Here is a 72,089-nt window from a genome sequence, read left to right as displayed (position 1 = left end):
TCTTCTTCTTTCTTTCTTTCTTTCTTCATTGATGGAGCTACTCCAGGATTTGGTTTCTTGAACTGTATAGCTTGCGATAACTACAATGACACTGAAGAAGCAAGGGATATCATTTGCTTTCCCTCATTGCCGACCTTGCACGATGTGGCAACTCCCTCGAGGCCCTCCGCCCTTCTCCTCCATGTGCAAGCTTTCCCTCATTCCCAACCACAACACCTTCCCTTGCTCCCTCAACTTTGCACTGGAAAACAGACCCATCAACGGGCTTTTGTCTTTTCTTTTGAATCGGATCTCTTTGTTTCGTCAACACTAGTTGATATGTACTCTAAGTGTGGCCATTTGGAAAATGCTCAAAAATTGTTCGACAAAATTCCCCAATGGAATGTAGTGTCTTGGACTTCAATTATTGTCGGGTATGTCTAAAATAGTTGCACTGCTGAGGGCATTTGCTTGTTTAAGGAGTTGTTAGTTGAGGAGAGTGAGAATGTGGGGTGTGTTCAGGAGGAGGAGGATGGTTTTGTGGATCCGATAATTGTAGGTTCAGTGCTTTCAGCTTGTTCTCGGGTGCGCCAGAAGAGAACTACTGAAGGCGTTCATGGTTTTGTGATTAAGAGGGGGTTCAACGGGTGTTTGGGGGTTGGGGACACATTGATGGATGCTTATGCAAAGTGTCACTACAAGAAAAATACTGTGTACCATCGAATTTACGGTCGTACGTTAGTAGCACTATTACCAGTAGATTTATCGGTGGAATTTAAAATGAATTCGTCGTGTTAGTAAGTTAGCGTCGGATTTATTTTTTTGACGGAAAATCCACGTGCAATATTTGGAGGGAGAAAAGAAAAAAATTGGCATGATCATTATCGTCGGATTTACCATTCAGGTATATCTGACGGTGACCTTGATTAGTAAAACTCCCTCCCGTCTCCGACCGCCGCTCCGTCCACCAGTGCTACTTCGTCCACCAGTGCCACCGCATTCTTCTTCTTCTTCGTTTTCTTCACCGTTCGGCTCCACCAGAACACCATCAAACCACCACCTAGCCTCTCCGCACCACTCTTCTTCGCAAACCAGAACCTCTGTCACCGTCTGAACCACCATCCATGAGCTGCTTCTTGCCCTAGTCGCAAAGCTCAGCCCCTACCTCCAATGCTCTGACCAACCACTACACCTCCATTCCCATTCTCTATTTTTTCCCTCCTGTTTCTACATTTCAGGTTATTCATTAAATTCCTTTTCAATTCTGTTCTACTTAGTATTAGCTTTAGGTTGATTTTAGTTTATTAGCTTGAATTGTTTGATTTTAGTGAATTTAGATGGTTAAGATATGTTAGAATAAGTTACTAGGTTCTGAGACTGCTGAAAATGTTTGAGTTCCCTTTGTTGTTGATGGATATGTTGTTGAAACTATTTAGTCAAATGATTAATTATGTTTGTTCATTGCGTTAAGGATGGTTTTGCTACAAAAAATTGTTGCTGAAATGTTTAATTATGTTTGATTGTTGCTTGTTTGGAAAGGCCTTAACTTGATAAATTTCACTTTTTGAATTTAATTTTCTAATTAGGATTTGTTGTAGTTGTTGAAGTTGTAATATGTTGTCTCTGTTCTTGTGTTCACGACCTTTAGATTTGAATGGTTATAGTTGATCTGTTGTTAATTTTCACTTTATTCTGATTTTTTGTTGTTGATGTGATGAGTTTTATTGCTAATTATTTGATTTGAACTTAACAATTAAGTAGTATTCTCTTTATTAATATGATTATTGATGTTGAATTTTATTGGTATTTTCTTTGTAGACATGACGACAGGTAGATGTGTCGACGATCAGCCTCATGGTCATGGTTGTAGTCGTGTCATATGCGATAGGTATAGTGGACCAGATGTTCATCATGGTCCCTAACCCAAACTACGTGCCTCCCACCACCTCGACGACGCCATCTCCATCCACTTAGGACTCTACTACCTCGGCCACGCCTCCTCCAGTGATAGACACTGTGGTGCCGGAATCATTGCATGGATCCCAGCCAGGTGATGCCCCTCCAGCCCCTCCCATCGCACATATAACCATTTGGCCTAACGGAACCTCGACGTGAGTACTATTTTAACTCTTTTAGATGTAAACCATTTTAGTTAGTGAGCTTATTTTGGTTAACTCAATGTTCTAGTTTTAGTAGATTTAGTTTATTAAGATAGGTTTGATTTAGGTTGGTTTGGGTTTGTTAATATAGGTTTGATAAGAACTGGTTCAATTGTGGCTGTGAATGAAGATTAAATGTGTGAATTGTTGGTTTCATAAATGTGAAATTGAAATATGATGAATTAATTCCTAAAATATGATGAATTAATTCTTGAAAAATTGTTGGTTTCATGAATGTTGAAGAAAGATTGGTGGACTGTTGTGATTGGTAGAATCCTTGAAGGGTGGTTAAATCCGAGTTTTAGGGGAGTTCTGTCGAAATTTCTAAAAAACATAAATCCTAATAATACTTTATGATTGGTTTGTTTATGAATCATTGATAGATTTTCGCTGAACAACAATGCATGTACTCAGTAGATGACTAACGTCATCAAGATGATGTACGACCATCCGTGGCCGAGCTATAAAAAGGCCCCAGCTGATATTAGAGACCGATGGTTTCAGAAGTGGGCGGTAAAAACTAAACATTCACAATCATTATTTGGTTTATATCTTTTTTTTTGCTTACCACATTAGGTTTCTATTAATTAATTTTAAATGTTTCTTTTGTGTAGGAGAAATTTATATAGGACAGGCAACACAATGCCGTCATCTGCAAAATTTTCAACCATCAGATGGGCAGGCGGCTACAGCAAATGATGGAGGACAAGCGTAAAAGGCACAACCACCTCACCACCTGGCTCTGCAACGACGTCAAGAAGGCCTTGTTCATTCACTGAGAGATTGATGAGGGGTTCATGCATCGCCGTTTCAAAAATCAAGTAAACAGGGCATCGGCTAGGTCGTCGAAGTACATCGATGGCTCAGCAACTTTCATGAAGACAAAGGCCAGAATGGTATATATACAACTTCTCTCATTTTGTTTTTAAATCATGTATAATATATGATATATAATGTAATTGTAACATATTGTTTCAACATGCGTAGTCTAAGTTGCTAGAACGCGAGACAACAATGGCTGAGACCTTCAAGTATACCCACACCTTGAAGGAGAACAAGGAGAGATTTGCTTATCAGCGGTCTCATGATCATTATGTGAGTATAAAAGTTGTGATTTTAAATATTTCAATTAACTGTACTAATGTCATACTAATTATAATAACATGTGTTACACAGGAGTCCTACACACAGAGACTGGATGTTGCAACTCAGCAATCTCAGGGGAGTATGGAGGATGGAAGCCACTCTGCCACATCAACCGTCGATCCTGATGCTGTTTGGAGCAAGACCGCATTTGAGCCATATAAGTACCGCATCTACGGTGTGGGCTTATTATTTGCCAGTAGCCTTCGCACCTCCGGCTTGGGGCCTGTGTCCGCCTCTGTCACTAATCGTACTGTCGATCCCGAGGATAACTTCGATTTAAGGCAGCCTGCGAACTTCATGATAAGGATTAGGAGCTGCAGCAGGCTAAGAAAAGCTATCAGGAGATCCTCACATACGTAACGGACATTGATAACCTTAAGCTGCAGTGGAGGTGGGAACTAGAACGGCTGCAGCAGATAGAAGCTTAGGTGGCAACTTACTATAGTCTCATATGGGAGCCAATGGCACTACTGTAGGGGCTTAGACATCACCATCAAGATCCAGGAGATGACGACGACGACATCCAGGACATTTAGTGCTTAGGACTTTTTATTTGAACTATTTCATTTATTTCTTTGTATTTGAATAATAATTTATTTGTACACTTGTTATTTGAATAATCATTTTATTCGAATAATTATTTAATTTAATACAATTGGTTTCAATTTTTTAGAATTTGTCTACTAGTTGTGGAAAACATAAAATTAATTAAAAAATCACAAAAAAATAAAAAATTCTTACCGTCAAATTCACCGGAAAAAAATTTGATGGTAACGTGGCACGCATCCCCAATTTATGGTGCTACATTTACCAGCGGAATTAATCTGACGGTAAATGTCTATCAAAATTTCGATCCCAGACCTTAATTTTCGATGACAATTCTACCGCAAGTTAGCGTTAGACAAGAAAATCTGACGGTAAAGATTTACCGTCGAGATTTATACCATCAGATCCAATCCGATGCAAAATCCGACGACAAACTTATTACCGTTGGATTAGTTTCATTTTTTTGCCAATAAATCCGACGGTTCTCGGCGTTTTTCTTGTAGTGTGTGGAGAGATGGGTGTGTCAAGGAAGATGTTTGTTGGAATAATTGAGAAAGATGCTTACTCATGAAACTCTATGATTGCTAAATATGCACAAAATGGATAGTCAGATGAGGCATTCAATGTTGTCAATGGTATGGTGAAGAATGGCAAGGTCAGATATAATGCTAAGACATTGTCGACGGATGAAGAAGAAGAAAAGCATAGATAGAGCCTTTGTAGATTTGAGATTAGGGTTATAAATTGGGGGTAGGGACCAAATTAGATACAAATTGAAATGAGTACACGTTAGCTAGCCATTGCAACTGTCCAGCGTGACAAAATTTTAGTCACATTAGCACTTCGACAGCTGACTCAATATTGGAGATGACACAGAGATCACTATGGTGCCTGGAGTTCTACCTGGAGGACCACTATAGAAAAATTTGGCTCTCCAAAATAATTTCGGATAATTGCGTGAATTTTAAGGATCGTTATGAAGATTTACTCTGCGACACAAGGAGCCAAACTCTCACTCCTTCCTAACAGCTGCAACTACACAATAGCGCGTTGGCAAAAATTTGGGATTGCTGAGAATGAGTTAATTCAGGTTATGAAGTTAGGACTAATTTGTACCTCGGAGGATCCATTAAGGAGACCAAGCATGGCTGAGGTTGTCCAGGTCCTTGAGTCCATTAGAAATGGATTGGGAGCACACTAAGCCACTTGCTAATTGGTTGTGTTATAGAAGCAGCAACACAAAAATGCTTTTTCATTCATTTTTATATTGTCATTATTTTTTTTTCCTCTTCATAGAGTTGGGTACATTTTGCAATAAAAGGCATTTGTTTCATTCCATTGTCTCAGGTGTTTTCAAGTGAAAAACAAAATTTGCACATTGTATTTAAAAATGAAAATGCTTGGAATTACTGATCATCTTAGCATGGTTCGGTTTCTAATATTGTACCATTTCTTCTTTGCAATCTTTGTTTTATTGTGTATCCTTTCATTGGTTGTAAATTTTGGACACACCACACCACCTGCATCAATTCATGCCAAATCACGTTTTTGGATTTGGCATTATGTACCTTGATCACGTTGCCCCAATTCATAAACATATTCCCAATTTCTCATTCCAATACCGCTAATGATGATGCTTATCACTCTCCGTGTCCGTGGTATACAAATTAATGCAACATATACAAATGGTGTCAAAATGAACAGTCATATACACATGGTATACAAATGGTGTTAAAATAAGGTGTCAAAATGAACAGTCATATACACATGGTATACAAAATTACAAATGGTATCAAAATGAACAGTCATATACACATTATTAAGTAGGTCAATTATAATATACAGATCTAAATTTATACATATTTTATAGAGATTCTATTTTAGTCACAATCTAAGTGACACATGTATATAATGATACAAGAGTGCTGTAAATTAGAAAAATATCTTGCTAGAATATTTTATTACCATTAGTTAGTTAAGCATTTGATTAGAGGAATGAGGTAGATAGGATTATGCTAGCGGCTTTTGGAAATACAGATTTTAAAAAACACACAAATATTTGTATTAATTGATTAACATTAATTTATATATCTCATAATTAATTAGGGGATAAAATTTTAAATTTTAAACCAAATTATAAAATTTATTATTTTTTAATGTTCACAATCAACAACCACACTTTTAAAAATATTTCTATAATGATATTATAGTTTTATATTATTTGCATTACATTAGAATACATAAAAATTAAATCAATTTAATTATAATAGTAATGATATTAGTTTGGATAACTTTGTAGTATTAATATATCAATTATCGGATATATATGATTAAACTTTATAACTAAAATCTTGTTAACATATTATCATTATGTATTTCTAAGCTTAACAAAAAGAATTAATCTAAAAAGTGTCACAAAAGGCATTTGTTAATAGGTTTATTATTAATAGCAAATTTTGTAATTTTTTTTAGAAATGACGATTTTTAACTCTTTAATAAAAGTTTTTTAAAATTAAATACCTTATTATCAAGTGATCTATGTTGTTAAATGATAGGATTGTTATCATAGTTGTAAAAATTGAACCAATTAGACTATTGGTTCATTAGTTCATTGGTTCAATTGATGAGTCACTAATTAAATCGGTAAAATCGGTTTTATATAAATAAAAGATATAAAATAATAAAAAACATAAAATTAAAATTTAAAACACATATCTTAACTAATGTTTTAAAAACAATTAAATTTCAATAAATTATAATCAACAAGTTATAATTCGATTATTATTAAATAAGTATATAAAATTGTAAAAATAAAAATTTAATATTTTTATTTATACATATTTAATAATATTTATATTAATAATTATGAATAATAAAAAATATAATTAATTTAAATAGAAGTGCATGTAAATTACAATGATATCTAAAAAATTATTATAATAATTTTACTGTATGATTAATAATTAGCATATAAAATAACAAAAATACCATAATTTAGTAATAAGAAGAGTATATAGTATAAAAAAGATTTAGGTTCAAACTATATCTTCGTCAATTTTTGACACCAAATAATTTTTTTTTGTAGTATAATTTTTTTCTAAATCAACAATATTACTTTTGTTGATTCACATTTTAAAATTTTTACAGCACCTTTTTTAATATAAGAGTCCAATATTTCTTATTTAATCAAGGTTTAAGATTCACTTTCAAATTGGTTATAATCTATTGAATAATGAGTTATTTTTACCCATGACATCAGTTTTGATGTTCCAATATTTACATATTTATTTCGTTTATCCTCTAAAGAAAAAAATTGATTTTAAAGTATAAATAAACTTTTTTAATTATTATATACAGCTATATGCTATATTGCTAACGAAAAAATTAGAGAGTATATTCTAACAATTTAAATTTCTTATAAAATTTAGAACTTATTTATGTCCTTTATTATCAAACAGATTATTTTAACATATACTACAGGAAATAATTCTAATTATAATTTAGAAATATTATTTTTATTTTTAACTGAAATGAGTATTTTATTTTTGGTGTCTATTTATTTTAAAAATGAGTGAAAAATGCATAGCTTATAAAACTATTTTTTAATTTTTGTTTTAATGAAAATATTAAAGAAATATAAAGATTCGTGACTCAATAATTCAACTCCTCATTAATATTGTAACTTGAGGGTCACTAAGTTAAAATTACCTAACTTCATATATTTCATTACAGTTTAATTATACAACAATTAGAATATCATTAACATTAGGGTGATCAAATTTAAACCGATCTAAATTAAACCGCTCATCCAATTTAATCCAAATCGAAAATCGATTAAAACTGCACTATTTTGGATTTGATTGGATTCTATTTTTTACAAATCGCTGGATCGGATTGGATTTCGGATCTATTTTTCCTAACTGATCCAATCCAATCCAAACCGTACAATATGCTATAATATTATTATTTTATTATTATATTTACAATTATACTTATAACATGTTCAATTTGTTATATATTTTTCTATTATTCATGTATTATTATTATTTAATAAATATTTTATGTTCAAAATATTATTTATTTTTTTATTTTAACTCACCTATAATTTTATTTCTATTATTATGCTATAGTTGGCTTTTTAAGATATTGTTAAGACTTGTTATGTCATTGTTGGTTATTTAAAATTGGATGATAGATTGGTTATATGTATTTAATTTTTTTATTTAAAAAACCGTAAATCCAAACCGATCCAAACCGCTTGTAATAGAATCAGATCGAATTTCTAAAAAAAGTTCATCAAATACAAACTGCACCACACATAAATTAAACATTCAGATTAGATGACTTTTTTTTTAAAACTGAACCAAACTATACCGTGAACATTCTTAATTAACATGGCAAACTTTCCCAATATTATCTTATGAAAACTAATACGTCTCCCTCCAAACAATCACAAATTAAATCGGTATAAATCTTTCTAACTTTCTAATATTTTTCCAACTTAAGTATGTAAGTCTAAGAGCAGGGAGGGAGATTTTTTTTATAATAAATTAAAAATATTATTTTAATTTTAAATATCAGTATATGTATTTGAAAAAATTCATCGCACCCTAACAAACTCTATAATTTAATAAATTACATTAAAGAACATTAAAATAAACTATATTTGAGCATGATTTTTTTATTATAAATTAAAAAAATTATTATTTTTTCAAAAAAAATTATGACTTATTCTTATGTTCTTATATACTTCTATGTACTCTTTGTATACTCTTATGTACTCTAAAGACAATAATAATTATTATCATTGTCCAAATTTAAAAATTTGAATCAACCAATTATTTAAAAAAATTTAAAATAATTTATATGAAATAATTTAAATTAGTCAATTAAGCGTATATTAATATTTAAAGTTGAAATATTTTTTTAATTTATTATAAAAATAATCCCAGTAAGGGACACCACATACTCAGCATATTTAATCAAACTCTACTTTGTTCAGCCATCATCTCATTAGTAAGTCTGTTCATTTGTTGTTGTATCTCAATCATAAATTCCCTCTAAATTATGAAAGAAATTTGTAAAAAAAATTGTCAATTCATTCAGTGTAAACAAAAGATTTTTACCTAAATATTGTCAGTTTTAATTTGGTTTAAAGTTAAAATATTGTCAAATTTAATTTAGTTTAAAATTAGACAATTTTGCACTTCTCAAGGACAAAGAAAGAAAAAAAATTAGTAATAAACTAGTGAATTAACTAGAAAGCAGGGTAAAAATTAAATAACTTACCTTTTTTTTTTGTGATTGAGTGTCAAATATTATCTGTTGTATGAGTGACAAGTTAAGGTAGATAAGCCGTTTTATTGACCTTACAAAATCCGAAAATCTTCCTACCATTATGTGCCTTAATCCAATGATAAGCCGTTTTATTGACCTTACAAAATCCGAAAATCTTCCTGCCATTATGTGCCTTAATCCAATGAAATTATTAAAGTATTTAATAAAATTAAAAGAGTACCTAATAAAATTGAGAGAGTACGTAAAAAATATTGTATTTTTTTATTCAATTTAAAATAGAAAAAATGATACATAAAAACAAAATAAACTAATAGAATAATAATAACAATAACAAAGCCTTATCACTTACAATAATAAAACAGTCGAGATAGATAAGCCGTCCCGTTGATCTTACAAAATCAAAAAATCTTTCTGCCATTATATGCCCTGATCCAAATAAATTATCAAAGTATCTAATAAAATTGAGAGAGCACGTAATAAAATTAAAGTACGTAAACATAACTGTATTTCTTATTCAATTTAAAATAGAGAAGAATGATACACAAAAACAAAATAAACTAACAGAATTTTGAATTTTAAAGTACGGCTAACAAACTAACAAAGTTTTGAATTTTAAATTTCTTCGTGAGTCAGACAAATTTTATAATGGAGACAAAAATATAATAAAATTTAGGTATAGATATATTTTATTTTTTTGCTTCTCACAATAGCCAATAAGATGAACTAATCCGTCATGAATTTGAGTTTTATATGGTAGTGTTTGGTAAAGAGATAGAGATGGAAAGACTGAGACGGAAAGACAAAGACTAAGAGATAGAGATGAAAATAAATCTCAGTATTCTGTTTGGTGCAAAATGAAAGACAAAAATTGAAATAAGAATGAAACTCTAATTTAATTTGCACAAAGGGTAAAATTGGAATTAATTAATTGAAATGAGAATATTTTAGGTATAAAATGTTATTAAAGTTTTAGTTTCCATCTCTAGAAATTTTAGTCCCCTGTGTGAAATATTAAAATTTTGGAGACAGAGACAGAAATTTTAGTACCAGTCTGAACCAATAAACATAATAATGAGTCTCAATCTCTCAGTCTCTGTCTTAGTACTTCAGAACAAATGCTACCTAAGAGTTTGCAATTGGTCAATGAGTTGTTAATACAAGACGAAATTCGAACTCCCAACACTTATTTAAGTGGACGACTAAACTATTTACTCGACCAACCCAAATTGGTTTAGATATATTTAAAATTTTAAATTAGAACTATTTATACATGTTGATAAAAACTAGAAAAATACACACAATCATTTATTATAGTATTTAAAATAATAAAAAGATAATTTCATACATAGAGTATAATATTCAAAATAATAAAAACAATAATTAATAATATTTTTTATTTTTAACATGAGAATATTATTTTTCTATATATATTTTTAAATAATTATTTTATTTTTTATTATCTCATATTTAAGTATTAAGTCTATTTATTATAGTTTTTATGGTATAAATAAAATTTTTAACCAAATAATTACTATAATCAAGACCATTCTAATAATAAATATTAATATAGTATATTAATATGTAAATAATATATTTTTTTATCTTAAATAATTTTTTAAAAATTACTAATAATTTAAGCTGTATTTAATTAAAAAACTAAGTTTCAATTTAATTATTAACTAATATAATAAAAACTATCACTATTTTTTAGTTTATTTATTTATTTTTTATTATTATACTAACTCAAATTTAATAATATAATTATTATTATATGTAAATCCCGCTAAATTAGCATATAATTAGTCAATAAATTGAATTTTAATAAGAAAAATTAAAAATGAAAATTTTATATTAAAATAGGATAGAACTCTTTAAAACGAGAATTTTGACACAAATTTTAAAGAATTTGGTTTAAAATTGGGCCGAACCGGTTGGACCGGGTTCAGTTTGAACCCGTAGGCCCAATCAAACCCGTCAAATAAATGAGCCCAGGGCTCATCTTCTTCCCCATTTCAGCAGAAACCAACGCTGAATAGCCAAGGGGAGAAGAGAGCTTCCAAACCCTCACCACAACCTTAATCCACCATAACTTCTTCATCCGAGTTCCGATCGCCGCACCGTTTGCGGTCACGCGTCCACCACATCGAGCTCTACGATTCTATTGGATCAATTTCATAGGTAAGTTTCAATCTCACCCCAGCCTCTCTATCCCTCAATTTTCGAAATTAAAGGGAACCCATGTTGAGATTTTGCCTTGGTTAATACGTTGAAATCGGCCAAGGTATGGTTTAGGTTTCGCGTGTATAATATATAATGTCGTGTGAAAATTTAGGCCGGAGAATCTTAGGATAAGCTGGAATGATTATGTGTATTGGATGTTTAGTAATAATGATATGGTTTGAGTATGTGTGGTATTCACTTGGTTTTTTGGTATTGGAATGATGAATGATGAGGTGATGATGTTTGAAGAACTTGTGATTTTGGCATTATGTAAATATAGGTTGGTTTGTTGATGTTTGATGATAGACTTGTGAAGTTTAGGTTGAAGTGAGATGGTATTGAATTGAGAAATGGTAGGATTGAAGAGATTATTGTGATATTGTCAAAAGTATGTGATATTGATGATTATAGGTATGATGAATTGGGCTGGAATGAGCTTTAAAAAGAAAATGAGGTTTGAAGCTTTTTGTAAAATTTGGGTTTTGGTCAAACTTCGGCGAGCCATAATTTGGCTTCCGGACTCCCAAATTATTTCAAACTTATTTTATATGAAAATTAGGTCCGTGAAGTTTACACCGTTTGAAGAACGGAGGAAAAATGATTTAAAACAAAAAAGTTATGTGCGTCGAAAGTTTGAGGTGAAAAACGAAAATTCTACAGCTTTTAAAACTTAGTGAAATTTTTGGAAAAACGCATGTCCACCTGTACGCATGACATAGAACTTTTGCGTACGCATATACCCCTTTCGCGGACAAACGCTACTGCCTGGTTTGCATGCATAAGCGTAATAAGGGAATGCGTACGCGTAATGGGCCATCTGCGCGCCCACGCGTACGCGTGACTACCCTGTTTTCAGCAAAGGTATTTTGTATTTTAAAGCTCAATTTTGAACCTCCAAACCTCTAGTTTTACCCTTTTAGCCCTAGAACATAATGATAAGCTTAGTTATAAGTTGGAGCTAGGAAATAGAGATAACTTAGAAATGAAGTAAAGGTTAAAAATGATGAATTGTATAAGAAGGAGGTGCATGTATGAATGAGTTCTGACGCAAAGGCTTGAATGATTGATTTTCTACAAGTATTATGAAATGTATGAGGCAAGTAAGAGAGTAATCTAAGAAATTGAGAATTGATGATATTAATTAATCAAGGATAATAAAATGTATAATCAATGAGTTAAGTGAAATTGAGAATGATGAGATGAGACATGAATTAGTATCGAGAATGAAAATGATAATTATGTGAAATGATTGAATATTTTGCGCTTGGGGATATTATCTCCCTCATGTCAGCTTGGGGTATTATTTTTTCCATGTCACCTTGGGGTGTTCTCTCTTCTCCCCATGTCAGATTGGGTCTCCACCCATGGATATTATTGAGTTTGGGGTGTTCTCTTCCCCATGTCAGCTTGGGGATCCTTCCCATGATGTTTTTTTGAGCTTGAGGACATGTCGGGATGGCTACGTAATCGACAGTTGATATCAACAGCCATAGGACAGGCATGCATCATGTGCATATTGTTTGAATTGCTTGCTTTTGAATTGTTTGGGATTGCTTACGTGATTACAATCTGCTACTTGTTATAATTGTTATCTGCATTACCTGTAAATTACCTGTGTTTGCCTTGTTTGCTTATCTGTCTATGCATATTCACCGGAGATGGAGGAACGGAGGAAGGATAGAAGGGTCTAGTGTTTAGGTCGAGTTTTAGTTAAGTTTCGAAACCCTTAGAAGGCCACCTCTTATGGTTTCTGTTTAATATCTTAAGCTTTATAATCTGAGTGTCGGCGTTCTAGGATTGTCTCTAGCATTTCCAATACCTTATATCTTATATGCGTGGCACCTTTACCATGCTGAGAACCTCTGGTTCTCACCCCATATTGTGTTGTGTTTTTCAAATGGAGGTCGAGAGGCTCTTCGGTAGGCGTCTGGACTTCTGAGGCGGAGTAGTTCCTGGGTTTATTTTGATATATAGCTTATGTATATACATATACTTAACTCTCTCCGATTGACTTGTTATTTTGTTCCTCTTATAGGCTAATAGAGAGCTAGGGTTTTATTTATATATTTTGGGCTTTGGGATATGTATATATGTATATAAATATTCTCCAGCCAGCCTTGGTTTCTCAGGCTGAGTTAGGAGCTTGTTATTATGTATCTTTTTGGCTATCTACTCTTAATTTCTGTTTATATTATGTTCGCTGACTTTCAATTTCTTCGCACGCAAGTTATCTCGTTTCCTGAGCGTTGCGATTTTACTTTACGTTTTTGTTTTATCCATTTTTCAAGACTTCTAGTTAAATATCTTTTTTACTATATATATATATATATATACACTTTTAGAGGTCGTAATACCTTGCTATCTCAATCTTATGACTTAAGCATAAGATTAAGTGTGGTAGGGTGTTACATTATATGTTAAGTTTAACAAAAAAAATTAACATAAAGGGAAAGTATGAGGAGACAATAGCCTTATTGTACAATACATACAATGAGGGTTTAATTGAAATTAAAAATAAATCGTGGGTTGTTAATTAATTTTCTATTATTTCTAATTTGAAATTTGAAACAATGTGATTCGTCCTCACGCTTCGCAAGATGTAAACCATCCTTCTGTGGTTGGTCGGAATGTTCTCGAACAAGTCGGTGATTTCATGTCTTTGTTAAGCTCCTTCAACAAAAATTAGTATCATTTGGATAAGGCTGTCATAGAGTTTATCTCGTTATATTTGTCTTTAAATGGTCCATGTTAGATTTAAGGTTTGTCGGCTGCTGTGAAAAAGTCTATATCTTATTAATTCCAAGAACCATTTTTTAATTTGTGAGAACGAACTATTTTGCTCTTTTTTTCGTTTAGACTTAGTCCATAATGACTGTATTTCATGGTTATTATGTAAGTTACGAGATTGTTTAATCAAATTCTAGTTCATTTCTACATGCTTTTCTTCGGGTACGTAGTAATTCGTGCTATACAATCACTTGACGTTTTTTTATCGAACAGAGTGAATGTTCAATTCTGTAAATAATCGGATGTTCATTTTCACTCTAGACATGGATGGTTTTCCGTTGCCACGTGTGTTTAACAATTGGTTATTATGGTCTATTTTTTGACAAAGTTACACTGGATGTTCATTACAGTTGGGTTTTGGATGTTTAGTTTAGCTGTTTTTGTGGATGGTTATTAATCACTTATTAACCACTTGTTTAGTACTAACTTTTTTAAAACAACTTTTTATAACTCCGAGAATCTAAGCTGAAAAAAAGATGGATCCTTTTAATGTATAACCAATAAATCCTTTTAATGTAGAACAAAAAAATTCTCCTGGAATCATGTCATTCTAATGTGGCATAAATAAATCCATAAGGATATCAACAGCGAGTAAAATAATTACAATATGGTATTTCAATTCTCCTTAGGTAAACCTAAGTAAGTAACTTCTTCCTCCCTTTGTGCATTGCCCCCTTCGGTAATCCTTCCGCACGTTTAATCAATGACCTCGTACTAGGTGCAGTGTATGGTGTACTAACTTCCTTCTTCTTGTTCCGTGGTGCATTGCACCGAACAGGTTTAACCTTGTGTTCCAATAACGAAATAAGCTGCTGGACCAATGCATTCTACAGGCCACAAATAATGTCTAGCATCAACTCCATCCTGTATAATCTGAGTGAATCCCGTGGGTAGATTTATCAGTTGATTTAGTATTAAGAACCGTTACAGTCATATTTTTACAAGATCAATCATTACATTTGTGCAAATGTTTATTTAACAAACCTCATCCCATTCGTAAAGTTCATGATCTTTGGTCCAACTTTCCATGAACTTAATGACACACATGCCACAGTCGAAGCTACAGGACAATAAAATGCTATTGTTCGGTTGCTTTGGAACCCTCGAGTATGAACGAACTGGGCCGTGCGTAGTCCGAATGAATGCAGGAATAACAATGCTTGCCATATTCTCACATATTCTCCCCTGAAAATTATGGAACGAACATAGTCAAGCATAATGATATCGACTAGAACTGTGCGGCTGCATATTGATTAAAAGAATTATGGTATCTTACCACATATGCATTGAGCTTTATTCGTTTATCATCTTCTGGTGCATAATGCAAACTGTCGAGAATAAGTAGGCACTTCGCAATCACATCAAATGCATATACCCACCAATGGCCCCTCCAATAATAAGGAATTAACCACTGCAGCAAGCAGTACATATGAAGAGATTTTTCATGTGCGAAAAAAAACAGAACAAAACAAAACCTATTGATCTCATTCGACCATTCAAGAACCTGAACATTCTCAAATCATGTGACAACCTATTTCCAACAGGTATTTAAATACAAAACAGCAACTCACCCATTTTCTCTTTGCGGCTACTATTTTGTCAAAGAACCTAGTATCATCACCAAAGCTTGGACTAAGACCATCATAAATTGGTGTCGCACCGTCCATGAATGATTCCAGACTACCATTTTTTTATCACGGATTCCTACAAAGCCACACATAGTAAGAATCCCAAGAAAAAGCTTTTTCCACATTGTAATAAAAAAATAATTACCAATATGCCTGGACACACGCAATAGAATTCTCGCTTGAATCTAGATGATTCAGTGTCGTTGAAAGAATAGCACATCCATTGAATTACCTACACAGAGTATTCAGCAAGTGTAATTTAAACACCAATATAAGGATAGGGAATTAAAACACATGCTTAAGTTCATATACTTACACAGCTGTTGACCCAATTGCGGGGTTTCAAGGTCCAGAAGTCCTTCCTTTGTAATATCATGTAGTCCCGCCCTTCATAGGAAGCTAAATCTTGATTTTCATCCAACGACGGGTTAACTATCCATGTTCTAATTTGTTTCTCCTTAGTCTCCCCCAACTTTATTTCTCTTAGTCTTGGATGAATTGAATGTATTGGGGACGGGGTTGGAGTCTTTTCAAGCTGAGTTAAACTAAGTGAAAAGCTCGGTCTACCTGGACTCGGTGTATGATAGGGTGATTTTTTTGGAAACACCGTTTGCAGGGGTTGCATGATTATGGCTTTTGTTTGGTGTCCCTATTCAACATTATTGAGTACTTGCTCAAATTCAGGACACTGAACGATAGAGATGTCAAATTCACTGCAAATGAATGCGACATGAGGTTAGCTAAAAGAACAAGTCATGCCTAGCTAGACGGCTAATCACATGGCATGAGTGTGAAAAAATAAAGAAGAAAAACATACAGCAAGGTAATCAATAACCCACTAACCGGTCAAAATCATAGTCACTGAGCTGTACAGGTACTGCTGGCGGTGTGTGTGGAGATCCATTTTTGAGGTCAGTTTTTCCTTCTTGATGACTTTCATGATTGCTGTTGAACACTGGATCTTCTTGTCTTGGACCATGTGGCGGAGGGTGCTGTTGGAATAACCGTATCCTTCTAGCAAGCGGCCTGTGGTCATCATCATCAGATTCTGGGACTACCAATGGCACAGCAGTGCTTCCTGAGACACTTTCTCTTGGAATTTCTTTTTTGGTGCCGCGTCTAGATCGGCTCCTACGGAGAATCAACTTTCTCCTCGTACCAGTCTTGGATTGCTGTGATATAAATTCATACATATCGTCATTTAAATCAACAAACAAACAAAACCCAACTAAAGTGACAACCAAATCGTTCTAAAGTGAACACCCAAAAATGTTATAAAGTGAACATCCAATTCAAATTATCACATGAGCTATCATACAGAAAGCAGATCACCTTATCCGTCTCCTTATAGCTTGGCTGAGATGTAGTCTTGCTTTGGGTAGACGGAGATTGCCCAGTGTCCTTGCAAGGCCTTTTATACTCTCCTTTCTCGTTAATTACTTTACTCGAAGACTGTTTCTTATTTTTTTCTCTTTCATTGAATTGTTAACTAGGCAACCCTGTGTTCAACATGGGACAACAAATAGATGGAAAAAACTAATGTGAACTTTCAGGCGCAAGGGAAAAAGAACAAACAATCATTCATCAAAACTAACCATCTAAGGCCACACTATATTGAACATCCAAAACCTAACTACAGTGAACATCCTCAATTACAACCACACTAATCATCACTAAAATATATTTTCACACAATCAATCAACTAGGCAGCCCCATCAAACAATTTTTTCATACATAAAAAGCCATCCAAATAAATTAATCATAAGTTATCTATCCAATTCAGATTAGAACCTAATTTGAGCAACCAAAATCCTCCTGTTTAAGTAACAAACTCAACTCAAATAAAACCTTAATTACAATGAGACACAACAACTGTATTCAAACAAGCTTTCAACATAAAAACATGTAAATATCATACACGGTCATTGAATTCAGCTCTCCCAACCGTTCTTTTATAAACACCATATATCAAGACAAGCCATATAGCCACATAATGAAGTTACTTTAAAATTTTGTAATCGCAAAAACTATGATAACGATCGACCATCATATCACATAAGTAAGGATCCAATTAATTGAGCTCACGAGCTTTCATAAGGAAAGCAAATTACCTTTTCTGCCTTCCTACAGCTTGGATGAGGTGAAGTCTTCCCTTTGGTAGACGGTGATTGGTCAGTGTCCTTGCGGGGCCTTTTACACCTTCCTCTCTCGTTAACAGCTTTACTCGAACAATGTTTCTTCTGCTTTCTCTTGTTCCTTGCATTTTTGACTATGCAACCTTGTGTGTTCAACATTTGGGCAAAAAAGAGATTCCAAAAAATCAACGTGAACCGCCAATTGCATTTTTTGTTCAACTAGATTTTATAAAATGCATTATTAGATATTGAACCAGTGAGATAACGTGGTCGGCCTTCTTATCAAGTTCATTAGTGGTCCACTCAACAATCCAGGGTTCGGGTACTCGACATGCATGCAACGGACCATGCTTCAAGCGCTGAAAGTACAAAACCTATAGAGAAATAACTTAAATTTTAGGAATTACACCTACAGTCGTACATTGGTTTTAAACTAAAGTAATTTATTGCATTACCAGCAACACGAACATGCACCCACCGCATGTTTCCCTGTTCTCGTCTTGGAATTTCTTTATCGCATCCCGCAGCCACTTTAATATGTGATACGGCCAATGAAACCTTCTAGGGTTCGACACATCTAATATCGGAGGGAGGTGCCACGGAGAAATAATTTGCTGGCTTGTGGGGTTCAGAAACATCTTCAAAACAACCATGATAAAGTATCTTCTAAAGCTCATCCTCTATTGCTCAGTCTCCATTGGACAAGCAAAGACAAACTCACGCAGTTGGCTTGTTATTTTTTTCTGAAACTCCCCCTTAATTGCCAGATGCGATGGATTTTTTTTTCTGCAATTCTGGGATTGGGTCGCCTGCGAGGAACGGAACAGTTTGCCACAATCAGTAAGTGGTCAACAACGGAGAAAGTAAACCAGGCAGAGAAATTTTTACATCCTACATAACTAACACTAACCATGAGAAGGTATGCCGAATACATTGCCAATAAGTTCGGCGCTAATGTGAATGTCCCATGCGTCCACCATGAGCGTGTTTGTGTCAATGTCATAAGCCCTGGCTAGTTGGAGCATGATGCTCTGTTTCACATGCCATTGTGGTACGCGGCGCAGAAAACCGAATCCTATGGCCTCAATCTCGTCCAACTTAGCTTGCTCATGATGTCGTTCCAAGTGGGTAAATAAATTATTAATGTAGCATGGTGAGCACCGCGTCTCTACTAGTTTCTGTTGAGCAAAACCAAAAAGGATCAGAATAATGTCATAAAAAAATATGTTGATTTATTGATGTAATCTGTTCGATACCTTTTTACCCATCTGAGTTTGACTTCAACCGGTATAGAGATTGATTTGTTCGAGCAGCGTGGTAATTTGCTCACACAATAGTCCCCCTGAAACCTTTCAATGTTAACTCTTACAGAAGCGGCAGGTGACCTCCAGCCAAATGACATAAATAAAATATGATATTACTTACCAATTGATGTAACCTAATTTATTGGAGCTATATGCCACGAGAATATAATACTGATGCATTGAGTCAGATAAGAAAATATTGGCATCAAGGATTAAAACCTAATTTATGGAAGATAAACAAATATCAAACCTCAAAACTTCCTGTTAGTTGTTGACATCTATAATTAGGATGAAAAACTAATTCATGAACACATATATCAACAAATTCACAATATAACTGACCATCCACACACTTAACTAATGATCAAAATAACTATGGGGCATGTCTATCAACCACACCAACCATCCAATTACCTATCAAAAGGACTACCCAAACAGCTTTCAAATATCACTAACAAACAAAGACAAGGAGCATAGCCGTCAACTACAAGTATACCAATCATCAAGGAAAACTACTTTCACACAATTCATGAAGTGGAGAGCTCCAGATATTGTTTTCTTACTTCACAAGAGGGCATGCGAATAAATGATTCACAAAAAAGCTATTCACTTCAGATTTACTCCGACATGAGCATATAATATTGAAATTTTTATTTAACAATCAACAATTATACAAAAACCAAAAGATAAAATAAGCATGTACATTATAAACAAGACCGCTTTGAAATTATATGATGCACCAAAGACACATTTATGGTTTCATTCCTCTTCCTAGCACAAGATTCAGCGACGGCACTTAACTGTTTATCAATAGGTTGGAACAAAGATGAAATATACATGTTTCAGGCCGAATCTAAAAAGCCATCAAACAACGCAATGAATACAAACATATAGAAAGCGGACACCGTGATATCAAGTTGTATAAACCAATATGCATGTAGTGAGAATTAGTATATAAGAAAAACTAAACAAAGGGGATTTACCTACTAGCAGGTTAGCACGCTTGTATTGTTGAAAGCCTGAACCTGAGATAGTGTGGTTGATTTACCGCTTCTTGAGGCACAAAAAAATACTATTGTGTAGTTATTCGGCTCATGTATCAGGAAGCAGGATTTAAATAGATTAAAGAAAAAAAGTCAAGCTTGTTTTGCACAAAACAACATGATACAAAGGTGCATCGCGAAGCCACCAACACTTTCCTTTGTCCATATAGCAGACATTACCTGGTTAGAGCCTACTAACTGCAATTTTTTTACTCGGGTTTAAAAATCAGATGGTCCAAGCCTGAGAATAAAATTATTTTAGTGTTATTACAATGCAATATCATAAAGATCAGGTAATTATTTGGTTACGGTGACAAGAGAAACATATTTGGTACCAAAAATTGTCCAAACTATAGCAAAATTTCAAGACTAACCATCCAATATCATAGTAAAGTAACCATCCGAGATAATATCAACGAAGATTCAACAATGGTCAAGCAAGTTAACGTCAACTTAGATGCACATGGTCCACACAGATACAGACAAAAAAAAGAAAAAAAATAATTTAAACTGACATGAAATTAAAACCAACAAACTTTTTCGTCATTTTCCCGCGCTAAAGTTAAATCATCATGAATTGCAACAACGTAAATGAACTACCTACTCCACAATCTCCGGGATGCTACCATCGCACCCAAAGCTTTCTCACCATGGTTAATCACTCATATCATCAACAAAATCTATCTATTATACAACATACAACAGCGATAACCCTTCCAAAAATGAACAACGCCACATACTTACCTTAGATGGTTAGGATCTTCCATTGATTATGTTAGACGTTTTCCCTGTGACGAGCACACGGCTGGTTTTCTCGGATCAGATGTTCAGCTGCTCAGCGATGGCATTGCCCACGCGAGTAGAACTGTTCGAATCCTCCTTTCGGGGGTGAGCGCTCCTCTACCTTCAGCTCTGATCAGAGGCAGAGCGCGGATGGACTCCGGGTTGGTGACGGCGGGATGTTCAACAGCCACCCTCCCTTCAGTTTTGATCGGAGGCAGAGCACGGACGGCCTCGGTGGCGGTCACGGCGGGGTGTTCTCGACGGCAACATTGGGTGCGCTTCCGTTCCCTGTTCACCTTCCGTGGTTGACGTTTGCGGTGCTGACGGGTCTTCCTGGTCAAGGTTCTCTACAATAATTACAAGGATTTTGGATAGGGAGTGAAACGACCTCGACCTATTGTATTAGGATTTTGGGAAAAAAATGTAATTACTTAAAATTTTGTGGTATGGTTAACTAAACAGGCTATAATAGATTAGGGTTATTAATGAGTTAATTTACTCTATTAAACTAAATTGGGCCTTCTAAATGGTCCATTGTAGCCATTGTAAGCATATTTCATTGTCTCCCTAGCGTTACCCTAACATAAAATACAAGAAAATCATTTATATTTTATTTTAGGACAAACATAATATAATAAAGGGTAAAATATATATAAGTATTAGTATTTTTTTATTTTTTTTAGGCAAATGTCCCTTCTTTGTTGTATGTGGGTCCGTCCTAGTTGTTGGAGGATGGTATATATTGAGAATCTCCGGCTTGAAAAGATTAGCATGAAACAATTGAATAGACAAAAGTTTGATAAAAATATCTGTCAATTGCCGTGAGGAAGTAACGGAAAGTAATTTCATGATCTCCACTTGAATTTTTTGTCGAACAAGGTGCCAATCAACCTCCAGATATTTGGTTCTTTGATGAAAAATCGAGTTGGCAGCAATATGTAATGCATTTTATTTATCGCAAAACAGAACCGGAGGTCTTACCTAAGTAATGTGAAGGAATTGCAGCAGGTTTAATATCCATAGAAACTCACAAGTTGTATTAGACAAAGCACAATATGCGCCTTTTTTAGAAGAACGAGCAATAATGGTTTGCTTCTTAGTTTTTCAAGACACTAAACAATCCCCAAAAAGAAGCAGAAGCCAGTTAAGGGACAATGGGTATCGAGACATTCAGCCCAATCAAAATTACTAAATCCACATCTGAAAAGTAGAGTCTCTAAGAAAATATAACCCTTTGCGTGGACTATTCTTGAGATAGCAAAAAACTCGCGGTGCAACTTTGTAATGAGCCTTAGAAGGAGAGGTCATGAACTGGCTAAGCTGGGTGGCGTACATAATATCTAGTCGAGTAGTGGTCAAATAAATTAACCGGCCAACAAGACGGCAAAAAGAAGAGGACTATCATCTTGATAAAGCTTAACAGTACTATCCATAAGGACAGCAGCTGGTTTAGCACAAAGTAATTTAGAATGATCTAATAAATCAAGAAAGTATTTATGTTGAGAAAGAGAAATACCCTTTGAAGAGTAAGCAACTTCAATGTCCAGAAAATACTTCAGTGTACCAAGATCCTTAATCTTAAAATTGCATTCTGAAATCTTTTTAATAGAAGTAATTTGAGCAGCAGAATTTTATGATGTCATCAATATAAACTAACAAAATGCATGTTTCATTGTCCAGAATTTTGACAAACAAACTATAATTAAAAGTTGTATGCTGATTATAAAAAAGGAGAAGAAAAAATATTTTCTCATATCATATTCTACTTTAGTATCGCAACTCATAAAAAAACTTAAGGAGTTTACAAACTAATTAAGACGAGATGGAGCGATGCCAAAAGGATTTTTTGGATATATATAAAATAAGAGTAATATATAAAATTTTTAAAAATTGATCTGGATAATTATTCTATCAAAAAATAAATTAAAAATTTATTTATTTGTCGGAATAAAATTTTAAAGATATATCTATATATTAATTTTTATTAAAAACTAAAATATTTACTTTTAAAATTTTTGAGAACTGATTTGAATAATTACTTGTAAAATAATTATGCTTCAGATACACAAAAAATTAATTATCGATATCGATATAGAATAATACATATTACGCAAGATACAAAATACAGTTGGCTGATTTAATACAGTTTGGGGAGAGATAAAAATGAATGATGATTAATTTAACGGCCACGTTGTTTTGCATATAACTGTCAAAACTAATTGTATTTGAGTTAACGTATACCACACTATTTGCGTATAAAAAACTAATTGCTTACACGTAGTGATGAGCGGTTAATGCGCGACAAAGCTCCATCACCCTCCATCCAACATTCCACTAAAATGTCGCTGTCCTGCGACGCGCCACGCGACTTCAAAACGACATCGTCCCTGTTTCAATTCAAACGGTTTTCTATCGTTATTCTTTTCGTCAGGTTTCATTTCCCCTCTCTCCCTTCTATCATTCTGCGAGCAAAAAAGCCGTTTTCGATTCGGGTCGGGTCGCCAAGCATTCCTCTTTCCTTTTCACCTTCACTACACGGTGACGCTTGCGACCCACCTCACATAATTCGATTCGGATTTCTGCTTCTGCGATTGAGATGACGTATCGCGAGGACGAAGACGACGCTACTTACGTAAAGGAGGTGGATCCGAGCCCTACGTTCCGAATCCATGTCGATGATGACAATGGTGATTACGTCAAATTGAGCAGCAGCCCACAGGAAGAGGAGGAGAACCCTTCTCCTCCGTCAAGATTAGCTGGCGTCCCTGTGTGGTATCTAGTCAAATTGTCCGTCACTTGCACGTGCCTAGCGATCGCCGGTTTTTTCCTTTTCAAATGGCTTGGACCCCCTTTCATCGAAAAGGTTCATTTTCCCCTCCAATCATCACGCTTGGCGCCATTGCTATCCTTGGGGGCTTTTTTCCCCTTTTTTCCGGCGTAAAAATTGTTCGCATTAGATATGTGTTTGTCATTTTTGATTCTGTTATTTCATTGTGTTGCTTTTATGGTTTCGTTATGCATGTTTGCATGGTATAATAATTATAAGGTAATAGCTACAAACCTCACATGATGATGGCTTGCTTGCTTTCATTCATTCATTCATTTTGTATTGAAATCATATCGGGTTGCTTTGGGTCATCAGAACCTTGGCAATTTCATTTGTTCACCTCAATTTCTTTTGTTAAAGAATCAACCGATTGAAATTATGACATGTTCACTCTCAATGCTGCCAAGTGCCAACTCTTGTATTTTATTATCAACATACAACATTGAATTATAGTGCATTGATAAATTATAATGTTGAATTGATTATCTCATTGACGAAATGACTGTATTTTCCAGGTGATTATTCCCCTTATAAACTGGGAGGAAGAGACATTCAGTCCTCCAGTGTTAGCTGCTCTGATGTTTGCTTCTGTAGCACTATTCCCTGTTTTCTTTTTGCCATCTTCACCTACCATGTGGATGACTGGAATGTCATTTGGTTATGTTGTTGGGTATATGATAATAGTATCTGGAGTAGCTATAGGAGTATCACTCCCCTTTTTCATTGGTTCATTCTTCCATCGTAGAATTGAAGTATGTGCCTTGTCCTTCAGTCAAAGTTGGTTTCTATGTACCTGTGTTTGCTTTACCTGTGCTAATTGGGGTTAAATGTTTTCTGATTCTTTGCAGGAGTGGTTAGAAAAGTATCCAAAGAGAGCTGCTGTTCTAAAAGCTGCTGGTGGAGGAAATTGGTTTCACCAGTTTAAGGCAGTGGCTTTAATAAGGATTTCTCCATTCCCATACATACTTTACAACTATTGTGCTGTGGCAACAGAGGTTCAATACTGGCCTTACTTGCTTGGATCCTTGGTGGGAATGCAATTCGATATAATTACTTCAATCTATACGTAGGGTCTCCATCTCTCCCTCACTTTCTCTTCCATACTGTGAATACTGCAATTGGTTTGGCTAGCTCTGGTTCCATCGTGTTAAATTGTTGGACATTTTCTTAGTAGTATTATGCTCCACTTGTCTCTTTTTAGCCCTTTCTGAAACCTCACATTTTCATTGTCATCTCTTTGATTTGTTTTATTTATCTGCAGCCAAAACATTTTTATGATAGGGCACAGTGGCATTTAGTCAAAAATGATTTGGTGGTTTTATTAGCCAATAGTTATGACCCTTGCGTAATCCTCTTTCAGTTCTCCCCTCATTTTGACATGTTCATATGTTGTTAGCTATTCCAAATAAAAGGAATAATGGTGTCTAACTCTTTGTATGGATGGATGACTGTCTCTGTAGGGGAATTTTGATAAGGGCATTTGCTTCTGTGCATAAAGAGAACACTCTATCATCTGCTGCGCCCCACGTTTCAGTAACTTTGGTTGGCTTCAGCATGATTGTGGGTACAGTGATCTTTTTCACGGTCTATGCAAAGAGGCAGCTCAGGGAGCTCCAGAAAGAAGATCAGCGGCTTTTGGGGTAATCAACTAACTTCAACTCAAATCGATAGCGTCACTACTAACATTGCAGAATTTGGGTGAGGCTTGAACATCATCATCTATGATAATTGGAGGGCCAAATATAGGAATTTTCTATCGCAGGTAGGGGGGAGGGGTGACCAAGGAGGAGCTAGCTATAACACAAACCAATTGGCATCTCTTCCTTTTTCCATTTTGTTTATAAAAATGAAATTTTGTTTCTGGGTTGCTTCATGCTTGCAGCTCAATTGTCATTGTTTATGAATGAAATTTCCACTTAGGGAGTTCTTTTATGAATTCGCAATTGCTTATGCTTAAAGCTTCGTTTTGCCGCATGAACCTTTACATTTAGTAAAGTACAAGAACCGAGATGTAAAAATGACAAGAAGTGACCATAGTGAGTGTAGAATCACTGACATGAACATTTTATTTTAACGTTTGAAAACTATAATTTAATTGATTGCTATAAATTTGGTGTCCAATAAACGAACACTAATTCTAATATACGAATAACATTTTTCATACTGTTCTTGCATTCAATTTATCTTATTTAACTGAAATATTTATACTCGATTTTTATATTTTCTTTAGAGGAAAAAAAAAACATTTCGAGTAGTGGTTAGTAGAAAAAAGCAAGAGATAAAATGAGGGACCTGGGTCCACAAGTGAAACAAGCCAGCCAACCATGCCTCTTTCTTATTCTTATTAGATAGATAGAAAAAGCACCAAATAAATGCATTTGGAAACATGGCAGAAACCGTGGCACAAGGAAACCTATAGGAGACATTCACTTTTTTTTTTTGGATTACATGGAAACATACCCTTATTATATTGCATATTGTATGTGTCAATTCGTCATTTTGTTGTGTTTATGTTTTAACAGTGGATCAAACCCCACTCTCTTTTATTTAAGAAAGACAGAGAATTCTCGAATTTAAAGTGAAAAGACAATGGATCCACAAGCTTTTCACTGCTTAGTCAAATGCTAAAAGAAAAGGTTGAACAAAAGGAAGTAACGTTAAAGAAAGGGACGACTCGGAAAATAATCGCAGGTTTATAAAATTATAAATAAAATAAAAGCCGTTGAAAATGAAAAGAACCAAATTAGAGAAGGGCCAATTTTCTTCCATGTATTTAATAACAAAATAAATCAGAGGGCCAAAATCACCTTAATACAACGGGCAAGACAGCGAAGTATATGCCGCGTGTCAAAGACTTGCTGTGGTCGCATCACAATTCTTGTATTGCTCGCTGTTAGAATATTCTCTTAACACCAATTATTTATTTATAAATTGTTATTACTTCAACAAATATTAAATAAACAAAGTATACATCTTAGGTCTTTAAAAGTAGTAGAAAGGAAACCGAATTAAATTAGTTTAATAGTTAATTTATTAGTTTATTTAAATAAATATTAAGTGTTTAAATTTAATTTTATATATATAATAATTTATTGGTTAATAATAAATTCTTAAATAAAATTATAATATGTGAAAAAAAAGTATTTATGTTGCAAGACCATGAGAAACTAAAATTACAGTAATAAAGATGTAATAACATTAGTTTAAAAAAAAAAGGCGTAGTACCGCATTATTCTATTTATAGATATCCATTCTGATGTTTATCTCTAAATGTGATACCTGACTCACTCCAAGCGTGTTTTCTTTTTTAATTAACGAAACCCAATAATTCAATACATTAATAAGTAATAATGTAGAAGTAAATGTTAGTACTATGATGTGACTACATTTTCCATTATTGGTACCGTAGTTGATTAATACTAACTACTTTGTAATAAGCTGGTAATTACGACGAATTCCAACCAATAAAGGCATCCCTAATGAAACGGATACATAACATGTCTTGGAATAAAAGCAAAGCAAAAGCCTTCACCAAGAAACGCTACTACAGACAAAACAGCTCACTGCCTCTACCATCAATCCACCATCTTCTTCTTGTTTAAGTTGAATGTTCAAACTTCAAAGCATATTCAATATATCTATATCTATCTATCTATCTGTTGCATAGTAGTAGTGGCAGTAGTATAATTGAGATAGTGATTAGGGTGGTGGTGGTGGCTTGGTTGGTGGGGAAGAATAAATGCCTGGGCAAGAGAAACTGGTCCCTACTCAAAACAACACAGGAACAGGACAACTTAGTGGTGCTGGTGCTAGTAACTGAGGAGTGAGAACTCAAGCTCAAACACACATATAGGACAGTACACATAATAATAGTTGAGGTTTCCACTTTCCATTGTAGAAAGGGCATCATTTGCATATGAATAAGGGTAAGTGAGTGAGTTAGTGTGTGCCACTCTAATGCACGTGGTTGAGTCTTCACTCTGCAGTTGGTGGCAACAACAAGGTTCTCAATTTATATTTCACAACACAATCCAACACTATTTATTACTACTAAAAGAAACAAGAGAAGAGAAGAGAAGAGTGAAGAGTGAAGACCCCTTATTTATTAATTCCCTCTCACCTGCTTCCCTTTCCAGCAAAGCTACAGCCACCATTTCCACCATCCTCCATTTACATTTAATCTCCCATTCCTCCTTGCCTTCCATTCCCTCTCTCTCTCCACTTCAAGCTCACATTTTTATCCCACCATTTCCACCCCACAAACATCAAATCATACAAATCGAACAAGGGATTAAAAGGGTTACTTTATTAGTCCACAGAACTTTCCAAGTAATCATTTTTATTTTCTTCTTTTTTTTCTCTTTCTTCTCCAAGCTCGGCCCCCTTTATTGAGGATGCTCCCGGTTGGTGATGATGATGCTGATGTTCATGTTCTTCGTTTCTCATTGGTTCAACAGTTGCAAAGACTCAAACTTTGCAGCTGAGAGGAAACAACAACCACAACCTCCACCGCAATTTGGTTCCAACAGTGATAATAATGCCTAACGGGTAATCACATTCCCACCGACGACGCCTCTGTTTCGAGAGCATGAGAAAACACCGCCAAATTAACCTCTTTCATGCTCTGTTATGCTCCATTCTCTTCTTGGTTTCTTGTGTAACGGTATCACCAGCCACTGAGAGAGAGATTCTGCAACAATTCAAGGGCAACATCACAGAGGACCCTTTCAACAGCTTGAGTTCATGGGTTTCCAGTGGAAACCCCTGCCAAGATTACAGAGGTGTTTTCTGCAACGATGAAGGTTCTGTGGAAAGAATCATTCTTTGGAACACTAGCTTGGCTGGGGTGTTGTCTCCAGCATTGTCTGGTTTGAAGAGGTTGAGGACATTGACATTGTTTGGGAACCGGTTCAAGGGTAACATCCCAGATGATTATGCTGATCTTCACACATTGTGGAAGATCAATTTGAGCTCCAATGCGTTATCTGGTTCAATCCCAGAGTTCATTGGTGATTTGCCAAACATTCGGTTTCTAGATTTGTCCAAGAATGGCTTCACTGGGGAGATACCTTCAGCCTTGTTCAGGTACTGTTACAAAACCAGGTTTGTGTCTCTTTCTCATAACAACCTTGCTGGTCCAATTCCTGTGTCATTGGAGAATTGCTCCAACCTTGAAGGATTTGATCTTTCTTACAATAATCTGACCGGTGCTGTCCCTTCGCGGCTTTGTGATATTCCGAGCTTGTCATATGTGTCACTGAGAAGCAATGCCTTATCAGGGAGTGTGAAAGGTCTCATATCACCTTGCCGGAGCTTGAAACATTTGGATTTCGGTAGTAATATGTTCACAGATTTGGCTCCATTCAGCATCCTTGAAATGCAAAATCTTACTTATTTCAATATATCATATAATAGGTTTGGAGGAAATATTTCTGAGATCACAACCTGTAGTGAGAGATTAGAATTCTTTGATGGTTCCGGGAATGATTTGGATGGAGAATTTCCCTCCAGCATAATTAGATGCAAGAACCTAAAGCTCTTGGCCTTGGAGTTGAATAGGCTGAAAGGGAGTATCCCAGTTGATATTCAGGAATTGCAAAAATTTCTTCTTCAGTTGTGAGTTCCTTAACTTTCTCAAACTGACATATACATTAAACTTGATCTTATGGATTACATCTGAGTTCATTCTTTCATGTTGCTGCAGGGACCTTTCTGGTAATAGCTTAGAGGGTGAGATTCCTCAGACCCTATACAACATGACATACTTGGAATCCCTCGACTTACATCAGAACCGGCTCAATGGAAGCATACCACCAAGCCTAGGAAACCTGTCAAAGTTGCAATACCTAGATCTGTCACATAATTCACTATCTAGTTTAATCCCATCTTCTCTTGGAAATTTAGGAAACATGACTCATTTTGATCTTTCATTCAACAATCTATCCGGTCTCATCCCTCAAATTGAAACCATACAGCGTTTTGGTCCATCTGCTTTTTCCAATAATCCTTTTCTCTGTGGTGCTCCTTTGGACACCTCTTGCTCGGCGAATGGAACTCCGTCACCTTCAGCACCTGGGAAGACTAAAGTTCTAAGCATCTCAGCAATTGTTGCGATTGTTGCTGCAGCTCTGATCCTTGCAGGGGTTTGTTTGGTAACCATCATGAATATTAGGGCTCGTCGTCGAAAAAAAGACAGTGATGAGATCATGGTTGTTGAGAGCACACCCCTTGGATCATCAACAGAATCAAATGTTATAATTGGAAAGCTGGTTCTGTTTAGCAAAAGTTTACCATCAAAATATGAAGATTGGGAGGCAGGTACAAAAGCATTGCTTGACAAAGAGTCTATAATAGGTGGTGGATCAATTGGAACAGTGTACAGAACTGATTTTGAAGGCGGCATCTCAATTGCAGTGAAGAAGCTTGAGACTTTGGGAAGGATCCGAAACCAGGAAGAATTCGAGCACGAGATTGGACGATTAGGCAACCTCCAACACCCAAATTTGGTTTCTTTACAAGGTTACTATTGGTCCTCTTCAATGCAATTGATTCTATCAGAGTTTGTCCCTAATGGGAATCTCTATGATAATCTACATGGGATTGGATATCCCGGAACAAGCACTAGCAGTAGCAACAGGGAGTTATATTGGTTTAGAAGGTTCCAAATCGCACTTGGTACTGCAAGAGCACTCGCCTATCTTCACCATGACTGCAAACCTCCAATTCTTCATCTCAACATTAAATCCTCTAACATACTCTTAGATCACAAGTATGAGGCTAAGTTGTCTGACTATGGTTTAGGAAAGTTGCTCCCCATTTTGGACAATTACGGTCTGACCAAGTTCCACAATGTCGTTGGCTATGTCGCACCAGAATTGGCTCAAAGCCTAAGGCAGAGTGAGAAGTGTGATGTGTACAGTTTTGGGGTGATTCTTTTGGAGCTGGTTACAGGTAGGAAGCCAGTAGAAAGTCCAACAACAAGTGAGGTGGTCATCTTATGTGAATATGTAAGAAGTTTGTTAGAGGTTGGTTCAGCTTCAAATTGCTTTGACAGAAACTTATTGGGATTTGCTGAGAATGAGTTAATTCAGGTTATGAAGTTGGGACTAATTTGTACCTCGGAGGATCCATTAAGGAGACCAAGCATGGCTGAGGTTGTCCAGGTCCTTGAGTCCATTAGAAATGGATTGGGAGCACACTAAGCTACTTGCTAATTGGTTGTGTTATAGAAGCAGCAAGACAAAAATTCTTTTTCATTCATTTTTATATTGTCATTATTTTTTTTTTCCTCTTCATAGAATTGGGTACATTTTGCAATAAAAGGCATTTGTTTCATTCCATTGTCTCGGGTGTTTTCAAGTGGAAAACAAAAATTGCACATTGTATTTGAAAATGAAAATGCTTGGAATTACTGATCATCTTAGCATGGTTAGGCTTCTAATATTTTACCATTTCTTCTTTGCAATCTTTGTTTTGTTGTGTATCCTTCGCTTTTCATGGTTGTAAAATTTTGGACACACCACACCACCTGCATCAATTCATGCCAAATCATGTTTTTGGATTTGGAATTATGCACCTTGATCACGTTGCCCCATGCCTAATTCATAAACATATTCCCAATTTCCCATTCCAATACAGCTAATGATGATGCTTATCACTCTTCAGATTGTTCTCAACACAAACGTCCCTTTCTTGTAGGGAGAACCCATGTGTAGTGCCACAAGCTCAGTTTTTGTATGATACTGCAATGACTGGAGTCTCCTCAATCATCACGGAATTACCAATAACACCACCTCGAATTATGTTGTCCAGGGAAGTTGCCATCAACATTACTTATCCATCCTTAGGAACTTTCCTGAGATGTCATCCAAAATGCTCATCAAACTTTCACCAGTCTTTGGTCAATTATTACATCAAATATTAAATATTACTAATACAATATGACCTTCTTGCTGCAATATACAAACCTTGAAGGCAAAGGGTATCTAATTCTCTTATATAAAATATTATGAAATAAATGAAAAACCTAAGGGCAATGGAGCAAGAAGAAAAAGAAACAGCTATATCATCATGCCCATAAACAAATTTGGGTCTTGCAAGTTTACCTTATTATGCATTCTTGTGTTATTATTACTCCTTTTGTAGCTGATAATACCAATGGAGACGCTTCTTCACATTCAGAATCAGATTATCAATTTTTGCATTGTCGCGGACGCAAATAATACCATGCAAGAGGCTCCATCTATACACTTAACAGAAGTCCTAATGCATAGGCTTTAAAACTGAGGTTTAAAAAAGAACTCCATCTTATAACTTCTCCTTGATGATTGATTATTCCTTCTAGGATTATGCCGGAAAGAATAAAGAATCAGTAAACCAAAACAACAATATATGTAGAACTAATTAATGCCATATCAACTCTCTGATTTTGTGGCTGCAGAGATTCGCCGAATCCGTTCCATGACTACAGAAACATCTTTTTCAGACAATGTAGTGAAACAAAAACGAAACCATCCTGGTTCAATACAGTGACAAGATGATCCTGGAGTAACATTGATCTTAGCCACATTCAACAATCTGTCCCAGAGCTCAAGCTCTCCCTTTTCGCCGTAAGACCGGAGTAATTTACTCATGTTGGCCCAACAGTAAAAACCACCGCTGCTGCTAGTGCACTCGATTCCTAACTGCTTCAATTCTGCCACAAATGTGTTATACATTTTTCGAAGCCTCAGTCTGTTGATCTCAATGAATTTCTGTACAAATCTAGTATCTGAAAGAATGGAGATAAGCAATTGCTGAGTGGGAGCAGAAAGAGCTGAGAACTTTGCCATTCTTCTAGCAGCAACTAGGACGTTCTCATTGTAGGAGTAGAGGACACCAACCTTAAAATCTGGAACAGAGAGTTCATTTGATAAACTATATATTATATGAACTCTGTCGCGATCAAGTTCTTCGGCTTCCAGGATTTCCACCATGCTCACAAACTCTTTGCTTCCACAAGCAGACCCTGCAAATGTTTCATTGGAGACTATGTGGATATTCTTCTCTCTAGCAAAGTCCACAATATCAAGTAGTGTTTCCCGGTCCAATAATTTTCCAACAGGATTTGAAGGATTCGTTATGATGATTCCTCGAACTTTTTGTCCCCGTTTCTTTGCCTGGTTAAAGGCCCGGTCAAGAGCAGTTATACTCAGATTGAAGTTATCAGTGCTGCGGCAGGGAACAGCTACTATCTCGATGTCACTTCGCCATTTTATATCCCCATCAAAGCTGCAAGAGGTGATCAAAGCATATTTCATGTTTTCTTGCATGAAGGAAGGTTTGAAAATTGAGGAGTTTGTTAGAGAGTTACCTAGGGCTGTGAGGTGTTGGAACAAGGAATGAATTTCCATGATCTGCTAAGCAGAAGCTAAGAATGTCAATGGCAGAGGTGGCACCAGCAGTTAGTACCATTTGTGAGGGACTGAAGAAAATTGGCTTTTCCATAACTTGAGGCATGAAACCAGCCACAGCCTGCAGGATTATAGTGGAAAATTATCACTGTGCATGGCATGCATAAATTCCATCGAATTCCAAGTCACGCGCATCAAATTTCTCAGCATTACATTACAAGTTCAATTAAACAAAGCACATCACAATTAAAAAGTAGTTGAAACTGAAATTACCAGTTTGAGTTCCATGAATCCATCAAGGGGTTGGTAAGGTGCAATTCCTCTGCCTAAAATTGCAGTGGTTCCATTCTGGTGAATCCAATCGTGGACCAAGTCCTGAGACAACTACATGAAGTCCCAAACAGAGAACAAAATCCACGAAACTCAGTTCTCATAACCTAACAAGATAACAACACAAGCAATTTTGAATGGAAAAACAGAGAAACACTCACTCACCGTGTTATGTGCCAAACCAAGCTGAATAACACCATGAGGATTATGAACCTCGTGGTAGGGATCCTCAGCCGCCTTGCGCAAACCAACATAGTAAGGAGAGTCAGCGGAGATTCTGGCGACAGAGGTGGCGCGGCCTGACACGTAAGCGGGTCCGGCAGGGCTTCTGGGAGACAGAAGGATCCTGGAAAGAGAGCGGGGCAAGACTTGGACATGATGTTGGTGGTGGTGGTGGTGGCGGAGGAGGAGGAGAACGGTGGTGGTGGCGGCGGTTCTTGAAGTAGAGCTGGAAGAAGTAGAAGAGGGCGCAGGGGATGACGGAACCCCAGAAGAGACCTCCTTTGCCTTGAACGACTCCTTGCAATGGCACTATCACTCTCATGGCTCATTGCACACACATCAACTTAGGCATAGCCACGAATTTTGGATTATTGGAATCTCTTCCACCTCACTCTAACCTTCAATTCAATCATCTTCTCATCCCACTACTATTCCATTGCGTTCATGTGTTTTCTTTGATATATTAGAGGCTGCGGGGGAATCATTATCTCTAATCTCTGATTACTATGTGACACTAATCTCAATTGTCAACATTGTATTTGTATCCGATAGCAAATTTAAAATATTTTGCTTTTTAAATTTTTACTTCAAATACTAAAAGGAGTTATCCATCCAACCTTCATCCACCAGAATACCACATATCCTCCCTTTGATGTCATATCCAATCGTTCTTTTTTCTCTCCTACTTTTCTAACCAACCTTTTATTCCTTCCTTGTTACTTAGGTATATTTTATAAGTAACATATCATTTATTTTATTAAAAGTGCTTGAGTTAAATTATTTATTATTACTCCATATTGTTCTCCTCCTTCAATACTGGTTACTCCTCATCATATACGGTGAAAACTCAAGTAAAGTGGACTTTACGTGAAGTTGATATCTGAGAATTATTAGATAATTTGACTAAATTTTCATCCAATGACTCTCAGATATTAACTTCACATGAAGTCGACTTTACCTGAGTTTTCAGCGTAATCACAGATATACAAACTACTACACACCATACAACACACATCCACATCATAGTATGCACATCTCATGCACGATTCAATTCTTTGTGTTTATCAATTAGATGCGACGACAAGTTAAGAGTCTAAAAGTTTTTATCATATCATAATTAACCGCAATAAACCAAATGAACGGATAATTGGGAACAAAAATAAAGTATAACTATAAAAAATAGAGTATTTAGACCACACGCTAACATTTGGTCCCTAATTTGAGGTGCTCTTGTGCTGAGTAGTCAGTATGAAATATTTCATGCATGTGTATCTGGAAGCTAAGCAGAGACAAAACATGAATGAGTGGACACAGGAATCTTGCCGTCACGCACAAATATATAATCTCAGATATTTGGTGCAGTGGTGTTGATGACGCTTTTTAATTTACATATGGCGCTAGAGTACGGGCTGGACTTCATTATGGGGAAGGGGTGTGCTTAACATGTTTGTGGTGTTAGGAGGGAACAACTCGGACCCTGCGAGTTGACACCACCCACACGGACAGTCCGATTTCATTCACCATGTGATTCCAGCTCTCAGTTCACCAAAACAATTTCTATCTGTACTCAAAACGGAGGGTCCGAGTTCTTTTCAAAATCAAAGCATGGAACTCGGACCATGCGACTTGTACTACATTACATATTAAAAAACCACGTTAAGGTAACACGGAGAGTCCGATTTATAGCACCCCAAATTTTATTTCTCATTAGCATACAAATCGGACGGTCCGATTTGATAGGCAAAATTTATAAACAAAGAAAACGCACGGTCCGAGTTCTTCTCTGTGACACTGACAAAAAGCTGTCCCACATATACGTCTAGTCCCCCATGCTTCCATATCCAAGAAAAACACACGTATAGGTTCCATTTCGATAAAATTGAGCCTGTTGATGATGGTCTCATTTTAAATTTATCATTATGGAACAATTTTACCGCACATGGCGATCAAGACATTAAGAATTTAGAACAAGATGTCGTTTAGCCCCTCTATCGGTCATATATTCATATATGGTTGTGATTTTATCGACTAAAACTATTTGCATATATGTGAGATTGTTTTATATTTAATTTATGCATGCTACTATTAGTTGAAATGGCACTAGACACCAAGGGATAGTAAAAAAAATGGATGTGGACGTTTGAGGTTGAGGCTTGGATGAGAAACTGGTTGCATATAGGGTTGATGCGAAAAAAAAAATGAAATTAAACCATGCATGTATGCACCTTATTGCCAATTCAATGGATAGGGGTCCCAACTTGAATGTGTAAGTTTGTCTTAGCTTGAACAAATAACATACCGACGGCTATGATATGTTTGGATGTATTCAGGCATGCCCAAGGTCCAATTATTTTTCTTATGCTGCTAGCTACGGATTACTAATTCATCTGTGCTATATAAAAAGACAGATTTGACACAGTTTCATGGACGTATATGGATCCCTATAGTTCAAACTAGCTAATAATAAGGAGGAAATAAAATCTAGATTTGAAAGTTGAAACTTTGAAATCTGGGCACAGACATGGTAAATAAAACAAATTTAGAAGAACTACGTTGCAAGCTTCTGTGGAGTGTGGCAGCTTGGCCTTCGAGCGTCAACCTTGGTCATTCACCACTTGTAGTTACTGTATTACGTGGGTATAGTTGCACTCTTGAAATTAAAAGATTATTTTAAGACACTGATTATATTTTTGAAATTTACCCTATCTTGTATCTATTTTTCTCGAACTTAAAATTATGTATACTTTTATCCCAAAAAAATAAAAAATTATCTATACTTTTAGTCTATTTAAAGTATTTTGATATTAAAAAAATATCCATCTTAACTAATTTTTTACTAATTGTTATTTTCCACGTTAATTAATGATGAATAAATACAAAAAATGAATTAATAGATACTTTTCGGAGTTTGCTTTTTATAAGATTTAAACATAAAAATTGTTATGAGATGAAAATTGTGGTCTACCTTATAAATTATAACTCACTTTAATTGACCGTGTAATTTATTTATTCTCTCATAAAATATAATATTTTTTTTAAAAAGTGAGATGTTAATAAAATAATAAAACAATATTTTAATTATTTTTTAATTAAAATAATAAAACTTATATACTTTTCTCATAAAATGTAAAATAAGGCTACTGAATACCAAAGTTAAAACAAAATAAATTGAGTTCGATTTTTATTTTGAAAAGAGATTTTTAGAAAAAAAAAGTTAGTGATCCGTTATACTATAACTTAATTTTTATTGTATATCATGATTCATAATTCAATTTTAAATGTCTTAATTCTAAGTTTGTAACCAAAAAGTTTAATAACCTTTATTATTATTTTAATGATCAAATGATTATATTATCAATGCTATTATATTCATCAATTATTTATACACTTTTTATATCTAATCTAAACAAGTACTTACATCTTAAATTTTATAAGTTTTATTTTATATCTAACATTTTTTATTCATAGTATTTTTTACAGGTACCACATTTTTTTATTTTGTTTATCCAAAAAATAGTTCGTTGGGACTACCAAATTTAGCTACAGAATTGAATGAGCTATATTCTAAAAGTTCTATTTCATCTCAAGACCATTTAATAAAATGATAAAAGTATTTTTATTTATTTTTATTATTTTTAAATTTATAAATTTTATTATCTTAATTTAAGAATAATTAAAATATTATTTTATTACCTTATTAATCCCCTCTTCACTTTAGGAGATATTCATCTTTTCATTATAGTGTGTGTTATAATATCTAAAAATTATTGTATAATTATCAAAAATAAATTAAATAATTAATTTTGAATATTAAAAATTAATTATAAAAATAAATTAGATAAAAATTAAACAGTTAAATAAAAGACATGGTATAATTGGCTTTTTATTTTTATCTCACTCTGTTCTTTGGGGCCACTGAAAACGCATTGACTATATTTGACACGTTATTTTGTGTGATTGAAAATTTTCCTTTAGATTCTGATTCTCAGTAAGTGGACCTGTGGAGTGGAGTCCTAAATTCAGAAATAAAACAAGAGGTGCAGACCCGGCCCAACTGAGTGAGAAAAGAGAAACGTTAAGGGTAATCTGGGGATTTCGGGTCTTGGGAAATGTAGCCAATTGGAAAGAGGACTGAGGCGCCGAAATTGCAGTTTATAGTGTGGTGCGCATTTGACACAATGTGAGCACTGACCTCACCGCACCAAAACAGGACCTATCCAAAGGGGCAAATCCGTCCAACAAACAGTCCCCACAAATTCAAATTTTGGATCGTTAGTGATGTACTGTCTTGGTCGTTACACTTATGTATGCCATAGGGTTAAGCTCCCGGCGCAACAAGACAAAACCCCTCTCCCATAACCCTAAGCTAATTAATTACAATTATTTGAATAAATTTGTATACTTCTATTAAATTAATTATTACTTAATTAAGATATATACTTACAATGGACCCAACACTGGGTGGTGGCATTTGCCAACCTTCCATTTCATGAAACGAAACGCATAAAAATTAAAAAATACAAAATACTATTATTATATTATATAATATTTAATTAAATTAAATTGAATAATGAGGCGATTTGGTATTCAAATGTAAAATCCCTCTCAGTACTCAGTAGCTTGACTAGCTAACAGTAACAGTAGCTATCAACATTCAACAGTGCATTTTCTTCAACGAGTTCTATTCGGAGCTTTATAACCCGCAATCGCAATAGTCGGTGGCGACGATGATGATGACCACCACGACGATGGAGGAGGAGGAGGAAGACATGGAAATAGAGAATGACGTTTATGTGGCTCACGAAATCGACCTCGATTACGAGTTTGATGCAGCGCGCTTCTTCGATTTCACGGTGCAAGAATCTCCCGTTCAAGCTCGCCTAGCCGAGCTTTGGTTCGAAACCGCCGCCAGCTACCCTCCTTCTCGTCGGTTTTCGCCTTTCCTCTTTCTTCCAACGCATTTCTCATGCCTCATTCAATGCACCTTGGTTAGCTCAATAATCTCTTGTGTTTCAGCTTTTGTTTCGAAGCTTGTGCTTAGAGAAGACGATGTTAGCGCCTCTTCTCTGGAATGCTTCAATGGTGGTATGCCTATGCTATTTTACTTTACGAAATGTTGTTAGTTCTTGTTTCACTGATATTGTCATCTAAGCTGCTTTCTGCTTTGATAGATTCGAAATCGGTGGCTGGAGTTCTGCAAGATATAGCTATGCAAATGCAACCGTTACAAGTAAATAGCACGGGTAATCGACGTGATTGAATGATCATAGATCGGGACACTGTTCTCTGAAAGAAGTTGTTCACCTAGTAATCGTATATTGTGATTCTTCTAAATGCATTGAATGATGAACTGCATCACAAGAACTTTTACCAATTTTTCTCTTTAATTAGAAACCCTATCTGTAATTCCTGGTGCTCAAACTGCTCTGAGTTTTTTAACCTTATATGTCAACTATAGTATTTTATTGATTTTTTCACAATTCATCAGATTCTCTTTCGCTTATTTGTAGCTTTTTTTTTAATTCCCTCTTTTTATTCCCTCTTATCGCTTGACAAGTATTTCTCTCTTTTAGGACTAACCTTTACCAGTAAGACAACCGGGAACAGTTTGAAATCAAAGGCTAAATCCACTGTGAGAAAGGGTTCAACACTAATGAAACCTACAGCTAGTCAGCTGGCTAAGCAAAATCGGGCTCCTCAAAATGTTGCTTCGAGGTGATTTTCTGACTAGCTTATACATTTTCATAGTTAGGGAGGCATGTACTATTATCCGAAAAGCAAACAATTAACATACTATTAGTTCACAAGGTTTGCGTGTTTGATGGTATTTGCATTTCTCCACAAGATTTCTATTCTCTCAACATGATACATCATCTTAAATGCAGCCTTCGCAATTACTATGTACTTTGTAAGTCATGTACTCATAACCAGTTGGCCTGCAGGACTGTTTTCTACTTTCTTTTCCCCTAGTTTTTCTGAGGCTGGTGATGCTAGCTCATGCTTTCTGATCTGCAGATGCAGAAAGAACCGAATTTACCTTTTTTCTTTCTCTATACCATCTACAATTTTCCCATTGTCTCAGGTTTCAGAAGTTATCTCAGAACAAGGAAATGAATTTGTCTACCTTTTCTGGGGTAGAAACTCAAGCTTCAAAACGGCAGAAATTAGAGGATGGTCACTCGCGCAAGGTCTGTAAATTACTCTATTCTTCTTCCTCTCTGTTTAACTAATAACTGAGAGATGGGTGTTATATTTGTCTGATTGAACCAATTAGTATATGCCAGAAATCAATATTAAAATTTATCATTTACAGCTGTAAATTTGTGCAATTCCGAGATAGTTGGAGATATAACATCCTATAAAATTATCGCTAAGCCTGCATTACATTTTTATTTATTAAAAATACTCTAAGGAGGTTATGAGAGCTTCATTGATGCTTTCATGGGTAACAATTTAATAGATTGTGTATATTAAGTTTGGCTCTCATGTTCGGTTGGTGGTACCATGGAAGTACTGGAACCGTAAATTGGGAATTAAGTGTGGCTTAACTACTGCTGGGAAGTTCATTTATTTTACACAGTGCATTTGAAATACTTACTATATCTATCTCTATGGCAGGTTGGTGATGTGATTCAGCAAACTAATTTTGTACATAAGGCACCTAACAGGGTAGGAAACTATAAATTCTAATGCAGAGTATCTTGAATATTCCCTTTGTTAAAAAATTGATTTTATAAATTGCTAAATACCTTCCATTTGACATGTTGGGGATTTTGTTGTGTCTAAAATATGTTCCCCCACCCCGACTTTTTTGTCATTCTCTATTTGTTTCCTGTGATATCACTGTTGTGATGATTGAAAAATATTAAATAATGGTTAAGGACAAACGAGAGACCTTGTAAATTGGAATAATACGAGTAATTTTTGGGCAGAGGACTATCTCTGGAAAGGCAGGAAAGAGGTCCACATGATGATGCTGTAAATTTGTATATTATTGCAGATTGTAACTACTGAAGAAAACTCTAGACACACCAAATTGAGGATTACTATTCCTAGGGAGCCTGAGCTTGAAACTGCTCATAGAGCACAAAGGATAAGGTTTGTTGTTTTAGTTTTCAGTGAAATTTGCTATTGTGGATTATGTTCCTCATGAAATCAAACTGAAGATGTTTTATATGCGGTTGTTTCAGACCAAAAAATGTTGTAGAGGCAGAACATGTGACAGTGGCTGGGTCCAGATTCAAAGCACGCCCATTAAACAGAAAAGTTAGTATTTGTAGTTGATAGACTCTGGTTTCAAATTTTGGTGAATCTTTCTCTGTCTTCTCTTTTTAATTATTTTGCCCACAATCTAGATTCTTAATGCTCCTACATTGCCACTACCCAAGAGGAGCACTCCGCAGTTGCCTGAATTTCAAGTAAGTTCTCAACACGTGCTTTCTTGGTTCATCTATGTTTTTTTTTTTCACTATTTCATGAGTTATATAGAAATGGAAAAGCATTTTGCTGGCAAGCCAATAACTAATTAGCAAAACGAGTTCTGCATTATTTATTTTGAAGCTCAGATATTTTGTGTATTGTTTCTCAGGAATTTCACCTGAAGACATGGGAGAGGGCCATGCAACACTCATCCGCTACTTCATCATCTTTACTTCGTTGCAACGATTCTGACAAGGTTCATTTAATTCTTAGAAACTTTAGCGTTTCATGACATGTGTATTGTATTCAAAGTTTCTCATATCCTACCAATATGAAATGCATTAAATATGAATTTTTAAGCTGCTAACTCTTATGATTGGCCAGCCGTATATTCTTTATTTTCCTGTAGACCTGTAGAAGATATCTATGATTACTCCATCAGAAATTGAGTTTATTAGTTTCAGGGATTGGACAAACCTCCTTCTTCCACAGTAAATAGAGGCAGGGATTTGAGAAGGTAACAAATGGCATTATGTTAAGTGTAACATGATAATTGGTGAAATGAGACTAACTTCAATGCACTCTTTTTGCATAGACCATCTGCCATGACTCCCATGAGTCCTCCAAAGCATGATGGATTGGATTTTACTCATAACTTTAAAGCTCGGCCTCTTAATAGGAAGGTAACAAGACGTTGTAATAAAGTTGGAAAGTATAAGCACGAATTATATTCTAAGGATATTTGAATATATTACTTTAAAGTTTGTACTATCTTAAATTGCTGCATTTTTATTTAAGTTTTTGGAATCCATTATATTTTTGTTGCTTTTTTTTTTTGGATTAAGTAGGTTCCACTTTTTGCTCCCTTCTTAGTTCGATCTATTGTACTAGCAACTCTGCAATGCCTTTGCAGATACTTTCAAGTAGAGGAGATATTGGTGTTTTCCGGAATAGAAAGCAGGAATCCACAGTGCCAACAGTGAGTTGGTTCATCTGTTTTCACCCCATAATATATTCAGATAGAAAAAATATAATGATGTCACATCTTGTGTCAATTAATACAGGAATTCAATTTCCAAACAGAAAAGAGGGTTCAGCACAACCTTCCAATTGAACTGTTTAGCAAGGTGAATTCTTGCTAGTCTTTTTCTTACATAACAATTTACAAATTCTTAATTTCACCAGTATTTCTATTTTCAATTTAATTCCTATCATTCTTGTTTGTTCTCCTTTTTCTTGGGACTAGCTATCCCTAACCTCTGAAATCCAGTCAAATAATGGATCTCACATCAACCAGCCGCATCATTCCATGGTGTTCAGAAAGGTTTTTCTTTAGTGAGTTTTTTTTTTTCTCCCTGATTTTTCTTGCTGCAAGGATTTGAAAGAAAATATAAGTTCTTTTCATCTGAATCAGAAGGTAATATGACAATCTGAAGAACACATGGCTTGCACTGAGCCTATTATTTTTACATAGGTTTCTTTTATATTATAAACATCAAATATTCATCTTCCATCGGACACAAATATGTAGGATAAGCCTTTCATCTTTGGGGGGAACAAAATTCATAGCGGGAATGAACATTGCATGAGTGAAGTTGGTTCTCGGTTGACTGCGAGGTATCAATGATTCGCACTACTCTTGGTTATGTCTGGTAAATTTGGTTAATTATATCTCCTGCTCTCTAACTAACATGTTCCAGGAGCTTGGGAATTAGGTGACAACAAAAGATTGTCAATGTGCAACAACCAACAAGCTTTTGTTACCAGGATGGAGATTTTTGCTGTCAAGTTATAGTTTGATAGGGACATAGCCTAATGTCAGCAACCATTCTCAGATGGTATCATCCGATAGGTGGTTCTTTTACTGCGACACAAAATCAAAGAAAAATATTTTGTTAGAACAGAAGTTAGCATACATGTGCGTAACTGCATCAGTTGTATCTTGTACAACCGCTCCTAGATCTCTGTCCAATAGTAAAATCGTTAAAAGGGCAAGTGTATTATAGTCCTGAAGCCTATCTTCTATTTTTGATAGCATTAATAAATTGCAATGTGCTATTGGCCATTCTACTAGTCTCATGCCTTGACCCCAAAATGGAACAAAGGAACTATAAACAGATCATTTAAATATTTATATATTCAAAACTGATTGAAAGGTTGATCAGACAACTGAATACAACACTCATAAATTTCAACTTTACGCAGATCCCATTATATTCCGGAATCCCAAAGCATCGGTGCTGATAAATCCCAATTAATTACTTCCTTTCCACAACAATGCCTATTCACCCCCTTTCTTATTATTAGTAAGATAGGTTGCCCCTTTCCCTTCTCTTTAAGAAGGTAAAGTGAGAGAGATGGCAAGAAAATACAACCTAAATTGGAAGTCTAAAAAGGATGTTTTGCATGCAGATGGACCACCGTAAGGTGGTTTTCATATCTGTGCAGGATGAATGCAGCGATGCCTCACGGGTGGTGAGAAGAATGATGATGGAGATGGATGCGTTAGCAGGTGGATATATGATATATGTGTACAGAAAGTCAGAAACATAAGCAACTACTTTGTAACACAAGTTGGTTGAGGGATGGAGGCATCCCGTGAGTCATTATCAAACATTATCCGCCTTCGGATTCCTTCCTCTAACCAGTTGTACGCCACAAAACACACCCCACACATATTACGTATATGTCTATATATATTCCTTTTACAAATCAAGTACAAAATTATTGGCCTTATTCCATTTTGGTTCGAGGCTTTTTCATTTTCTTTCTCATTTTAAGTTGAGTTAATAAGTCTCGTATTCTAAACTAGAAACACATGAATAATCTTACATTTAAAACTTTAAACAATGTATAGGTTTTATTTTTTCTTTATCTTCAAATTCTATCCTTAACGTTAGACTTTTCGCTATAAAAATTTTGGTATAGTATCATGAACTACATTTTAAAAGGTTTAAATTATTATATAAAATCATATAGATGATCTATATCTAACTCGAATTAGTATCACTAGATTGATGTATTGATGTATGACATACATCATCATTTTAAATATTAAATGAAATAAAATATATAAAAAAGACTTTTTTTAGTAATTAAGACCATATTTAACAAATTTTATTAGGAAGAAAAATTAATTTTCTTATAACTCACAAAAATATTTTCATATTCCTCTGTTCAATTTTAGCGACTGTAATATTATTTTCTCTGTTTTATTTACATTGCAAAAATAATTTGAGTGAAACGTTTATTTGAAATTAACATCTAATTGTTTATAATAATTTTAAATTAATTGGTGTGTATCACATATTCTTAGTAGCGTATTAAAAAATAAACAATGAAATGTTTTATCGCTTCTAAAGAGTAAACTATTAAAATAGTGCTCGAAATATTTTAGCACCAACAAATATAATTTTAAAAAACGTAAATAATAAATTAATCTCTAAAAAGTTATTAAATTTAACAAAAATGACGAATTAATTAACCGCGTTTCCATGGACAGAAAATACTAGGGTTGTAAACATTAGTGATGAAATGACAAACTCTCAAAGCAATATGATTATGTGGTATTTTTATTTATTATTAAAATTTTCAAATCATTAACCTTAACATTTAGAGAGGCTCGTTCTTGTTACAAAATCTGCATCTCTTAGCTTCTTCTCCCCCTTTACGTACGGTGGTGGTGGCATAGTGATAACGAGGAATCCAAAAAATTTTGATAGTGGGAGTAAAATATATATTACATGATAATAATTTTTATAATAAAAATATTATATTTATATATAAAAATTAGCTATCAAATTATTTACTATAAATTTGTGTATAAAAACTTATTTTTAATATGTATTTTATATTTTAAAATTTGTATTTAAGATTTATTTTGTACAAGTGATTATTTTATGTATACATAGCATAATTGTTGTTATAATTATATTTTGTTATTGTAAAATATGATTAGGTTTCAAAATATCTAATTACAAATTAAAATACTAAAATAGTAATTTAAATAATAACATATAATTTAAAATTCAATTTTTTATATTTCATATTTTAAAACCTTGACAATATAATTAAAATGTCTTTTTTTTGTATATCTCATTAAACAATCATTTAAAACTCAACTTTCATACCATTAGCTCTTGATGATATTCATAGTTGAAAAAGTTCATTCAATTAGTGTAGTTATTATGAAAAAAAACTAAAACTAATTTTTAAAATAGAAACACAAATGGATAGATAATATTCTTTGAAGTCGATTTCTAAGAAAGAATATCAATCTTATTTAAATTTGAAAATTGATCATTATAGTAGACATCTAATATGATGTTCTCAAATTGGCTATCAAGTGTCGAAAGTTGAATAAAAAATTATTAAAAGGTCAAATTTAATAATTTAGTAGGGGCAAATAAATATTATTATTATATACTACTCAATAAAATTCCAAATTGTAGTGGGGGTGCTTGCCCCCACACCATAAAGAGTGGATCCGTCCCTATATAGTGGAGTTCCGGAGGAATGTAGCTGCAGCAGTAGTAGCTCCTCAAACTTCTTTTCTCCTTCTTCCTCGTATCTTTGGCAGCTCGTATGGCAGAGTTACAGCACGATGTGGAAAAGCTTCATTGGTAGCTAACACGAACGGTGCAGAGAATAGATCGGCCATAGAGGCTAGAGGAGACAAAAGCACCACAAATCACAACAGCAAATTAGAGTCTATAAGATGAAGTCAAATGTGTTTGCAATGTTCAAGGAGTTCAAAGCAAAGTTAGAACTTGAATTTGAAAAGAAGATCAAGTGTTTAAGGACAAATAGTGAAAGAAAATATGTTGATGGTTATTTTTCTAATATTTTGGAAGTAAGCAGGCATTCAATGACAATACACAGTTGTATATACGTCTTAAAAAAATGGTGTAGCAGAATGAATGAATATAACTCTCCTAAGAAGAGTACAAATTATGTTGCGAATTGCAAATTTAGCCAAATCTTTTTGAGCAGAAGTTATTAAAATCGTCTGTTGTATCATAAATCAATCACCATCACTCACAATAGGGTTGAAGACACCAATAGAGATGTGGCAAGGTAAACCACCTAATATATATATATCCTTTGTACATTATGTATAATTCTCAGGAAAGAACAAAGTTAGACCTAAAGTCTAGGAAATATATATTCTTGGATTATCCTAACGGAGTTAATATAAGGGGTTCTGTGGGATCCCACTATTCGCAAAGTAGTTGTCAGTAGAAATGTGATATTTACAGAGAACAATAAAATGAAAACACTATTAAGGAGACATTCATTGTACAAATAGATGAGAAATGCAGAGAAGGTGATTTTTCTGAAGTAAAGCCAAAGTATGAGGAACAAGAACCAGAGATCAATGACAGAGAAGTTCGTCAATCCACTTGACAAAGAAAAAAAATACCATCATGGCACTCAATTATGTTTTGGCAAGTCACGATGCATAATATTTTTTGACAGAAGGAGAGCCAATAACTTTTATGTAGGCTATGCGCAATCTAAATGTTTGTACGTGGATGACAACAAAGCAAGAAGAAATCAAGGCATTACATAGGAACCATACTTGGGACTTTGTTACACTTCCAGCAGATTGGAAAGCCTTACAAGATTAAGCGGGATAATAATGATCAGGTGAAAGGATATCGTGCAAGATTAGTTGTCAGAGGATATGTTCAGAAAGAATGTATCGACTTCAATGAAATATTTTTTTCTATAGCGAGATTAACTATTATCAGAATAGTTTTGGCTATATATGCTGTTTTTGATTTACATCTAGAGCAACCAGATGTAAAAATTATTTTTTTTTCATGGAGCACTTGTGTGTGGTCCAATCAGAAGACTTGAAGAACAAAGAAAAGAAAACTCGATTTGCAGGTTTACTAAATATGTATACAATCTAAAGTAAGTGCCAAGATATTGTATATTTGATTCTTTTATTATTAGTTTTGGATACAACAGACTTAGTTTAGATTATTGTACCTATTACAAGAGATCTAGTGATAATGATTTCATCAATTTGCTGTTGTATGTGGATGATATGTTAGTGGTAGGTCCCAACAAAAATCAAATCTAAGAATTGAATGCACAATTAGTTGGGGAGTTTGATATGAAGGACTTAGGACTAGCAAACAAAATTTTAAAAAAGCAAATCCACCGAGACAAAAGGAATAGAAAGATTTGGCTACTACAAAAGAATTATTTGAGAAAAATCTTGTAATGCTTTAATATGCAAGAATATAAGCCAATTTCAACCTCACTTCCTATGAATTTTAAATTATCCTTAAGTATGTGCTCTAGTAGTGAAGCAGAGAGGATGAAAATATCTCGAGTGCCGTATGCATCAGCGATAAGAAGCCTTATATATGTCAAGATCTATACAAAGTCAGATATTGCTCAAGCAGTTGTAGTGGTAAATCTATTTATGACAAATCCGGATAAAAAATATTGGAATGCTGTTAAGAGAATCCTAAGATACACAACGGGACTTCGGATGTTATATTATGTTTAGAGGATCAGAACCCATTGCCGATGGATATATCGATTCAGACTTTGCAGGTAATATTGATAAATGAAAATTTACTAAAGAATATGTGTTCATACTTGTAGGAGGAGCAGTGAGTTCGCTATTTAAGTTACAAACTATTGTAATTCTATACTACAGAAGCTGAATATATGTCTGTTACATAAGTATGCAAGGAAGTTATTTTGATCCAAAGGTTAATGAAGGAACTCAGACACAAATAATAAAAAGTTCTTATATATTGTGATAGTCAGAGTGTCTTGCATATCACAAAGAATCCAACCTTTCATTTAAAGACCAAACACATTGGAGTACAATATCATTTTGCCTATAAAATAATAGAAGAGAGTGTGGATATACAAAAAATTCGAACTAAAGATAATCGAATAGATGTCATGACAAAACTGATAAACACTAATAAATTTGAATTGTGCAGATCCTATTATGGTCAATTAGATACATGAGCAATATAGATTTATAAAATATACCAAAATTAGTTTTAAATGGGAGATTATAAATTTAGTAAAGCTAATTTTATGAAAAAAAAAAAAACTAAACAATGAAAGGAGAAAAATACTCTTTGGTAATAGCCATCAAATTTTGGTAGTGAAAAAAGAGAAAGATTAGCAACCTCATATTACGGGTGGTTTACATGACAGAAGTTCGTCTATAAATTAAACTTTTTCATTTTATTTTTTATCAATTCAATTCAATAAGAACAATAGAAACATTTTAGTTTCTTTGAAATTTTTTTCTGAGAAGTATTCTCTATATATTTAGAAAGAAGTGTATTTTTTTTTGTCAAGAGAGTGTTTTTCTAATCTGTGTAATAAAAAAAATTATAATTCTCAAATATAACTATTCGATTCTTTTCATATTTTATACAAATTTTTTATTTTTTATATCTATATTTTAGTTGTATCATTTATCATACCTAATATTATGCCATATCAAACTCCAAAGAGATTGGACCAAATGCATTAATATTTTATCCGCCTTAGAATAAATAAATGTTAAAAAAATTGAACCATTTAACATATGAAACTCACCGTGGCTTAAACTTAAAACAATGGTCAATGGTGATTCCATAGAGTAAAATACTAAAAATTCTATGGTCATATATGTTATGACAAAGTAGTCTTTTGTGGAAATCATGCTCATATAAGGACTAAACGGTGATTTGAAAAAGAGAAAAAAAAGTTCTCATACCAAAATATGTATAGCTTTCAGCGTCATATGTAATTGATATGTTAAGATTCAAGATTTGGTTTTTTTCGATGCTTATTTTTAAATTCCATGACAGATTTTGGTAGGAAATTCTATGACATCACAAGTTAATACAATTAGAAAAAAAAATCTAGAAACAACCTTGCCACTAGAATTAACCATCTATGTGCTAATTTATTCAGGGCAAGACCGAAAATTTATTTCCTGTTCATGACTTACATACCTAAGATTTTCAATTTAACATAATGTCATAAATTTCAGTGTTGCTAGTTCACTTCAATCTCAACGAATACCATTTCACTAAGCAACTTGACTACTTAAAAGTTAAAACTACCTTCTTATTTTTCTTGTTTCTTCTTTCTTCTTTTTGGGGAGTTGTTGGATACTTTACATTTATATTGCTAAAGTTTTTAAAGGGGAGAAATGAAATCCACAGCTAAAAACTACTCACTAGTCTTTGGTTATATATTGTATGTAGATGTAGTAATTCTCAGTCACAATAACAGAACTTAAAATATGACCTTCCACAACTTTCTCCCACTTGATCATTTTATAACATACAAATCTTGATCAACAACCAAAACAACTAATAACCTATTTTCTAGGACTGATTTCAAACTTCTTCCTCTTAACTTCACAATTGCTTAAAACAATATACATCAATAAGGAAAAACTTGAACAAAAACTACTAGAAACTAGAAGTATAACATAGCAAGATACAACAATAACATGGCAATTAGGCAACGAAAAAACTCAGCTAAATTGCAAAATAGAACACGATAAATACGAAAGAATTTAAAAACATAACTGAAACAAGATATATGTGTGATTAAGAAAGAGAAGAGAAGGAGAATTTTCCTCCCTCACCAAATAAAAGAGGTCTTTTCATCTTTGAATTGTTTTTATCTATGTTGCAAAAGCGCAACGAACATGATATATATATAGGGATACACACACACAAGGCACAAGAGGAAAAGACACAGAATTTTCAATTATCGCAGCTAAAAAAGAGAAACAAAAAAGGGAGCATAATCCTTTCCCCTTTCCCCTTGCCCCTCCTTCCTTCCTATACATCCCACTTGCTATGATCTGATCCAATCAAATCAAACGTAAATCCAAAAAAAAAAAGAATGTGGAGAATTTATCTTATCTTATTGTTGTTCAATGAGATGTAAGTTTGGATCTTTTCTTGGCCTCGCTGTAAAGGACTACACCCATGATGGTAACGGCGAAGCCCGTCATTCCCATTACCGTTACGGGGTTCCTGAATATCAAAACGGAGACCACAGCCGCCACTGCTGCTTTTGCATTTCCCAGAACCTGCAGGGTCAAGGCGCTGGTGTGCTTCGTCACCAAGAAATTCGTCAAGTTCACCAAATACGCCACCGTTGCGTTCCCAACAAGCAAGAACACGATGAACCTGTCCCCTCTCGCCTTCTCAAGCGTAACCGCCGCCACATTCCCTTCGATGTAGAGTGTAAATGGGAGCAGTATCAGCGCTGCCATTGGAGCCATGTAGAGAAGCAAGTTCATTGAGTTGAGCTTCTCCGATTCCGAACTCAACAGAATCCCCTGAACCACCGACTTCAATGCACGACCAGCAGTGGAACCAACGCAGACCAAGAACCCGAAGAGATGAAACAGAGGCTCACTGTTGCTTGCAACAACGATTCCGAAGACCACCGGCAAGAGAGCCAAGTAAACCTCGCCGGATTCCTTCTTGCAAGTGATCAAGAAAGCGAAGATGGCGGTGAAGAACGGCGTGGTGGCTCCAATGGCTTGGTTGAAGGAAACCGGTAGATACCTGAGGGAAGTGTTGCCGCAAACGACGGAGAAGCAGAAGATGACGCTGAGAGCGAAGATCTTAAGGAACTGCTTCTTGGAGTGGATGTGCTGCAATGGAACGAGCTCGAGGAAGTTGATGGCACCGTAGCTGTAGGCGGCGCAGGATAGCATGTGAAGCATTGTAAGGAAGATTGGGTAGCGGTAACCGTAGAAGCTGAGAAGGTACTTGTTGAGGAGGAGAACGCCGATGTTGGAGAAGTACCATGACGCGATTATGAGTGCTGTGAGGATGTTGGGGGAGATGGAGACGCTGTACTGTGATGAACCGAAGAAGAAGAAGTGGTGGGCGCCGTTGTTGCTGCGTTCATCTGCTGTTGGTGTGGTCGGAATATTCACGACAGAGTCGTTGGTTGTCGTGTCCAGCAACCTCGGATTGCTCATTCGACGGGTTGTCCATGTCTGTGCCTCCACCATCGCCAGGGGCAAGGGCACGATGGGGATTTCAAAAGGGTAAAAGGGTTGTTGTGGTGTTTTGTTTTGTGCCCCTTCAGTCTCAGCTGCTGAGATCTGAAGATGGAGAAGAAAAGAGGGAAAGGGTTGTGGCTTATGAATGAGAGGGGATCTGATCCTACGGTCAGATTTCAGATTTGAGATGATGGAGGCTTTCTGGTCGTTGGATTGGAGTGGGGCCCTTGGAGGGAATAAAACATGAAGCTTTGGACAAATGGCTTTTGGAAAGTTGAGACTTGAGACAGCCACTGCCACCAATCCAGCTTCAGCTTAAGGTCTAGGCTGTCGGTGTGGCATCCCCTTCTAATTCAACTCATTCAAATTTAACAAACAAGGGTCGCCAATTAAATATCTAAGCATGATGCTAATGATGAAACCTTAATCTTTGTTAATGCACACTATTGTACAATTCTTAAGTAACAAATGAGAATAACAAGTATGGTTTGGTAGGACTAGGAGTGACCACTCTGACTCTTGTTCCTCACATCAAATCTAAATCTAATGAAAGCGAGATAACATCTAATCGAGGTTTTAGGGATCTCCCTCTGACGTTCTCCTCACATGCTATGTGTTATTTGTGATTTTGTCCCAAATTTTCATGGCTAAACAAGGCATATTCTATTGTGCACCATGCGAAGATGTAAGGAACTAAAATCAATTTTAATGATTAAGTAATTTGGTTTAAATTAAAGAAAAATTAAAATTTTAGAAAAGAATTATTTTTATTGTGATGAATGAAAAATCAATTTTAATTTGTCTATTAGCTGAAAATGATAATACAAATTGATAAACATAAATATTATTAAAAATTTATTAATTGTAAAATTTGACTAATTCAAAGGAAAAATATCAATTATTTGGTCAAGGATTTTAATTTAAAATTATTAACTTACAACTCATAAATATGCACATTGATAATATCAATGGTTATCATATTTGTAATATAATTTTATTATATAGGAATTAATATAAATAGGTGGCTTAGTTAGTTTAGTTTGGTATCATAGAAGTAACAATCTACTGAGTGTAAGAAAAAAAATTATAAGATTTTTTTTGTATTGTATTTTTATATTAGTTTTGTGTACTAAGTTACTAGTCAATTTTTCCGTTATAGAAGATTGATTTGTGTATTTTTATATTTTTTTTGGTGAATTCTATAATATTTTTATTGTTGCTTAAATTGTTTAAGATATTTTTAAGTTTTAAAAATAAAAAATAAAATATTTAAAATTTAGTAAATATATATTGTTTATTTGTCTTTTTTTTAGTAAGATAAGCACAATATTAAAGATATGATAATATTTACTTTTTTTTTTCTCTGTGTTTGAATTGAGTGCTTGTACTATTTAGTTTGGTATTTCAAGTGTAATTAAGACTTTATTTTGGATGGAATATCACAAATTACCATTTTGTATTTCTGTGTCAAATATTTGGTTTGAGTAGAGTAGCTAATCCGTATAAGATTTTTTTAGAAGGAATTTGATTAAGGTGGAATAGCGTCCGCAATCACTATTTTATATATCGTTAGAGATTTAGTTAAAGTAGAATACCAACCGAAATTTATAACTCTTTTATATTATATTTTTTTATAAAAACAAAATTGTGATTCCACTCGCATGCTCCATTTTCTAATAGTGGTATTAGAATTCTAAGTTGAGTTATGGATCAATTATTTAAAAATGTCATCCATAAAATTCGAGATTTAATAGTTTAATTGCCGCATCAATTTTTTAAAATGTGAAAAGTTTATATAATGGCAATACTTACATAGCAAGATGTTAGAGCAACACTTAATTACAAATACAAAGAAAAAATATAATTCAAATATTTCTGCAGGTATTGTTGAAGATGGTAGAATTTTTAAAGTAATCATCAAAAAATAATTTTGAGATAGATATCGTAAAAAAGTAAAATAAATTTTGATTATTAAACAACTTGGTTTGAATTAAAAGAAATTTAAAATTTTAAGAAAGGATCACTTTTATTGTGATGAATTAGAAATCAATTTTGATTTATCTACTAATTAAATATGATTATACAAGTTGATAAATATTATATAAATAGAAAGTTTATTAGTTACAAAGTTTAACTAATTTAAAGGTCAAAAGTTAATTATTTAATCAAAGACTTTAACTTAAAATTATCGACTTACAATTCATAAATATGCAAGTTAGTACTATCATAAGTGGTCATATTTGTAATATAATTTCGAGTAAATACTTTTTTTAATCTTTATCTTTTATAAAAATTGATAAGTCGTCTTCTAACATTTAAAAAATGATAAATTAATCTCTATTTATTTATTTTATTAGACACATCGATTTTTCTGTAACCAATAAATAAGGATCAATTTATCATTTTTTAAACGTTGAGAAGCGGCTTATCAATTTAAAAAGAAAAACAGAAGCAAAAAGGGTATTTACTCTGTAATTGTACCATCTATAAATTAGTATAAATAGATAGTTTAGTACGATGAAAGTAACAATGTAGTGTGTTAAAGAGAAAATTGTAAGATTTTTTTTATGTGCTATGTCTCTTTTTTTATTAGAGAAGATTGGTTCTGTATTATTTTTAGTATCTTTTCTTTATATTGTGGTTGAGTGTTTACACCGTTTAATTTGGTATTTCGGATAAAATTAAAACTTGATTTTAAATAGAGTATCACAAATTACTATTTTATATCTAGGGTTAATAATACATATTCTATTAGCAGGTACTTAACCTCCCTTATATAATAGTTTAGAGTAAGTGAGTAACCACTAATCTAATTAGTTAAATTAGTAATTTAAAATATTTATATATTTATAAAATTAAAATAAAATAAAGATAAAAAAACAAAAAAAAAGTCATATATCATTTAGAAACCCTAAGACCTAAATGTCGTTTCTTAAAAACTTGATGATCATGGTATTTATAATTTTATGTTGGAGTTTTTAAGATTTTATTATTTTTAATTTGAATTTGAATTTAATTTTTTATCTTTTATTTCATTAATATGTATAAAATTTGAAACGATTGAAATTTATGTTTACTTAAAAAATTTGATTTTTCTACGAATAGGATAGAGTATGGTAGGGTTTAGAACTTTAGAATACGAGTAGGGTTATAGTTGAGAGATTCTCAATCCGCAAATAGGATAGAGTAGAATTTAAAAAAAAATTCATTTCACAAGTAAAATTAGAATAAAGTCCAAACCCTATTCTATTATATCCATTTCCAGCTCTATAATTATATTTTTATGTCAAAAAAATTACTTTGAGTAGAGTGATAGAAATTTGATTAAGATAGACTAATATCACTAATTATCATTTTATATTTCGTTAAAAATTTAATTAAAATAAAATAATTACTTCATTTCATAACTTTTATTATATGGGTTTCTTTAATAAAATATTTAGTATTTTTTGTGACAATAGTATAAATTTCACACTTGTATTTGCACTTTTTTTTTTCAGCAGAACATGGTATACATAATGGCAACTCTGAGCAACCGTGAAAAACATGGATATTTTTTTTCTTTTCCCTTTTTTCTGGGGCAATGATATAACCTTTCGATATAAATTGAATTTTATCCTAAATGACATTTAATTTTATATGAATTTTCTAAAAAAAACATTACGTACATATCTTAATTGATATTTATATATAAATCGAATTGATTAAATTTGATTTATCCATTATAATGTTAAATCAAATAAATAAGATTCGAATTATTAAGTTTATATGTAAATCGAATTTGTTAGTTTCAAAACTATAATTTGCAATTCAAATTTTATCTACTCATAGTAAATCAAAACAAGGTGCTTCTTAGACCTATGATTTATGCTCTAGTAATTTAAATTGATTGAATTCGATTTAAACTCCTAGTAAATCGAATTAAGTGAATTCGATTTAGTAGTAACCTTCACTAGTGGTAAATCAAATATACTAGATTTGATTTAGTATATATATAGTTATATATAATTTCAATTCATTTGTTTTGAATTATATTTTACCAAATTCCCACCAAAATGGTGGAACCAGAGAAAAGTTAGGAAAGAAAACCACAAGATCAAAATTGAGAAAATGGAAGATGACCTGAATCGTATTTGAAAAAGTTAGCGAATGAAATTTATTTTATTTAAGATAGACCAAAATTGTTAGTGATATTAAGCCACATTATTAAAAATTTTAAACAACAAATGGTAGTTAGAGTAGAGTGGTGATTTAGTAGTTTGTTAGAATTTTAAAATTACAAATGCAAGTTGGAGAAATGAAAATAATTGTTAGTTAGAGTAGTGATTAGAGGTTTTGTTAGAATATGTAAATTTTAAATGTCCGAAATTTAACTAGGTTAGAAGTTTTGTTGAGGTTTAATTTAATTTAATTTAGGTTTTAAATATTAGATTAACTAAGTTGTAGAAGTTTAATAAGGATTTAATTTAATTTAATGCAATTTATTTAAATGTAATTTAATTCTTAATTGTTAAGTTATCTATGTTCAAGTTTGTAATATCTTTTACATTAAAGTTTATGTTTATTAGAATTCTCCATTTTATATGATTTTTTTATTTAGTTTGGATATGATTTTTTTTGCATTTGTTAGGGAGATGAGTAATGTAAGATTATTTGTTAGGGTTTAGTGTATTTTGTCCAAAAGGGTTCGCATTATTTAATGGTCATTGAGTAAATTATTTTGTAAATTGTTTTGGTTTTTAGAGAATTTTTTTTTTATTGTCATGTAGCCCCCGTAGATGTATCACCAGTATGAGGAGGTAACATGGTATGTCTCTAGATGACATGATCATATCGTACCTGTAAATTGTCAGCTTAGCTCATCTTGCGAGGCTCAACGACCACTGATTTAGGTTGGATGAGCTGCTGGTCAATGTATTTGTCGAGCGATGGCGTTTCGAGGTGCATACATTTCACATGTCATTTAGGGAGTGCACGATTATGCTACAGGATGTTGCGTATCACTTAGGCCTTCCGATATTCAGACAGTACGTCAACGGATGTCTGACAGACTTTGAGCACTACATTGAGGGTGGGCGACCTGCATGAGTTCGGTTTGAGGAGTTATTGGTGTGTTGCATTCTACAGTACCTTTATGGACACAGCCACATTAGCTCTAATCATAGGAAGGATGAAAGCAAATATCACATGATAATCAAGCTTTCTATTATCACTGGAGATTGACGTGGCCAAACATGTATGCGGTCTGTTATATTGTCTGACTTTCCAAATATCCTTTCGCTACCAAAGAGTGATCCAAATCAATTATCTGCAACTATTTTCGAAATCCTTACACTTTTCATAGTAGTTGGCATGATCCGATTCCAGCACTTTGTACTCAATCCCACAGCGGATGCTATAAGTCTTCACACATAAGACGACTTCCTCTTTATTCTGAAACTACTGACCACATGGAACTTAGCTAGACCTGCGATATCCTGTGAATCTCTGGCCCCGACACCGGATTCTACATCCGAGAACCCTTGCTATCTCATGGCATTTAAGTCTAGAGTCAAAAAGTGCGGCAGGAGGTTTTCGAGCTCGATGTTCCACCAACCCCAATAGAAATACTCCTTCTAATATCATCATCAATCATGGCGGGCTCCACATCATCGTCATCACGCAGTACATCTTCCACATCTTCTGGTTCTCCAACCTCTCCAGAAACCGGGATAATAAAAGGAGTATTCCTATTATCACCTATTTCTGCAATCTCATCGCAGTGTAAATCAGCTGTGAAAGACGGAGATGCCACCAAATCTCTTGCATATGACATTACAGGCAGAGATGAATACGCAATAATAGGGGTTAAACTAGAGGCTACTGCCATTGGTACTGATTGATGATTCCAATTCGATCCTTCTGAGCTAGACACCACATCCCCAAATTTGACCAATATTTCATGGGTTTTTACCTCGGAAAACTAGCGGCGACAGTGAAATAAAACTTATAAATCCTCGTCACTGTCTATCACAAATGAGTCGTACTTCACCTCATTGCGAATAACAGAAATTGAAATTCTATAAAATAACTTCTCTACCCGTTTCATTCTTTGGAGTCCTAACTTCTGTAGATATTATTCAGAAAATCAACAAAATTCGTAGAAGGGCTAATAAAGACACTCAACAGATCCTTATCAATAAATTTTATTTTCGCTCACATTTTCTTAATCATGCCTCTGTAGTACACAAGAACTAGGAAATTATCTTCCGTAGCCATTGTAAGTGTCACTCTTAGAGCTGCACATGGATCGGATAATATCCGCATATCCGCGGTAATTATCCACATCCGCTCCAAATTTTGTGGATATTATCCGATCTGCACTATGATAGGATCGGATTGCGGATTTGACAGTGATATCCGCGGATCTGATCCGCAAATCCGCATATCCGCACATCACATATAAATAGCATAGTTTAAGAAAATAAACCCTAATGTGATATGAATTTTAGTGTGTTATTTTATGAATTTTATGATATCTTATTTTTTATTTTTTATGTTATACTTCGACTTAGAATAATTAAACTTAAATCTTGTGTTATTTTTTTTTTGTTATTCAAGAAAACTTTTATAGATAATATTTTAGAATTAAATATGGTTAAACAGGTAAAAAATAATTTTTTTTGTAAAAACAGCCAAATGAAATTTGAAAACATTTTTCTAATCTGGCCTGAAAATTTGCGGATATCGTATCCGATCCGATCCAATGAGTACAATGCGGATTGGATAGAATTTTAGACTATATCCAATCCGATTCGATACATGTGCAGCCCTAATCACTCTAATGAGGATTCAATATTATGCTTGTATTTATATAGGTTGGACACGTATACTAAATCAAATTATATTAATTTAATTTATGTAGGGTGATTATAAATGGTAAATCGAATTTAATAGAATCGATTTACCTGGTGGAGTTGTTACTGAATAAATCGAATTTAGTCCATTCGGTTTACCATAGTCCACTCAGTCTCCCATGTAAATCGAAGCTAACAAAATTAATTTACTGTTGGAAGTCCTAAATCAAATGTTATCAATTCAATTTACTATATAATTGCATAAATCGAATGCATTAAATTCGATTTACATATAAATTCCTAAATCGGCTTCATTAAATTCGATTTACATAGAAATAGAAATAGAACTCCGTAATGTTTCTTTTCATATAAAATTGAATGCCATCTAATTTCTTTATATGATTTGTCCTTTTTTATATGTCTTTTGTATATATTTTTTACAATATAATTTTTATCTTTTGTCAGTTTTAATTAATCATTCTTAATATTAAAAACAAAATATATATAAAGATAATGCATATAACATTATTTTTTATATTTAAAATAGTGGAAAAAAATAAAAAATGTATTCTTGCAAAATATTAAAATTATACCAAAAAAATCATCTTAAGAAAAAATTCTTAACTTCTATAGCAAATAGTCAATCAGAATATAAAATAAAAAAAAATATTTGAAATTATAATTCATCTAATTATTTTTACTAATCTTCAAATAAAAAATATTTTAAATTTTAAATTTTTTATTTATTTAAAAATACGAGGACAATTAAAAAACGATTAATATTTTTAATTATATTCAAAATAAACATATATAATAATTACGTTCTAGAAAATATATACAGACAGCGAGCTTAGAAACTTATTAATACTTACTTGAAGGATGCAATTAGCATGAACAATTAGTTAGTGTATCAACATGGGCAAAGTGATCCCAAAGGTCATAATAAAAAAGATACACAGGCAAAATACTAAATTGGTTCGTTATATTTGAGTATAATCATATTTTGGTACTTAAAATTTAAATATTATATATAAATCTAAAAAAAATTTATTTAATTTTAGTGTAATTTTGGTATAAAGTTAAAGTTAAATAATTAATAAAGTCCAGTTTCTAAATCTGAAAAACTCATAACCAATTTCATCGGTTGTTGAAGAAAGTTTTCACACTGGAGGTAACGATGATCTTGTCTTTATTGTCGTTGGCAAATTTTTCTGCAGAAAATAAGTTTCCGACGATATTTTCTATGTGTTTAAACTAAGACTAGCAGCTCGCAGAGATGTATCCACAACTAATTCTATACCTTTTGAGTTTGCACGTTTTTTTTAAATTATCAATTCACGTAGGATATTCTGTTAATTATTTATTAATTTTAGATTCACGATAGAACTACATTAAAGTTAAATAAATTTTTTTAAAATTTAAATAAAATATTTTAAACTTTAGAAACTAAAACAAAATTAATTTTAAATATAAAAAACTAATTTAATACTTTACCTTTTACAAAATATGAGACGGCACTTAAATTTTATTATAATAAAAATAAATCTATTAAATTCATCATTAACCCTCTCCTTTCGAGTTACACAAAATTCATCCCTTTATGCCTCCAATAATATATGCAAACAAGTTCCAAATTTTACCTTTCACATATACCCTTTCTCCATCCCCAAGGGACCCCGACTATAAAATATATATATATGAATGTTGTGCACAAAACCTAAACACTAACTAAGGTTTTGGTATATATAACTTGCATGAATTAAGGTTTTTAATGTAGTTGCCAGTATGATGGCTATTAAGTTAGTAGTCTTTGTCCTCAATGTAATCTTGTTTTTTCCCTCATCACTGTCTCAAAGGTTAGCTAGCGAAGAAGGAAATGAGTTTCGAACATACATTGTTCATGTTAAGAAGCCAGAAAGTAGAATATGGTTCCATTCATCATTAGAAGGCAATAATAACATCAACAATCTCCATAGCTGGTACGAGTCATTCTTGCCATCTTCCACCATTGATACTGCAAGTTTAAATAGCCAAACGCGAATGCTTCATGCATATCGACACGTTGGTTATGCTTTTGCAGCAAGACTTACCAAAGATGAAGCACTGCACATGGCCAACAAAGATGGTGTTCTCATGATTCGCGAAGAAAAGATGCTGCAGCTGCAAACAACTCACACTCCTGCCTTCTTGGGACTGCACCCAGAAGAAGGCCTTTGGAGAGAGACCAACCTTGGGAAAGGTGTGATCATTGGAGTTTTTGACACCGGAATATCGCCTTCTCATCCTTCCTTCAACGACGAAGGAATGTCGCCGCCACCGGCTAAGTGGAAAGGCAAGTGTCACTTTAGAAAAGGCTGCAACAACAAAATAATTGGGGCAATAACCACCGTCGGGTCCACTTATATGTCTGAGGCCGCGCCCGTACCACCTTTCGATGACATCGGGCACGGCACCCACACTGCCAGCATAATTGCTGGCAGTTTTGTGAAAAATGCTAATGTTCTTGGCCATGCCAACGGAACTTCTGTTGGCATGGCTCCTCATGCTCATTTAGCCATTTACAAAGCGTGCAGCATGATTGGTTGCAGTGAAGGTTCTGTTCTAGCCGCATTCGATGCTGCAATTAACGATGGAGTTGACATTATCTCTGTTTCCTTAGCCGGAGAGTCTAAATTGTTCTCCGAAGATGCCATGTCGATCGGTAGTTTTGGAGCAACACAGAAGGGGATTCTTGTCACCATTGCAGCCGGTAATGAAGGTCCTGAATCAAGCACGGTTGTGAACGATGCTCCATGGATATTTACCGTAGGAGCAAGCACTATGGATCGACGAATAGTAGCATCAGTCAAGCTTGGAAATGGTGCAGAGTATGATGGTGAGTCTCTTTACGAATCAAAACTATTCAAGAATGATTACAACCCTCTGGTTCATCTTAATGGAGCACCCTGTAACAAAGGTCTATTAGAGAGTATGAAAGTGGAAGGAAAGATCGTGGTGTGTGTTAACGGGAAGAACACAATGAAGTATAAGCAAGCAGAAGCCGTAAAAAGTGCTGGTGGTGCTGCAATGATTCTCGCCAATAGTGATACATGTGGATATACCCTTTCAACTGAAGAAACGTACCCTCTTCCTGTTACACATGTGAGCCATGCTTCAGGGTTGCAAATCATGCGCTACATAGACTCATGCAAGGACCCTAAGGCCACAATATTGTTCAAAGGAACTATCACAGGCAACACGTCTGCACCCGTTGTTGCTTCATTCTCATCAAGAGGCCCGAGCAGGCAATGTCCTGGGCTTTTAAAGCCTGACATTATAGGGCCCGGAGTGAATGTTCTAGCTTCTTCGGCCGATTGGAGAACTAGCTACAATGGACGACCACCAGCTTTCTCAATCATGTCAGGCACATCAATGGCTTGTCCTCACATAAGTGGCGTTGCTGCATTGCTTAAGAGCTCTCACCCTCATTGGTCACCTGCTGTTGTTAAGTCTGCAATCATGACCACGGCATACACAACAAACCTTCAAGGTGATCCCATTCCTGACGAGAAGTTACGTCCTGCGAGCTTGTTCGCCATTGGAGCCGGCCATGTCAACCCTTCCAAGGCCGAAGATCCTGGACTGGTTTATGATATTATGCTTGATGAGTACGCTGCTTATTTATGTGGATTGGGTTTCACCAGCACAATGGCTCAGCTGGTTACGCATAAGCCTGTGAATTGCGACCTGATAAAAAAGATTGAGGCTACAGAGTTGAACTATCCTTCCTTCTCGGTTGTGTTGGGATCTGCTGATTATTTCCCTAAGACCTACAACAGAACTGTTATGAATGTTGGTCCAGCTGATTCGCATTATATTGTGGAAGTTGTTCCCCCGGCCGGTGTACATGTTAGCGTGGAACCGCAGATTCTTGTGTTCAACGGCGAGCAACAGACGGCGAGGTACTCGGTGACGTTTACTCGGAAAACAGGAGAAACTATTAGTGCTTCAGCTACGGCGCAAGGTTTTATAGAGTGGGTTTCTGATAAGCATTCTGTGAGAAGTCCCGTTGCTGTTATTTTCACTTGATCAGTAAGTAATTGTAGTTTTCATATGCTAATGGTGTAATAATTGGTGGGGTAATGATGATTACTAGAGTTGTTCTGTTCTTGTTACCGTATAATATCTATGCTTAATTTGAAGGTTGGATTTGAATTGTTGTTTAAATTTGTATGTTTTCTGTTCTTATCTGGTGTTGTCCGGATCTTGCTTCTGTACTGGTTAAGTAGTAATTCGTTTCAATTGAATCTATTTACTGAAACAGAACAGGGGATAACTAAGTTCTTACTAGGAGAAAGAAAAGTACCAATATACTACTTATTAATTTATTGTCAACAATAATTAATTAATATATTTTAATTACAATTAGCATTGATATGTATAAAGAAACATATTCATAAAGACATTTTTATTAGACACAATTATAAAAAAATATTTTTATTAGACACATTCACAAAGGTATTTTTATTAACCACAGCCATAAATAAGAGTTGGCAGAAATTGGTAGAATCTTTATTGGTTACGTAATGGGATTGATTGATTATTATATTTTAATTACAATTAGTATTGATATGTATAAAGAGACACATCCACAAAGACATTTTTATTAGACACAACCATAAAAAAGACATTTCTATTAAACACATCCACAAATACACTTTTATTAAATACAGTCATAAACAAGAGTTGGCAGAAGTTGGTAAAATCCTTGTTGATTACGTAACGGGATTATTATATAAAAAATTACCAAAAGTACCCGTAAAGTTTACGAACACTGACAAAAGTACCCATAAACTAAAAAAATTAACCATGTACCCATAAAAGATGGGTTTCGTATGACAAAAGTATCCAAATCCTATTTTTTTTAATAAAATTCTCAAATTACCCCACTCTCAATCTCAACTCAATTTTGAAAATTGGATATTTTAAAATTTGAATTTCACTTTAGAAGGTAAAATGTGATCTCTTCCTATTTATTTCATAAGTGGGACCAACAGAAAATATGAGAGAGAAACAACTGAAGGATGAGAGATCACAATTTACCTTCTAAAGTGAAAATTCAAAATTTAGAAGATCTAAATTCATTTTTTAACCTTCCACAACACAACATGCACCTTTAAAATTATTGCCATAGAATTTGAAACTACTCCTATAACAGAAGAAATGAACATTTATAGTGGGAGAGCTCTAGATAGTAACGCGACAGAAGATTGCAGCGCTAAGATTAATAAAAGAATCAATCAATACAGATGAAGAATTAGAGAACAATTTTTAATCGTTTTAGTTGTTTTTTCCCTTTTTTTCCCCTTAATTTAGGGGTTTTCTTTGTGTGAAGGGATGTGATAAAAAAATGGAAAAGAGTTCACTATACTGAATTTATCTATCAAGAACCGGTCGAAGTTTTCTTACACCACCACCACTATTGATTTCGACTTGGTCTATTATAGGAGTAGTTTCGAACTCCATGACAATGATAGTTTTAATGGTGCAGGTTGGGTTATGAAAGGTTGGAAAAGTGAGTTGAGATTGAGGATGGGGTAGTTTGAAAATTTTATTAAAAAATCAACAAAAAATTAAGATTTGTATATTTTTATCGTACAAAATCCATCTTTCATAAATTAATCATTAATTTTTTTAATTTATATGTATTTTTGTCGATGTTCGTAAATTTTATAAATATTTTTAATAATTTTTTTTATGATATATTTGGAGATAAACCCTTTTTTTACAAAATTCTTTAGTGAATTACATGATTGGGATTTCTTACATTATAAAAATGCAATATTTTTCTAATTTAATTCCAAATATCACAATCTATAGACAGCTATTTTTTTTAACCCGTATGCTTTTACTTGAATTTCAATTAAATTTACTATTTTATCTTTAATAAATTATCGTATTACCATTTAATCTTTTATTTGTTGAAAATATTGTGTGTGCACTATTTTATACGAAATAATTAATTTAGTGATTAATTTATAATACAATCGTTGTTTACTTTTGTATATATAATATTTTAATAAATGATAAAATTATAAAATAGATATAGTAAATATTCAAAACTTCTTAAAAATCCTTCCCTTCTTTTTCTCCCTCCACCCATGAACACACGTTGGAAAAAATTGGAAATGAGGAGTTTAGAAAATTTTGCAATGCTAATAAAAATCTCTAAATCCCTTGTTATCCGAATAATAAAACTCTTCAACAGTTTAACGCTTCAAAGTCTTTTCCTCTTTTCCTAAATTCTCTAAAATAAAAAATACCCAATTTTAATATGATTTTTTATAAATATTATTAAAAAAATAATATTTTTCATTTTTAAAATTTTGTCTAGTATCTAAATATTTACACAAAAAGTTAAACTAAATTATAAGTCAAGTAGTCATTTATTTTTATGTTTTGAAATTATTATTAACAATAATATAAATTTTCGGGTATAATTTGAAAGTATATCCAAATGCAAATAAGAAAATCTTAAATAACCTCTGATTTGTACTAAGAACTAAAAAGTTATTCAGTGTGTTTTTTTTTTGTTCTTCTGTTTTTTTCGATCATCATTTATTCAATTAAATAGACTGGCTTTTAGATTTGATTGCTGAATACAGAGCAATCAGCAGTAGGACAAGAATCAGTAGCTAAGAACTAGAGTCTTAACATTAATTTAAATAAATAATTAAATAAAGATAATAGAGTAGTAACTACACACCTGACCCATGGTCTCCATCCTATAGAAATTACTAGATCACCTCAAAGATGCTTTTGAGATCACGGACCGACCATAGAACTTTGTTTAAAAAGTGGAATCATACTTTTATAAAAAGCTCGAACGACCTTCAATAAAAAAGTATCTGTACTTAAAACCGACACCAATGGATAAATAGAAAATACCTAAGATGCGAGACAGCTTTTTCTAAAGAACTCGGTAAAATAAAGTCGTATGGTTAGGAGGGCTTTACAATAAAAAAGGCCTAAAAGTTCAAATGAGCTGTTTTCCTAACTATATGTTTGTGGCGTGAAGGTGTCAAGTGAAAAGCTTGAGACTGAGCGGTTAAAGTTGTGATCCAAGCAAAAAGAGTGTGCTTAAGAACTCTGGACACCACTGTCGAGAGATTCTATCAAAATTGAATCACAATCCAATTGGGTTCACCCCGTTAAGTGTCTGTGGCATTTATGTATCCGGTGGTAATACGGGAAAACAAAACGCTTAGGGTCACGGCCAAGACTCAAAGAGAAGTTGTGTTCAAGAATCAAGAAAATCTAAACTAAAAAAAATCAAGAATACTATCCAAATTGTAGTTCCAAGGAATATCAATATTTCTGAACTTCAAAAGAAAGTGAGATGCCAAAACTATTCAGAAGTAAAAGGCTACTAGCCTCATTCAGATAATTGGAACCAAGCTTCATTGACACATGATACTTGTTGTATTTTCCTCTTCCGCTCATTTTATCCTTGTTTTTTTTGGTTGCTTGGGGACAAGTAATAGTTTAAGTTTGGTATTCTGCTGAGCGGATATTTTATACACTTTTTAGTACTATTTTTCTTATGTTTTTGGTCATGTTTGGTTAAGTTCTATTGAGTTTTAGTAGGTTTTAGTGTTAAAATCACTTTTTGGATGCTACTTTGAGTTTTGGATCTTTTCCTATGCTCTTAGGTGATTTTGGGGTGATTCTGGCAAGTTTTAAAAAAATCCGATTCAGAAACAGAGAAAGTGCTGCAGATGCTGTCAAAATCTGACTTCCTTGCACTTGAAAGAGAATACCTAGAGCTACAGAGGTCTGAATGACGCGCTCTCAAATGCGTTGGAAAGCTAACATTCAGGGATTTCCAGAAATATATAATAGTTTATACTTCAATTTTGAAATAAAGGTCCAAAACTGGCGTTCAATGCCCCACTCACCCTCTGTGTGGCGTCCAACGCCCAAAAGGGAGCAAGCTAGGCATCCAACGCCCCAAAGGGACTGCCAACTCGTGGAAGTCACCCAAGCTCAGCCCAAACACTCATCAAATGGGCTCGGAAGTAGATTTTTGCACTAAAGACTCTAGTCTGCCATATTTCTGTAATCCTTAGTCACTAGATTAGTATAAATATAACAAAGATCACCACTGTTAGGGATCTTTGCCTCATTCAAACCTCTCATTGTATTTTCTTAAAAAGTTATGAGCAGCTAAACCTCCTAGGTTAAGGTTAGGAGCTCTATTGATTTTCATGGATTAATACTGATGAGGAGACTTTCTGGTCTTTGAGGAGACTTTTCTGTTTTTGTACCGTCCCTAGCCACGAGACTTTTATTTTTGTCTCGTCACTTGGCACGAGATATTTTTTGTTTTTGCTCTTGGATAGTAGAAATAGAAATGGAGTAGGAGAGAAAGAGAATTACACCCAGATATATCCTGGTTCAGCTGCTAAGTGCAATGCAGCCTACATCCAGTCTCCATCACAACCATGATGGAATTTCACTATAATCAACCTGATTACAAACTATAAAGTGCTAACCCAACTTACAAGGGAATTCCCATAGAATTGTGAAACACAACATAGATGAACAAAGAAACTCTAAGGACATCTATGGCTTTTTCTTTTAATTTTGCACTCTCTGCCTTTTTCCGCTCTATGGCTTTTTCATACAAACCTCACTGTTTGCCTTTTTCCATGAGACTCAAGACATGACAAAATTAAATAGAAAAATTACAAAACAGAATACATTGAAGGAGAAGAAAATCTGTAAGCTTAGGTAGCTATGAGACTTCTGTGCCTTGTACTCTCAAACTTTCTTTTTGCCTTTTTTCAAACCGTGACTGTTCACCCCTTTTATAGAGAGGAGAAGCCTTCACAGTTGAAAACCAAAACCAAGCTTAACTTCTTTTTCTTCAAAACAGAACGGGTTCGGCCACAAAGAGAGAAGAGGTAACTCATGCAAAATCCAACATGCAAATACCTCTTGTTCTTCCTTGGTCATCACTCTTCATCAATCCGAGCGCTCCATACTTGGCTTGCTCTCCAAGATGGATTTCTGACCCTTGATGCTTCATGATGATGATGGCTTCATCTGCTCGAATCTCCGCCTCTTCTATCACTTCGCCACTCTAGCTACTTCTTGTGGTGGTTGAGCAGAATCAGAGACAAGCCATGCCTCTAAGAATCTCCTCCTTGCTGGCCGAATCTTCTTCTTTCTTTTTGAGTATACAGAGCTCGAGATTACCTCACCAAATCTTACCATTTTTGGTGAAAATCTCAGCCACAACATACTTTTATTTTGATATGTTTTCTTGCCATCATTATGATGGTCTTTAGACTTGCTTTTCTTTTCCTTTGGTAGCTCATTTTTGCTTCCATGGTTTCCTGGGTATTGTCCGAAAGGAAGAGAGAGATGAGAGAGAAGAAATAACTTGGAAGGTAAGCAATTAAATGAGTTAAACCAATTAATTGGTAAAAGTTGCTTTTACTTCCCTGAGAAGCGTGTAGCTTTCAATGCCATCAATCATATCAATGATAATCTCTCTCATGTTTCCAATGCTAGCAAATTAAATTTGAAATCCATCTAAGAAAAGGAATGAGATTCATTGGAAGACACAAGGCAAATGATAACATTTGCTTTCCTGATGGATTATTCTTCGGACCATGCATTTGGGGTAACTACCAAAGTCTTGGGCTTGTGACAATAATATCTCTACTTGGCCCATAATAATAATTCAGCCCCAATAAAATAGGAAACATTCAACACAGCTATAGATTTTGATTTGGGCTTGCAACTACAAAATTCATCCTGGCCCATGTAACATGATAATCAATTCAGCCATAGTGATTAATAAAACTTTAAATCACTGCTGAATGTGTTTTGGGCTAGCAAACATCTTCCGGCCCAAGCAAAACCTGTATTTGCAAAAATTAAATTAATCAGCCCATATGAATTAATATTTTTGCAATTAATTAAATTAATAATGTTTAGTCATCACAAATGTTAATTTAGAGTTTTCCAAACTCATCAATCTCCCCCTTGATGACAAACATTATTAAAATTGAAATGGAAAGAAATTTAAGATTGAGTAAAGAATACTCCCTTTGAATTTTTGAATTTCTCCCCCTTTCAAATTGTCACATGGCTCCCCCTTAATGTATGCTTATTTTACCAAGGGAAGCACTAACCTGTAACATTTTAATCAAGCTTCAAGTAACAATGTTATTTAGCATATTTATTCCATGATGCTAAATGCTTGATATATGAGCAGATTTGAATGATATACAAAACTTATTTGCTATTACAATTTTAATTTTTCTGCTCAATCATGCCATAATCAATCAAAATCTGTTTTTGACAAAAGACTTGCTATTCTAAAAAATTTCCAGTAAATCAGAGCAATCTTGGTATGATAAATATTTTTCAAGCATGATATAATCTTTTCAAATACATCAACTTTCATCATTAAGAACCTAAAGGAGCTGCCAAAAATAAATCCAGCAAAAATCATTTTATCAAGGTAAATCAAATGTATTGTAGACACAGTAAACACTAGTTTTACCAAGATAAACATCAAATAATGGCCACAATCAAGATAAATCCGAATGCATTATTAGCATCAATCATTGACAGAGGTGATCATGAAATTCTCAAGGTGGAGAATTTCATCCCCTGTTTTTCAATTTCAATTTTTCAACATTTATTCTCCCCCATTTGTCATCAAAGGGGCACCTGCAATCAAAATTCTGTCATAGGAAACAAGATATGCAAGATATAACCAAACAAAACAGAGTATCACATAATATCTCAGAGTTATAGCAGTATCTTAACACAAAATAGAGAAACGGATTGAGCCTAATTAAGCCAATATCCTAAACTTAAACAGAAATTTAATCATTAGATAAATGCAGATAAGATTCTCCTTTATCTTCTTCATTATCAACTCCCAAATCTTTCTCCAAGTTTTCCAGCATTAGACCTATTCTATCTTTGCATCTCATCCATGCTCTTTCAGATTCATATGCTACTTTACGTGCAGCCTTATGAGATTGTACCATGACTTCTGACATATTTGAAAATTCTGTAAGAATTTCTTTGATAGACTCGGTGGTCTTGGAGGACTCAGGTCTGCCCTCAAACTCACTTTCTGAAGCCATGAATTTTTTGATTTTAGTTCCTTTAACTGCTCCACCTCCTTTGACCATTGACACTTTGTTCTCTACTGCCTCATTCAAAATGTTAACTTTAAAGAATTCAAAGATACTGGTTAAGAACATACCATAGGGCAAATTTGCCTTTTTGGTGCTCTTGACCGAGTCCCACATATGGCGGATCATAATATAACCAAAAGAAATGGGAGTAGATGTAATAAGTGCAAATAAGATGAGGGAGTCAGAATATGTTACTCTATTGTGAAACCCGCTTTGAGGAGTCAAGATGTGGGTGATGATCCTATGAAGCAATGAGTTGGTGGAACCTAGGGCCTTGTGGGTAGGAACATTTCCATCCAAGCCTGAGAAATGCTCACATATGTGTTGAAAAACAACCCTATGGGTGACGCCAACTTGTGAGTCCCATCTTTCGGCCATCTATGCTCTCAGCCCTTCATCTTTGTATCCCAAGACAGTTCCAATGGTGGCAGTGTCAAGAGTGATGTGAACTCTTTTCACATATGAATGGATGGTGCCATCAATAAGTCTCATGTTGGCGTAGAACTCACGGACCAGACCTGGATAAACTGGCTTTTGGATGTGAAGCAGAGGAGTCCATTGAAGCAGTTCAAAGAGAGGAGAGACATTTATTCACTTGTTGGTGAGAGTCTCAAGGTTGACAAGGTAGGTTGGACAGAGGTGACGCTTTTGCAGAACATCTTTGTGGAACTCAAATGAGGCGCAGGAGTTGAATCTAGCAGAATCATAGTGGGAATGGGTTTTGCTGAACTCGTTCTTGAATTCCATGGATTCCAAGTTGGCAGGCTCGGTGGTGTTGTGTAGAACGAATCCTTTTGATTTCTGAGCACTTTTTCGAGGTGTGGCTTTCTTCGGTGATGGTGGTGGTGATGCAATGGGTGAGGTGTGAGATGATTCTTCCTTAACACTTGGCTCCTTGTTTTTGCCTCGGCCTGAGCTTTTGTGGGCAATTACTTTCTTTCTCATGGTGGCCATATGTTTAGATGGTGGTGAGGGAGAAGATGAAGATGTAGAATGAATATGGATATGAGTGTGGGTCTGTGGAGTGGAGGTCTTTTGAGAAAGGCGAATGCGTTCACTTTTCTTAGGAGTTGTTTTCTTTTTTATGATGAAAAGAAGATATGGGGTTGGAAGAAGAAGAGATGGCCGAAGAGTGTGGTGAGTGGAGGGAAGTTAGAGGTGCATTAAATGTTGATTGGAAAGAGATAGTGGGGAAGTTAATGATCATCATGGCGTGGTTATTAACCAAGGAGTTTTTTAAGAATTTAAAAAAGTGGTTTCCTAGAATCAAGGGATTAGATGGAGAGATGGATTTGATTTGACAATAACCACTTCCAAAAAGATTTTATAAGAGAACAAAAAGATTTTGATCATCATAAGATGAGGAACCAGCAAAAGGTCAAGGTGGGGTCAAAGAGATTTTGTGGGGCCCATGAGAGAAAAATTCTGCGCAGCCTCCTCCTTAATTACAGCTTCTCCAACAAGCTTGTATTTTTATCTCGTCCATTCCTACGAGACAAAACTGAGCAGAGTTAGATTTTCACAAATTTTCAATAGAGCTTAAATCAAACATTCCCAAGCTTTTTCTTAGTGAACAGAATCTATCTTCACAGAGGGGTTTTGTAAAAATATCAGCAAGTTGATCTTCAGATTTTACAAATTGAACATCAATAGTACCCTTTTGCACACGTTCTCTAATAAAATGATATTTGATTTCAATGTGCTTTGTTCTTGAGTGCAAAACAGGATTTTTTGAAATATTTATAGCACTCATGTTATCACAAAATAATGGTATAATATTGATCTTTAATTTGTAATCTTCCAACTACGTTTTTAATTAATTGTGAGCAACATGCAGAGGCGGATATGTATTCAGCTTCAGCTGTGGATATAGCTACTGTGGCTTATTTTTTGCTTGACCACATGTGGAGTGAGCTTCCAAGGAAGCAACACATGCCGGAGGTACTCCTTCTATCCACTCTATCTCCCGCATAATCTGCATCACAAAACCCTACTGCATAGAAGTCATCAGATTTTGGATACCACAAGGCATAATCACTTGTTCCCTTAATGTATCTAATGATGCGCTTAACAGCCGAAAGATGGAATTCTTTTGGGTGAGATTGAAATCTTGAACATACACCCACACTTTGAACAATATCCGGTCTAGAGGAGGTAAGATACATCAATGAACCAATCATTCCCCTATACCGTATTTCATCCACATCTTTGCCATCATCATCTTTTTCAAGTTTATTGTTTGGATGCATTGGTGTTCCCATTGGTTTAGAATTTTTTAGGCCAAACTTTTTGATAAGTTCTTTTGCATACTTTCCTTGGTGAATAAAAGTACCACTAGGAGTTTGTTTAATTTGGAGGCCAAGAAAGAAGGTTAGCTCTCCCATTAAACTCATTTCAAACTCACTAGTCATGAGTTTTTCAAACTCTTCACACAAGGACTCATTGGCCGATCCAAACACAATATCATCCACATAAACTTGAACTAGAAGTATATCATCATTAGATGCTTTAATGAATAAATTTGTGTCCGTGGCACCCCTTTGAAATTGATTTTCCAATAGGAAGGCACTAAGCCTTTCATACCAAGCTCTTGGAGCTTGCCTAAGGCCATAAAGAGCATTTGAAAGTTTAAAAACATGATTTGGAAAATATTTATGTTCAAAACTGGGGGGTTGAGCCACATACACTTCTCTATCAATAAAACCATTAAGAAAAGCACATTTAACATCCATTTGAAATATTTTGAAACCCTTATGGGTAGCATAAGCAATAAGCAACCTAAGCTTCCATTCTAGCTACCGGAGCAAAAGACT

General features: G+C 34.2%; 6 protein-coding genes across 9 annotated transcripts; 4 read left to right on the top strand and 2 right to left on the bottom strand.

Annotated features, from left to right (window-relative positions):
- Positions 1-23,416: 23,416 nt before the first annotated feature.
- Positions 23,417-25,813, top strand: LOC107488184 (uncharacterized). Its single transcript, XM_016108881.3, has 4 exons — positions 23,417-23,891; positions 24,371-24,607; positions 24,704-24,921; positions 25,316-25,813. Exons 1-4 carry the CDS (start codon positions 23,625-23,627, stop codon positions 25,497-25,499), a joined length of 906 nt encoding a protein of 301 aa, XP_015964367.1. The 5' UTR covers positions 23,417-23,624; the 3' UTR covers positions 25,500-25,813.
- Positions 25,814-27,581: 1,768 nt separating this feature from the next.
- LOC107488183 (probable LRR receptor-like serine/threonine-protein kinase At1g12460) lies at positions 27,582-31,141 on the top strand. The gene is given in 2 exon segments (XM_016108880.3): positions 27,582-29,465; positions 29,467-31,141. Coding segments are annotated over 2 exon segments (2,613 nt in total). The 5' UTR covers positions 27,582-28,443; the 3' UTR covers positions 31,058-31,141.
- LOC107488182 (1-aminocyclopropane-1-carboxylate synthase 6-like) lies at positions 31,093-34,520 on the bottom strand. The gene is given in 5 exon segments (XM_016108879.3): positions 31,093-33,125; positions 33,208-33,368; positions 33,521-33,631; positions 33,743-33,958; positions 33,960-34,520. Coding segments are annotated over 5 exon segments (1,506 nt in total). The 5' UTR covers positions 34,122-34,520; the 3' UTR covers positions 31,093-32,269.
- Positions 34,521-38,391: 3,871 nt separating this feature from the next.
- On the top strand, positions 38,392-43,236 carry LOC107488180 (protein TPX2). 4 transcript variants are annotated; one of them, XM_016108877.3, is made up of 18 exons: positions 38,392-38,725; positions 38,816-38,884; positions 38,971-39,042; positions 39,373-39,514; positions 39,882-39,987; positions 40,418-40,468; positions 40,800-40,897; positions 40,990-41,065; positions 41,155-41,217; positions 41,388-41,474; positions 41,683-41,735; positions 41,814-41,901; positions 42,132-42,197; positions 42,283-42,345; positions 42,465-42,542; positions 42,594-42,635; positions 42,750-42,835; positions 42,919-43,236. In XM_016108877.3, the coding sequence occupies exons 1-18, from the start codon at positions 38,527-38,529 to the stop codon at positions 42,935-42,937; spliced, it is 1,458 nt and encodes a 485-aa protein (XP_015964363.1). In that variant the 5' UTR covers positions 38,392-38,526; the 3' UTR covers positions 42,938-43,236. The 4 variants fall into 4 exon arrangements, with proteins under 4 accessions (XP_015964363.1, XP_015964364.1, XP_015964361.1 ...); XM_016108878.3 differs by having other exon boundaries at positions 41,677-41,735; positions 42,934-43,236; XM_016108875.3 differs by having other exon boundaries at positions 41,677-41,735.
- A 6,555-nt stretch (positions 43,237-49,791) lies between these two features.
- Positions 49,792-51,590, bottom strand: LOC107488179 (probable sugar phosphate/phosphate translocator At1g12500). Its single transcript, XM_016108874.3, has one exon. The coding sequence runs from the start codon at positions 51,240-51,242 to the stop codon at positions 50,145-50,147; it is 1,098 nt and encodes a 365-aa protein (XP_015964360.1). The 5' UTR covers positions 51,243-51,590; the 3' UTR covers positions 49,792-50,144.
- Positions 51,591-59,857: 8,267 nt separating this feature from the next.
- On the top strand, positions 59,858-62,137 carry LOC107488103 (subtilisin-like protease 1). Its single transcript, XM_016108798.3, has one exon. It carries the CDS (start codon positions 59,858-59,860, stop codon positions 62,135-62,137), a length of 2,280 nt encoding a protein of 759 aa, XP_015964284.3.
- Positions 62,138-72,089: the final 9,952 nt, after the last annotated feature.

Source organism: Arachis duranensis, chromosome 5, assembly GCF_000817695.3.
Source record: "Arachis duranensis cultivar V14167 chromosome 5, aradu.V14167.gnm2.J7QH, whole genome shotgun sequence".
NCBI lineage: Eukaryota > Viridiplantae > Streptophyta > Magnoliopsida > Fabales > Fabaceae > Arachis > Arachis duranensis.
This window is presented reverse-complemented; position numbering and strand designations above follow the sequence as displayed.

Excerpts from the sequence above, each read along its gene's own strand:
- LOC107488103 (XM_016108798.3), top strand. The coding sequence starts at position 59,858 with ATGGCTATTAAGTTAGTAGTCTTTGTCCTCAATGTAATCTTGTTTTTT.
- LOC107488184 (XM_016108881.3), top strand. The coding sequence starts at position 23,625 with ATGACGTATCGCGAGGACGAAGACGACGCTACTTACGTAAAGGAGGTG. Across the intron at positions 24,608-24,703 it reads TCTTCCATCGTAGAATTGAA|GAGTGGTTAGAAAAGTATCC; the intron begins GTATGTGCCTTG and ends GATTCTTTGCAG. Across the intron at positions 24,922-25,315 it reads ATAATTACTTCAATCTATAC|GGGAATTTTGATAAGGGCAT; the intron begins GTAGGGTCTCCA and ends CTGTCTCTGTAG.
- LOC107488180 (XM_016108875.3), top strand. The coding sequence starts at position 38,527 with ATGATGATGACCACCACGACGATGGAGGAGGAGGAGGAAGACATGGAA. Across the intron at positions 38,726-38,815 it reads CGCCAGCTACCCTCCTTCTC|CTTTTGTTTCGAAGCTTGTG; the intron begins GTCGGTTTTCGC and ends CTTGTGTTTCAG. Across the intron at positions 42,543-42,593 it reads ATTCCATGGTGTTCAGAAAG|GATTTGAAAGAAAATATAAG; the intron begins GTTTTTCTTTAG and ends TCTTGCTGCAAG.
- LOC107488179 (XM_016108874.3), bottom strand. The coding sequence starts at position 51,242 with ATGGTGGAGGCACAGACATGGACAACCCGTCGAATGAGCAATCCGAGG.